The following is a 62,876-nucleotide window of genomic DNA, read 5'->3' as shown; positions in this document are numbered from 1 at the left end:
TATATATATATATGTTGTTGTTAAGTGCCTTCAAGTCGTTTCCGATCCATAGCGACCCTGTACTATAATTTGAATTTTTGGAAACTTTAGCTGTGCTTTCAACTTTGGAAAAAGTATCCCAGTTGTACTGTGTTGAGTTGGCATTGAACAGAACTTAACAGCCATATTGATCTAGAAACGTTAAACTTATTTTTTTTTTCCATTTGTACAGGGGTAATGCACTGTATTAAGTATGTACGGTCTTATCTACATGGGTTAGATTACAGAAACTAATAAAGTATTCTCTAAATAATGAGAAAAAATTTACTCATTAATACATCTCCAACACTTAGAAAAAGAGCACCAAAATTCAGAACACCAGAAAAAAAGATTAGAGCAGACATAAGTGAAACAGAAAAACAATAGAAAGAATAAACAAGACAAGAGGTTGGCTCTTTGAAAGGATTAAAAACTGGCGAACTATTGTCATATCTAACAAAAGAAAGAGAAGATACAAGTAACACACATAAGAAACTATATGGGTAATATTACAACAGAACAAATGAAATGAAAAGTATAATAACAGATCCTATGAAGAACTGTACTCCAACAATTTTGCAAATCTAGACAAAATGGAAAAAAAAATTAGGAAAACACAACCTACCTAAACTAACACAGAATGATCTAGAAAACTTGAACAGGCCTATGATAGCAGAAGAAATTGATCAAGTCATTTAAAACTCCAAACAAAAAGTCTGGTCCCAGATGGGTTTATTGTTGAATTCAACCAAACATTCAGAGTTGTTGTTAGGTGCTGTCAAGATGGTTCACCTCATAGTGACCCCATTCACAACAGAACACAATACTGTCCAGTCCTGGGTCATCTTCAACGTTGTTGTTATACTTGAGTCAGTTGCTGCTGTCACTGTGCCAGTCTGTCTTATTGGGGGTCTCTTTTACACCGACACTCCACTTTACCAAGCATGATGTCCTTCTCAAGAAACCGGTTCCCCTGATAATATGCTCAAAGTACGAGCTACAAAATCTCACAATCCATGTTTCTAAGGAGCACTCCAGCTGTACTTCTTCCAAAACAGAATTTTTTTTATTTTTCTCATCCTTTGCCCACTCACCACCACGATGCTTTCAATATTCTTCTCCAACACCATAACTTAAATAAATCTATTCTTCTATGGTCTTCCTTATTTGTTGTTCAACTTTTATGCATACAAGGCAACTGAAAAATAGCTGGGGAACTGCAGGTTCTAGGCCCATGGACCGAGTAAGGCTGTGTGCCTGTGGGCAGGAGGCTGGTTTACCCTCTGGACATTTAAATTAATAACTATTTTTTGTTTACATGTGTGCATGAAATACTTTTGCTTTGTTCATTTGTGAAATGTATGGTGTAAATAAGGAGCTACAGAGAAGAAGTAGGATAAATACTTGCAAGGAGGGAATTTGTTGAATGTAAAGCTGATGATCTTATCTATAAACCTTTACTCAAATCACAATAAAAAAAGGTTTTTTTAAAAGGAAGAAAAAAAATGGCTTGGGTCAGGCATATCTTAGTCCTGAAGCAGCTATCTTTGCTCTTCAACCCTTTAAAGAGGTCTTTTGCAGGAGATTTGCCTAATGTAATAGTTGTTTGATTTCTTGATGCTGCCTCCATGAATGTTGATTGTAAAGTTGTCTTTGACAACTTCAATCTTTTCTCCATTTATACGGATGTTATTTATTGGTCCAGTAGTGAGGACTTTTGTTTTCTTTACATTTGAGGTACAATCCATATGGAAGGTTATGGTGCTTGATCTTCATCAGTAAGTATTTTAAGTCCTCTCCACTTCCAGCAATCAAGGTTGTATCGTCTGCATATGAGTCTTCCTCTAATCCTGATGTTATTTATGTTCATCTTCATATAATCCAGTTTCTTGAGTTATTTGCTCAGCATACAGACTGAGTAAACAGGGTGAAAGAATACAACTCTGGCAGACACCTTTTCTGATTTTAAACCAGTCAGTATCCCCGGGTTCTGTTCTAATGACTGCTTTTGATCTATGCACAGGTTCCTCATAAGCAAAATCAAGTTTTCTGGAACACCCATTATTCACAATATTATCCATAGCTCATCATGATCCACAGAGTCAAAAGACTTTGCATAGTCAATAAAACACAAGTACACATATTTCTGGTATTCTTTGCTTTCAGCCAATTGTGATGTCAGCAATAATATCCCTCATTCCACATCCTTTCTGCATACTGCTTGAGTTTCACGCAGTTCCCTGCTGATGTACTGTTGCAGCCACTTTTTAATTATCTTCAGAAAAATTCTACTTGCATGTGATATTAATGATAATGTTGAATGGTTTCCACATTCTGTTGGGTCACCTCTCTTTGGAATGGGCACAGATATGGATCTCTTCCAATCAGTTGGCCAGGTAACTGTCTTCCACATTTCTTGGCATAGGTGAGGGAGCACCTGCAATGCTGCATCAGTTTGTTGAAGATTTCAGTTTGTATTCTGTCAATTCCTAGAGCCTTGTTTGTCACCAACACCTTCAGTACATCTTGCAATTCTTCCTGCAGTACCACCAGTTCTTGATCATGTGCTACCTATTTAAATGATTGAACATCAACCATGACACAAATTCTACTGAAACTATTCTAAGAACATAGAAAAGGATGGAAAACTCCTGAGTTCATTTTATGAAGCAAGCAAAACTCTCATACCAAAACCAGGCAAAGACATCACTAAAAAGGAAAATTATAGACCAATAGAGTCCATAAGATAAGCACTGGATTGCAAACCACAGGTCAATGGTGTAAGCCCATCAGTCACTCCATGGGAGAAAGATGAAAGTTTCAGCTCCTGCAAATATTTAAAGCCTCAGAAATCCTATATAGGGTTGTCATGAGTTGCAACCAACTCAAAGGCACTTAACAACAATAAAAATGCCCCATCAAATCCGAGTCATAGCAACCTTGTATGGAGCAGCTAGTGGGTCTGAACTACTGAGGTTTTGGTCCACAGTCCAGTGCCGATCCTACAGCGTTACATCCGGAGTCCAGTGTTGGCATGTTGTTGTTGTTATTAAGTGCCATCAAGTTGGTTCCGATTCATAGTGACCCTGCATAGGATTTCTGAAAATGGCTGGTGAGTTTGAACCACAGGGTCTTTTCCATCCAGTGCTTATCCTACAGCACCACACTGCACATGTATTAATTGCCTACTAAGAGCTCTGGTAGCGTAGTGGTTACGAATCGGGCTGTGAACCGCAAGGTCAGCAGTTCGAAACTACCAGCTGTTCCGCAGGAGAAAGATGAGGCTTTCAGCTCCCGTAAAGATTTACAGCCTCGGAAACCCTGTACAGGGTCACTATGAGTCGGAACCGACTCCACGGCACATAACAACAACAAGAAGTAGAGTCCTGGTGTGGTGCTGTGGGTTAACACGCTGGACTGCAAAGTCGGTTTGAAACACAAGTGGGCGGTTCAAGCACACCAGTCACTTCTCAGAAACCCTATATAGGGCCGCTATGAGTCGGAGCCGACTCGACAGCACTTAACAAGTGTTGGCACGCACACTTTCTATTTTCTTCTTGCTGTATTTTTCTCCAAAGTATTTGTCGTCATTTAACATGCTATGTAACTTAACACTAACATCCTATACCAAAACAAGTTGTCACTGAGTTAACTTCAACACATGGCGACCCTATGTGTCAGAGAACTGTGCTCTATAACATTCTATTAACTTTATACTTTATTTTGTTCATTTTAATTATTTTCTACACACCTACACACACATCACACCAAAATGTAAACTTCATGAGGACAAATACAGACTTCTGCCTGTGTTGCTCACTTCGTTTTCCCCAGAGCCTTAGACAGAGCCTTGAATATAACAGGAAACTCAAGAAGCATTTAAAGAGTGAATGAAAATTTGAACATTAGATAAATGCATTCATGAATAAATAAATGCATTTTTAGGATGAGGATTGGGCAGTCTGGGATTGAGGAGGCAGACAGATTTGGGAACCGGAACTGAAGGATTGGGCCCTCAGGTTTCCCTCTAGACAGATATAGGAGTGGTACATTTTCTTTTCTCCACCGCTGTCAGGTTGGAGTCCCGGAGTAGCGCTGTGGATTAACGCGCTGGATTGAAAGGTTGGTTTGAGGCGGTTCAAGCTCACCAGTCGCTCCTTGGATAGGGTCACTATGAGTCCGAAATGACTCCACAGCACTTAACAACAACAATCAGGTTGCTTAGGCGTCGCTGGATAGTGTTGGCTTCGCAAAAAAAAAAGGTTTTGAAACTATGGAGCGCAACAACACAATAACATTTGGTTTTGGTTTGGGTTTTAGCAGATTGCTTAGCAACCTGCCGCGCCGCGCCCCGCCCCCACTAGAGGGCAGGCGGGCAGGGGGAACGTGGTCGCGCGGGCGCGCATGAACGCCTGCGCAGAGTGGACCGGCGGGATGTACGTCACTTCCTGTTTCTTTAGGGGAACGTGGCTCTTCCCGCAGTGCTTGTTTCCATCTCCGCTTCCTTCTGTGCGTTTGTGCTGCAGATACTGGAGCTAGAGTAGTCCTCCGAGCGCAGCCTCGCCATGGACTCAGCCCTCAATGACCCGCATAACGGCAGCGCCGAGGCAGTCAACCCAACCAACGGCACGACACGGCCGCCCTCCACGCCCGAGGGCATCGCGCTGGCCTACGGCAGCCTGCTGCTCATGGCGCTGCTGCCCATCTTCTTCGGAGCCCTGCGCTCGGTGCGCTGCGCACACGGCAAGGTAGGGTCAGCAGCAAAACCGGGCGGTTTCCACCCCTTACCCGGGGCTGACATGGACCCTCCCCCTGCCCATCGTGTACGGGACAGACACCTCCCTTCCACGGGCACCGACCCTTCCCAGCATTGATCACTACCGGCCCACTCTCCCAGGTCTGCGTCCTGAACTGACTTTTGGTCTCCAGGATCTGGGCACCAATTCCTGAACTGACACCTTGTCCTCCCAGACCCCTCCTTCCCAGCTTCATGCCGGCGGCTGGGATCACTGTCGGCTGACCCTCACTCTGGGATTTGGGCACTGATTGCTCTGAGCCTCCTGAATCCAGCCAGGCTGCCCTATCCCGGCTCTGGGTCCCGGATCTGTAGCTGATGGGGCACTGGCCCCGTAGCGCTTCCTTGTCATCTTTTAGTTAGGAACCCCGCCTCTCCCCACCCTAGTGCCAGCTCAGCCCCAGATGAGACCGACACCCATCTGGCTGGAATCCTTAACCGGTGTGTGCTGTCCGAGAACACCCCAGATCAGGCCCTTGTCTTTGCCTCAGAAATTAACCCAGGAATAGTGCCTGGCACTATTTGTGGCACCTTTGTGGCAGGCACAGTTCTCTTATTCTGCTAGTTTCCTCTTGCCATTCTCTATCCATCTTGAACTTGTGTCTTGTTCTAGCCTGAGCCCAGCCCCTAGCACAGTCCCTCCACCAAATAGGGCGTAGCTGCTGTTGACCTCTCTTGTGAGACGAGGCCAGATCCCATCTCTGGCCTTCCATGTCATCTACCCCATTGGACACCAGAGAGGACCTCAGTATCTTCCCCTGCCTGCCTCCTCATTTTATGCCCTAGCAAGGCCTCTCTAGCCCATTGCACCAGCAACTTTCCACTTCCTGTCACCCTCTCCTCCCCCACTGACCAGCAGATCCAACCAGAAGCTGTTTCACCCAAAGAGGGCAGACCCACAAAGCAGCTGCCATTTTTGAAACTGCTCAGGTCCTCCCAGGTTCTGGAAACATTACTGTTTGAGCAACAGCTGAGGCAGGCCTTCTCCAAGAGCAGAAGATTCACTTCCCTGGTGGTCAGATGCAAAAAAGGATAGATAGTCAAGCAGGGCTGAGGCTCAGAGGTGACCCCATTCTTCTTTGTATTCTACCTCTTGTAAGCAAGGTCTGAGTGGTCTTAAGCTTAGGCAGACACTTACACAACAGGGAGAAGTTCTGAAATAGACTAGAACAGAGGGGACAGAGAGCATGGCATAGGTAGGGCAGCGTAACCTGAATGGCTCCCAGAACTGACTCCTTCTCCTTGGCACCTTCTGCACATGGATCCCTGATGTCTTCAGACAACACCTTCTGCTGTCTAGGCTGGGGGGATGTTTCTGCCAAGATGAATGTGCCAGAGTCCTTTTCACCTAGGAATTTAGGAGTCCAGATGAGAGAGGAATAACTAGGTCTGTGATTATAAGACAAGTCATGCTTGGGGTTGAGGGAGCAAGAATGAGCACATCGGGGGCAGAGCAAGAAGGCTTTGGGTTAGAGGTAGACTTGAGCCTGAAGTAGAGGTGGGGTTTAAGCCTGGAGGAAGCACTCTAGGTCAAGGAATCAAGTAAGGAGAGGCAAGAAGATAAAGGCAGTTCAGGAGCTAGAGGATGGTCTGGTGTGGCTGGAGCAAAGAGTATGGATAGAAAAGAATTATAGAGTCACATTTGACCTGAAATATTTCCCCAAACATCTCCTGACAAGACTGAAGGCTGCACATGAAGTTGCAAATTAAGTAGCCTCTACCAACAACTACAATGCTCATTTTAAAAACTTTCAAAGCACTTTGTCATCCTTTGATCCTCATACCACAGAAGAAACTGAGAGAAATAACTTCCCAAGACCATACTAACGACTGAGGACAGTATCAGGTGCACCTAGTCCAGGGCACTCTCCTTGCAATACCCAAACCAAACCACTGCCATCCAGTGCTCAACTGCAGAGTCATTTGAACCATACTGCAGAGTGGTTCAAACTCACCAACCACTCTGCGGAAACCCTACACAAGGTCACTATGAGGTGGCACCAGCTCGATGGCACTAAGCAACAACAATATATATACATGGGTATGCAGTGCATAAGGGGCTCTGGTAGCGTAGTGGTTACAAGTCGAACTGCTAATCTCACAATCAGCAGTTTAAAACTACCAGCAGCTCTGTGAGAGACAGATGAGGCTCTCTGCTCCCGTAAAGATTTACAGCCTCGGAAACCCCGTACAGGGTCACTATGAGTCGGAACGGACTCCATAGCACACCACCACCATGCAGGAATCTAGCTTGGTTCCCCCAACCCTCACCTCTCCACCACCCTCCCACCTCCCACAGCAATGAATCTCTGTTATTTTTCTGTCATTACCTGTAGATCTGGCAGGGAGGCTAGGCAATGCATGCCCATGGTACAGAATTCAGAACATACATGGAGGTGCACAGGGAAAGTCTCCCTCCTAGCCCAGCTGCCCACGTTCTCTCTAGTCTCTACCCAGGAAGAGTCTGTGCCTTTACAGAGACACCAGTTGCCACCACCACATCACCTCTCAGGATGATACCATGTGTGTCAAAGTAGAACTGCCCCACAGGGTTTTCGGTGGCTGGTTTTCCTAAACTAGATCTCTGGTCCTTACTCCCAAGGTATCTCTGGGTGGACTCAAAATGTCTGACCTTTCAGTTAGCAACTGAGCGTGTTAACTGTTTATATATACACACTCCCAGGGACTCCTACAAATAATGCATTTTTTTGTTATACTTTTCTTGCTCCCTTGGTTTTTCACTTACATGTTGGAAATCCAATCATGTCTCTGGTGGTGGTGGTGGTGGTTATGTGCTGTGGAGTCGGTTCCAACTCATTGCTACCCTGCACAGGGTTTCCAAGGCGGCTCTGGTAGTGGAGTGGTTACAAATCAGGCTGCAAGCCCTAAGGTCAGCAGTTCGAAACTACCAGGTGTTTCATGTGAGAAAGATGAGGCCTTCTGCTCCCGGAAAGATTTACAGGCTTGGAAACCCTGTGCAGGGTTGAGTCGGAACCAACTCCACGGCACATAACCAACAAAACTTTATGGGAGCAGAAAGCCTCATCTTTCTCCCGCGAAACAGCTGGTAGTTTCAAACTGTTGACCTTAAGGTTCGCAGCCCGATTCGTAACCACAACGCTACCAGAGCTCCTTACATGTCAAGTATTTAAGTGTTCCTTTTTAACAGCTATACACACACATTTGCATGTGTTTATATATCCCAACCTTTGTTTAGAGCAGTGGTCCTCAAGGTGTAGTCCTCCAGTGAGTAGCAGCGACACCTGGTGCTTGTTGGAAATGCCAGTTCTGAATTAGGAGCTCTGGGGACTGACCCATCAGTGTGCCTTAACAAGCTCCCCAGATGTATGCTCAAGTTTCAGAACTGATTTAGAGTCCTCCAGGAGTCCTAGTATGGCGCTGTAGGATAAGCACTGGACTGCTAACCACAAGACAGTTCAAACCCTCCAACCACTCCTCAGAAGCCCTATACAGGGTTGCAATGAGTCAGAACCAACTCGACAGCACTTAACAACAACTGGTCTTTTAGGCTGGGTCATTTTTTTAGCTACCACAATTCATGCAGAAACTAATATCCTTACACATTCGTCATTGCACGCTTGTCTATGGATCTGTAGGAAAAATTCCTTGAGCTTTTGATTTGCTGGGTCAACGGCTCTGTGTGTGCGTTTTGGATTTAGATTTTACTAAACTGCCTGTCCCCCACTCCCCTGTCCCGCCGTCGAGGTTATATCCATTTAGACTCTTCCCAGCAGTGATCCCCAGCTTGTGTAACGACTGCAGAGTGGTCCGTTTTCCAGAGGTATTAAAGCAGGCACTGGGTGTGATCAGGTGCTGGCTCCGGACAAAAATGCCTGAAGGGTAGGTAGGTGATAGGCAGGTAAAACGGTAAGGAGACTAGTGTGGGATGGTGGGGAAGACCCCTAAGTTGTGGAGCTTGAGATATTTAGGAAGCAGAACTGTGAAGAGTTGGGTGAGTGGATGTTATGGTAATGGGAGGAGACCCTGGGGTCTCCAGCTGAAAGATTGTGAATTCGGGATCATTCTAGGGCCTGGCCTGGAAGCAGGACTCCCAGAGCTCCAACTGAGCCAGTGGCCTGAAGCGGGGCTTGTCTTCCTTACTGCTATTGCTTTGTCCTAGTAACTTAGCATCTTGAACGTCATTGGAAGCTAAATTTATTTCTGCTATGTGTGTCAGCTCTGTCTCCCCCCATTATGTTTTGTTTCAGGAATTACTATATTTGTATTAGAGAATCTGGTTTAAAAAAAATCCCAATTGAACTGATTTCTACCAGTTTGTTGTTGTTGTCAAGTGCCATCGAGTCGGTTCCAACCCATAGTGATCCTCTATAGGGTTTCCGAGGAGCAACTGGTGGGTTTGAACCGCCAACCTTGTGATTCATACTGGCTGCTGGTGGTGGTATGCCGTGGAGTTGGTTCCCACTCACAGCAACCTTGCATAGGGTTTTCTGAGGCTGTAAATCTTTACGGGAACAGAAAGCCTCATCTTTCTCCCAAGGAACAGCTGGTAGTTTCGAACTGCTGCTCTTGAGGTTAGCAGCCCACCCTCCTTGTAACCACTATGCTATCAGCTCCTTGCAAACTGAGTTGTTGTTGTTGTTAAGTACCATGGAGTCAGTTCCAACTCATAGTGACCCTGCACAGAGTTTCCGAGGATGTAAATCTTTACAGGAGCAGAAAGCCTCATCTTTCTGCCACGGAACTGCTGGTAGTTTCAAAGTGCCAACCTTGAGGTTAGCAGCCCTATTCGTAACCACTACGCTACCAGAGCTCCTTTGCAAACTGAGAAGGCTAATTCACTTTGTGCATTCAGTAGAAAGTTTCAGATGGGTAGAGTAGTAGACAGTTTAGAGTAGTCACCAAGTCTGGACTCTAGAATCAGCCCTGGTTCTGCCACATTTGCATTATCACTTGCTTATTTTCAGTCAAATTTCAAAAGTCTCCCATTCTGCCCAAGCATTGTAACCCAGGCGAGCAGAGTCCTCTATGTGGTAGAACATCTGTGAAGCCTTGGATTGTCATCAAACAACACTGTCTCTTCCTGCCCTGGGCTGGATTGAAAGGAATATATGGAAATGAGCGCCCACACTGGACTGTAGGGAAACCACAGTGTCATTGGTGCCTCTGCCTTACCCACAGAACACATCCTCACCTCCATCAGCACATGTCTGTGTTCTACCCACCTCTGACACTCAACCACCTTCTTGCAGAAGTTGACATAACAATGGCCATCTGTTTGTTTTTACATCTTATCATTAGCATTTATAAACGTACTGGTAATAAAGAACAACACATATTAACATGTCAGAATTGACTTACAATGGAGCCATCGGAATAGTCCCCATAGTAAGTCAGGGACTTCCCATAGTGTCCTATGTGCTTTCTTGAGACTCCTTTGTAAATATGAGGCTAGAATTAGCTTAGACAGCTTGAGGGATTACTCTCTGCTAGGCACAGTGAGCCTCAAACCCATTTTACAGCTGAGGAAACTAAGGCTCTGAGAGAGAGAATGACTTTCCCAAGATCCCATGGTTGGGAAGAAGTAGAAGGAAGAGTCAGACTGGACTTTCTGACATCAATCCTTCTCAGCCTCACCAGCTGCTCCTCGGAAACCCTCTACAGGGTAGCTATACGTTGGAACCGACTCAATGGCAGTTACACAGTTATCATGGGACTCCTGGTGCAGCACTTTGGATCAGCACTGGACTGTGAACCACAAGGTCAGCAGTTCAAACCCACCAGCCGCTCCTCAGAAACCCTATACAGGGTCACTGTGAATTGGAACTGACTCAACGGCACTTAACAACAACACTGTCTCACATCAGTCTGCCTGTCTGTTTTGTCATATGTCACTCTATACTGCAATATCCTGTTTGCATGTATGAAAGTCCTAGCCCACGTGCCTTTGAACAGAATTCACTTTAGGACTCGAAGTACTACTCACAGGAAGCATATTGAATTTGGGAATGTGCACAGAGAGGGTGAAGAGCTTGCCTGAGTCCCATAGCACATTGCTGCCAGAAATAATAAAGCCAGACCTGGAGAGAAGAGGGAAGGAAGCCCTGCCTCTCAGTGTCAGCACACCCGCCCTCATCTCCCTACAGAGCTGTCTGTGCGTGACTCATACGGAGCTGCTGCTCAGGGTAGTGGCGCAGGGAGCTTCTAGCCCTGGGCCCAGTCCACCTCAGCCTCAGGGCCCCCCACTCACTCCGTGATTATCACAGCCCCTCATAGATAGCAGCGTATTACAGTTTGTCAGGCTTCTTTTGTACCCCATCACTATGAGTCAGAACCTACTCGATGGCACTTTACAACAAGCAGCAATGGGCTCCAGCATACCACTTGTGAGGCTGGTGAGTGTTCTGATCTGTTGTCGGAGGCAACTCAGTAACACCTAGCAACAAGACTAGAGACTGTCCTCTCGTTGGGCAAACGAGTAAACTAAACTCAGAACAGATGTCCTAGCTCAGTCACTGTGCAGGCCATCAGCAGCAATGAATAACCTTGACTATGTTGTTGTCATTGGGTGCTGTCCCTGTTGACTCATAGCAGCTTCACATGACACAGTAGAACTACCTTGTAGGGTTTGCTCAGAGTCCTGCTATGGCACTGTAGGATAAGCACTACACTGATGACTGCAAGGTTGGTGGTTCAAAGCCACCAGCTGCTTCTCAGAAACTATAAAGTACTGCTAGGAGTGGAAACCAACTCAGTAACACTTAACAACAACAATCTGGAGCAAAAACAAATTGCCAGATCTTTCTCTCACGGAACTGCTGGGTAGATTTGAACTGCCCACTTTCTGAGTAACAGCCAAGTGCTTAACTATTGTGTATCCCAAATCTCCTTAACCTTGACTATATTCTGTATTAATCATTTTGCACATATATAAATTATGTCTGTAGGAAGAAAACTCCCAGAAATGGAGTTGTCTGGTCAAAGAGTATGTGTATTTGTGGCTCAAACCTCGGACCTTGTGGTTCACAGTCCAGTGCTTATTGTATGGAGCTGCTGTGTTCCCCTTGGCATGGACAAATTGTAATGGATTTAAAAACCAACAACAAAAAAAAAACAGTTGCTGTGGAGTCAACTCCAAACACACATGGCAGCCCCATGTGTGTCAGAGTAGAACTGTGCTACTTAAGGATTTCAATAGCTGGGGTTTTGTTTTGTTTTTAAAGGCTCACCAGGCTTTCCTTCCTAGGTACCTCTGGGTGGACTTGAATTACCAACCTTTCAGTTAGCCATCAAGTGTGTTAACCATTTGCACCACCCAGGAACTCCTTATAATATGATGCATCCTGCCAAATTGCCCCAGAAGCTGGACCACTGAACTGCTGCATTATACAGGGCCCCACTGGTAGATAGACAAACACACAGTAAATTGCGGTTTTGTGGTGGAGCAAACAGTAAATAAATAGAGATTAATGTTCACTCTCAAGTTTCCAGGTTTCGGTCCCCTCCTCTCCCTCTGCAGTGCCTTTTGGCTTTTGGCTGGGACAAGTATTTGGGGAGGGAGAAATTCTCATCACACAGCCTAGGTGTCCCGGGACTGTGTTTACCCTTCTTCTAAGAGCAGAATGTCTGCACTCTAGCAGGGAAGCTCCTGGGAGCCATGTCTTCCCGGGCCCCAACATGGTCCCTTTCAGTCAGTCAGCCTCTATTCATTGTTCTTTGGTATGGTTCTGTTCTGAAGACCAGAAAGCCAGATTGTCCACTACAAAAAGGGTTCCACAAGGTAGATTGGGGAACACTGGGGCAAGTTTGCATGGACTAAATGGGACAGAGGTAAATAGTGATGTATGCTCAACCTTGGAACAACAGGGCTCTGTGATACAGGGATCTAGGCATAGTTTGAATGGGTAAAAGAGGGGGAATAGTGTTAAGATATTTGACTGTCTTATGAATATTGGTGTCCCTTGGCTGCTACTGTAAAATAGACAATTGAGTAGGATAGAAAGGAATGTCAGAAAACATGATTACAGAAAGCATGTAAGCCCGTCAGCCTATAAAGTGATTGGAATACCTAAAAGGGGTTCTAGAATTTGCCCAGTGAAACAGGCTTCCTGCAGAGCCTTTGTAGTCTATAGGACCTTAGGTAGAAACCTGAGCCCCATCCAGAACCTTCTGGGGTGGGACATTCCCACTAGAAAGGACAAGCAGACCAGCCTGGAACAGCTAGAGGAACCGAAGATACTTCTTAAAAGAAAGACCAGCAGGAAAAATCCGAAACAAAAATGGCAGTATGATTGGCTACTACAAGAACAAGCAAGTTGTTCCCCAGGGAGCCATCAAGGCAAGCAATCAGGTCCCTTCAGGACAAACCCCCCTCCAAGACTGAAACTCAAAGAGAACACAAGAGCAGGCACGTAAGCTTGCTGGCAACCACATTGGTCTCCTGGTGAGTGGAAGAGGAGGGTGAAAGGCAGCAATGAAGATATGGGCCGAGTTCAACCATGTTCTGAATACTCCCGTTGACCTTAAGATGAGAGAGAGGAGAAGAGGAAGGACTGGTTGGTCCAAAGTGTGGTGAGACCTGGGGACTCTTGAGCTCATGGACAAGGATATAGTCTTGGAGGGTTAGAGCTGAGAGTGAATTGTCCACTCATATGAAGTGAGGGGAGATGCACAAAAACACCCGAACTTGCAGATAGCACTCATTTGACCTAGCTTCCATAGCTTGTAATTGATAAAGGAAACAAATGTAAATTGCTACAATTTGATTGATTTGACCTATAAGTATGGATGTGGTAGCTCAGAATACCACCTGAGAGGGAAGGATCTTCACATCAAGGACCAGTTCTATCCCCTCTGTATAGAGTGGATTGATAGGGACAGGCAACTTAGACATTGGCTGCCTAAAATGGGGGGTGGGGGGCTATAAAGACTTGAAGTGACCAGCTTACAAGTTTTCAAGAGGAAGTTTACTTTCAGAGTGTTCAGGGGAAGGTCGAAACCCCACTGAATAGTATTCATCTTGTCTAGATGAGTCTGGTGAAAAGAGATGGGGATAAGATTCTAATAATTCAATGAGTAATTGTTATCATGACTAATTGTGACTGTCGCAACTGTAAAAGGTAGAAGTTTTGTAACAGAAAGATGGGAGTAATTAATCTGACAGTCCAGAAACAGGACCCTAGGACCATCAAGGGAGAAGAGCACAAGTGGAATGTGGGACCCTAACCAGAGAAGCAGCGACACCAGAGATGAGGGCATGGAGAGATAGAGCAGCTGAGGACTCTAGATTCATGGAAAGAGAAAGGCTGTGTGCTGGCAGCCAGGTGCTGGTGACCAGGAGGCCGGCTTGTAGAATGTGCCCTTTGGTTGTTTAAATAATTACATATTCCTGAGTGTTTTTGTGTACATCCCCCCCCCCAAAAAAAAAAAAAAACACAATAGAAAGGATATTGTAATCATTCCAATGAAACGGTGAGTGTAAAACCAATATTCTCCTATATAAACTATCACTCAATTTACAATAAAAACTTTAAAAATAATAATTAAAGACAGAAAAAGGGGTTCTATACCCCACAACCAGCCTGTACTCAAGCCCAGGATATGTGAACATCCCAGCTCCCCACACCTCCTCTGACTGATTGGTTCATGAACTTGATGTCCTACATTCCCTTCTTGGTCCACAAGACACCGGAGTCCTGTTGTGGCACTGTGGGCTAATGCACTGTACTGCAGAGTCCGTTTGAGCTACAAGGCCAATGGTTCAAGCTAACCAGCTACTCCTCAGAAGCCATATACATATACACTATGGGTTGGAACCAACTCAACGGCACTCAACAACAACAACAACCCGGGGACACTAACACCTAAATTCCTAAGGGATGAAATCCTATGAAGTGAAGGTCAGATAGATACCTCTACTCCCAACTTACTCATCATTTCGAGTACCAGCTGTCTGCCGCTGCCAGCACCCCCTCCTTCTCTGCCGGGTTCAATAATTCGTTGAAGTAGCCACACAAAACTCGATACAGTAAATAAGAGGTTTGTTAGGGACGCAGCAGGCTACAACCTGGAGTCAGGTTCACTTTGGAAATAACAGACTACAACTCAGGAGACAGGATCAACTTCACCAATCTGGACAGCAGCTCTCAGGCCCTTCTCGGTGTGTGAGGACCTCTCCATTGTTCAATGGCTCACACACCCTCGCCAAACAGCTTCCCTCTTGCAGATTTTGTTGGTTTTTAAGAGACTCCACAGATAAATGATGCCGTCCTTGTCTGAGGATTCTGCAGCGGTAGAATCTGAGGCCTGGGCGGAGCCCTTGGCTATTGTGAAAGAATTCACAGGTGGGAGCAGAAGTTTAGTCCGGTCTTGCAAGGGCTGCAGGTAGCTGTGACAGACGGTAGAATGGACGAAGTGGAGAATGGTTGGAGGCAGTTGGCTTGTCCCTGAGGAAATCTGGCAGGGTGTCATGGCAGTGACGGTTGTGCCAGGCCCTTAAGGGCAGCGTATAGAACATGTGGTCCTGAAAACTTGACCCCATGTTTCTGGACACACATTTTAACCAGAAACAGACTACCATTGGTGAATTTCCACTAAGTGTTTTTTGGCATGAATGTCATGAAACCAATTTAATTCCTACGTTGTGGTGTTACTCCATTTTCAGTTTTTTCCCATCTTTTCATACTGAAATTATTTTGATCGCATTTGGTTCTTTTTTGTGCAAATATTTATCATTTGTCAGCTCTTGGCCCACATTGTGTTCTTGCCAACTATAGCATCTGCCATTGTAAATTTAATTGTAGCTTTTATTTTTTATCATATTCCGCTTTACCAGTCGAATTTCCTAAGTTGACTCTTGTCAAGGTTGGCTTCTCCCATAAGCTGGGGATCTTCCTCCATATAGGTTCAGTAATATCAGTTTAGTGATGGTTTCTTTCTGTTCATAATATTCTTTGCCTATTAAATAAAACTAGTTCTGATGTTGCAATGTAGGACTGCTTACCTTAAGATTGATGGTTCAAACCTACCAGCCACTCCTCAGAAACCCGATACAGGGTTGCTATGAGTCAGAGGCACACAACAAATCCCCTAAGGGTCACTGTGAGTTGGAACCAACTCAACAGCACTTAGTAATAATTGGATAAATTAAAAATGAATCCTATTTGGCTCTGGTGTGGTGCTGCAGGTTAATGCTCTTGACCGCAAGGTTGGTGGTTCAAGCTCACCAGCCGCTCCTCACAAACCCTATACAGGGTCACTATGTGTCGGAACCAGCTCAGTGGCACTTAACAATCTCTTATCAATCCATGAAAACATGGGAAATAGTTTCAATGAAGTCTCAGTTTGCTCTGTTATCATATTTGTCTTTATGACCTATTGGGACTACCTCTGTGATGGGTCTTATCCGCAGGTGGACTACATGTGCTCTGGGTCTTCCCTGACCCAACAAATGGACATGGAGCATTGTAACAAATCCTCAGTGAGAGATTGGTGGGCAGTGTCAGAGCTTGCTCCCTCGGGCAGGGGAACAGCAAAAACCCTGAGGCAGGAAACTTATAACCCATGAACATTCCCCCCCCCCCCCCCCCCAGATGAATGAGCTATTACAGCATCACATGCCCGCCAGTATCCAGCCCATGGAGATGTAGACCTGAACCATTGCCCCTGTTCAGTTGGCATCCTTCTATAGAGCACCTCTCCTCTCCCCTCCTCTCCTCTCTCTAGAATGCCTCAGACATGCCCGAGACGATCACCAGCCGGGACGCTGCCCGCTTCCCCATCATCGCCAGCTGCACACTCTTGGGGCTCTACCTCTTTTTCAAAGTAAGTCCTTTGCTACTTTTTATTAATACCATTTAGTTTAAATAAATTAACTTTACATTGTCTTATTTTTCCCATCACAGGAGCCATGCATGTGCATTTATAGAAAATAAAGAGCAGGGAGAAACGTAATCATTGATCCATGACCCAGAGACAACAACCACTGGTCATACTAGGGATGCTTGCCTACCAGTCTTTATTTTTTGTCTCCATGTAGCGTTTTGTAATATTTTGGGGGTTTTTTTGTGTGTGCGTGTGATAGCCATTTGGATTTCATCACACTATTCAAGTTGGGATGGGGTGTATCTATAGCTTGTATCTCAGACCTACCTCTACCATACTAATCACTTTTTTTGTTTTTAATTTATCGAGGTTTATTTTCCCAATAAGAGTTATACAGGCTCAGTCTTGAAAACCTGGAAAGCACAGAAAAATAAAAAGGGAAAAACCGCAGTCCTCCAAAACCCCTCTACCAGGGACAGTCCAAGTTTCCCTCCGGAGGTGTGTCCTTCCACTGTTTGCCCACGCATGGCTTCTCCACGCCGTCCACCTGGCAGGATCACAGCATCGGCATTTTCTTACCTCACCGCATCTTTGCAGCATACAACTTGTCCTACTTTCTGATTATAAAAGTCATACAAGGGGTGTCAAAAAGTTCATGGAAAAACATTAAATGAGAATGGAATTTTTTAAGCCCCTCATATATGTAGAAATTTTTAAAAATAGCAAAGCAAAAGAAGAAAAGCTGTTGAGGAGTCCTGGTGTGGCACTGTGGGTTAATGCACTGGACTGCAAAGTCATTTTAACTGCAACATTAGTGGTTCAAGCTCACCAACCGCTCCTTGGAAACCCAATGCAGGGTCGCTATGGGTTGGAACCAACTTGATGGCACTTAACAAGAACTTGCTGTTGATATTTTGGGGTTTCTGCATTGTGCTTTTCATAAGTATTTTTAAGCTAATTAGAATCACTGTAGTAGCTACAACGTTAACTGTTTTTTAATAGTACATCACAAGTACCTTTTTCCTGATAGTTGAAAAGTCTTCAATAACAACTGTTTACATTTTTTTTAAATATATGCTCGGGGCTTTAAAAAATGTTTTTTTTGTTGTTGTTGTTTTTTAATATTAGAGCATAAAAACAAATGTACAAAGGGACTTTAAAAAGTTCTTGGAAAAATTCCATTATCTTTTAGTGCCATTTTCCATAAACTTTTGGAAGTCTCCTCATATATAGCAAACATGATTCTCAGCATGGAGACATGTCTGTATCACCCCAGTGACATCTACCTCAGTCTTTGGGTTTTGTGGTATGGCTGCACTACTGAGGGACATTTAGGTGTGGCGCTATAGGATCAGCACTGGACTGCTAACCACAAGGTCGACGATTCAAAACCACCAGCTGCTCTTTGAAAACCCTATACAGGGTCGCTGTGGGTTGGAACAGCCTCGACGGCTCTTAGCACCAGCAGCAGCAGCAGTGGTGCCGTGAACATCCCACACATGTCTTGGCATGTTTCAGTATCTTCCATGGGGTTATCAGGTCATACAGCATCTCACTTTGCAGTGTGGATTTAAAAAACTAGTTGCTAAAAAAAACTAGTTGCTGTTAACTCCAACACATAATGACTCCGTGTACGTCTGAGTAGAGTGGTACTGATTTTTCAGAAGTAGACCTTTTCTCAGGCACTTCTGGGTAGTTTGAACTTGCCTTTTCAAGCGTGTTAACTGTTAGACCACTTAGAGACTCCCTATAATGTGAGTCTCTCAATTCCAGTGAATCCGTTGCGACTATAGCAACTCTTCTCCGAGACTGTAAATCTGTGAGAGCAGACTGCCACACATCTTTCTTCCCTGGAGCGGCTAGTGGGGTGAAAACACTAACCTTGTGGTTAGCAGCACAAAGCTTAACCCACGGTGCTTCCAGGGCTCCGTCACATACTGTGAATGGTAACAGAGTGTGCTGGCTTCCCCAGACTCTGCATTTGGTAGTATCAAAATTGTTCGTTTTTACTAGCATTGCCTGTTCCATTGCTTCCTCTTCGTTAGGTCAGAAATTACTCTTTTTAATGGCTCCAGAATTAACAGATAGACATTTTTGCTTACAGCATCACATATGTATTAAACAGAAAGTGTCCTTCTGATTTTTATGCCTATAAATAAGAGTGTGTCCAAAAAAACTTGAATATTTGCTGACACCCCCCCCCCAACCTCAGGTGCAGAATTGAGTTGATCACATGCCTACATTCAAAACTTAGCACTGTTAGTGCCAACCTCCTCTCCCTTGCACCTTGAACATCCCCATTTCCCTCTTGCCATAGGCCCCTGCTCCCATGCTTGCTTTCTCTCTGTGGATCTGTATGTCATCGGTAAAGTATGTGGTGTTAGTGCAGCTGCGTGTGGGGGGGTGGGGGGGGAACTGGCATCCATAAGCCACACAGGGCTTTGCATTTCTCTTTCCTTCACCCTCCTCTAAACTTTTGAGGTATCTCAGTAGCTCTCTGTACAGCTCGTCCATTGCCCCTGACTCAGCGTTTGGCAACTATTTCTCAAATCTCCATCATTCGTGCCAAGTGTCAGGAGCACACACCCAATCTCTTGGCTGTAGACCTTCTACCATAAAAATGTGTTTAGGATTATTTTCTTAGGCTACAGTCCCCCCAAAATAATTTCTGACAACAGAGAGTTTGGATGTTTTTATTTAAGACAAGGAGCCTTGGTAGCAGAGTGGGTTAAAAGCTGGGCTGCTCGCTGCAAGGTCAGCAGTTTGAACCACCAGTCTCTCAGCAAGAGGTAGATGAGCCTCCCATAAAGGAAACCCAATACAGGGTCTCTATTAGTTGGAACCAACCAACTCGGTGGTACACCAGCAGCAGCAGCAGCAGATGCCTGTGGCATAGCCTGTCCTCTCTGGGCAGGTAAGCCCCAGCTTTTTAAAGCCAAAAAGTCCCAGGCCCTATCCTAGCATGCCGTGTGCTTAAAGGATGGGAAGTACCTCCTCCCCATGCCTCAAGGGTGTCGGTGTTGAGATTTGTGAGTTGACAACTGCTTGGGCAAAGTAAGCACCAGGCTCCTCCCAGACCCCAGACTGACAGCTGGTTGGTTGATTTGCTAGAAGAAGGCTCACAGGGGAAACTCTCACCCAATCCCCTTCCCTCCCCTTACTTGAGGCACTGGAATTTGTGACATTCTTCAAAATAAGAGCTTTTGCTTTATCTCACCTCTTTGTAAATTGTTCATTTTGAAGCAGCTTATAACTAAAACTGGAGTCTTGGTGTGGTGCTGTAGGATCGGCAATGGACTGCTAACCATAAGGTTAGCAGTTCAAACCCAGAAGCCACTCCTTGGAACCCCTATACGGGGTTGCTGTGAGTCAGAATCAACTCAACAGCACTTAACAACAACATAACAAAGCTGAATCCAGGAGCATAAGAGAAATAAAGGAAGAAATTGGGGCGAAGAAGAAAAAATAGGGTAAAAAGATGAAGCCTCGGGTGAGGACAGTGAGTGCCCAGACACCCCATGCTTTGACATCTTGCATTCTTGCCAAGCATGGCCAAGGGCATGGCTCTGACTCTCCAGTTGTTGTAGTTGTTAAATGCTGTGGAGTCGGTTCCGAGAAGCAGCTGATGAGTTTGAACCCCTGACCTTAAGGTTCAAACTGACCTTGAGGTTGAGTGCTTATCCTGTGGTGCCACACCAGGACTCCAACTCTTCAGTAGCCAGAGGACAAAGGAAAGTATGGCTGGGGGCATGGTTCTCATAATCACACAGTCACAATCAACCAGAAACTCAAAAGGTACAGCCCGAGAAATTTGTCCCCAGAGCCCACATAGAGCCTGTGGGAGGGGCACTTCCCAGGCCTGTGAAATATGTCCATAGGTCCTAGTCTGGTAGAACTCACATTGTAGACCACTGTTCATTGAGCTATTTGGTAAATGTTTAGTGACTGTCTGCTTCTTGCCAGGCCCAGTACTGGGTGCTGGGGGTGCTGTAGTGAGAAAAGCAGATGACGCCTTGTGCCCTCCTGGAGCATCTTAGGACATGGTGGGGACAGACACCAAATAATCACACAAGATAAATGGAAAGTTACAGCTCTAAGAAGAGCTATAAAGACAAAAGTCCGAAGCGCCCAGAAAACTCCACAGAAGAGCCACCCAGGGATGAATCCTGGTCCTACTTGATGTCCCCAGTTCAGACAGCAGCACTCTGTCCACCTGGCTGCTCAGCCGAAAACTTCCTCCAGCCCTCCTGTCCAGTCGTAGCTGAGTCTAGAACAGATCTGGAACCCGAGCACTGCTCCTTACGCCCCTCCCTCCTTCCAGCCCAGGGCACCGCCTCTCTCTGCAGTAGGCCACCAGATTGCCTGCCAGCAAAAACCGGCCCTGCAGGATCTGGCTCTCTTCCCTCCCCAACCTCATCTGCCCTCACTCTTATCCACTTCTGGACCTTCACACTTGGTCTTCCCTGTGCCTCAAATGCTTTACCCCCAAATATCCAGTGGCCCACGCTGCTACTTCATGTAGGGTTCTGCTCCGGTATCCTCTCATCTGGGGTGCTTTCCTTAACCACCTGTCTGAATTTGCCACGCTCCCTCATCACCATCTCCTTGCCTGCTTGGCTTGTCTCCTTAGCACCTGTTGTCACCTGGCACTTTGTTACATGTTTGTTTTTTCTGAGAGGCTGTCCCCTTCTTGGCACATGAACCCCACGTGAGCAGGCCTGTGTCTGTTTGGTACTCTGCTGTATCCCAATGTTAAGCACATGCCTGGGACTTAGGCAGACAGTAAATATGTGCTCGCTTACCAAGGGAGGGACATGTCTCTGAGCTGAGTGTTGGAGGGCGAGGAGGGTGGCGTTGTCAAAGAGAACAGTTGTTTTTGTTTTTGTTTTTTTAAAAAAAAAGGTACCTAAGAAACAGGGCCTGCCATCACGACATAGTCTGCCCTCACTATGGGAGCAGTCGCCCAGAAGAGTGTGATGGGAGAGTGGAGCAGGCGCATGCTCTGGCCCTTGGTGGCCACTCTGAAGTGGGGCTCATTGAAATTTCTGAGCAGCAAGAAGGAAACTTGGAAGGGTGACTTTTCTGAGTCTCCGACGGTTCTCTTGTGACAGTGTGCTTCAGTCCTGATCCTGGTCCCCAGACAGGTACAGGCATAGAGCTGTCCGACTTCAGATATGGAGCCATTAAGTGTAACTCTCCAGTCTCCTTCAAGAGGTGCATCTGGAGGCTGGGGAGTTCTCCCTCTTCCCGTAGCCACAGAAACTAGAATGGCCCCAGTACTGTCTGAGATTCTTCCTGACACCATCATCCAGCTCTAAAGGCTGGTGACCACCTCCAGAAGAAAAGTGGGACCTCTGGTTTCCTCATAAGCACCGTCAACCGTGATTTCCTGTCTCTCTTTGTATTTCCACTTCAGATATTCTCCCAGGAGTACATCAACCTCTTGCTGTCCATGTATTTCTTCGTGCTGGGGATCCTGGCCCTGTCCCACACCATCAGGTCAGAAGGCATCTTTCTGCAACATTTGAAACCACTTACTCAGGAGCCAGTGCAGGGTCTTGGATGTGAACATGACCTTTGGCTTCCCTCAGCGCCAGGGTCGAATCATGGCTGTAAAACCCAAGAGAACCTTTTCCCCTGTGTCGTACTGTGGCTGATATAGGACAAGAACCATCACCTCTCTGGGCCACAGTTTCCCGGCAGGGAATGATGAGAGTATCCGGCAGATGGTTCTCAGCACCACAGTAATCAGAAAAGTTCTTTGTGAGCAGGAAGGACCGTATTGTTTGTAGTACTGAGATGAGCGATGCCAGTGCTACCCACCAGTTACCATCACCTACTGGGTGTCGTGTCCGAGCTGCGATCTTTGCACATAGTCTCCCTAAAGAGCAGTCCTGTGAGAGGGAGGGAGGCAGGATTGTGAGACGTTAACAATTCAGGGTCTGGAATTTGATCACCTGACTCTGAATCCAGACTGCCACTTAATATCCCTGTAACCATGGGCAAGCTACTTAATCTCTCTGGCCTCAATTTCCTCACCTGAATATAGAGGAAAGTAATAGTATCTAACGGGTCCTGTGGCAAGTTCATAGCTCAGTTATCTGGCGTTTAGGATGCCTTCAGAAGCTTCACTAATGTTATTTGTGTGAACTTGCCAGAGACACCTATAAGATCAGCTTTGGTGTTTAGTCCCATGGTATATTCACGGAAACTGAAGCTCAGAGAAGGTAAGAATTTGGCTAGAATCATACAGCCTGTAAGCAGCAGAGCCAGGATTCGAACCTCAGGACTCTGAGACCCCAAAACCCATGTTCTTTTCACTGCCACATACTCGAGAAACCCAGTTGGCTCCCTGGGGATGAGCATCTGTCTAGACTGGTGTTCTTGGGAAGGTCTGTTCTCCATTGTGTACGATGGTCCCATGGAGGCATCAGGCATTCCTAGTCCTTCTCACCAAATGGCAGTGTATACTTACCCCTAGCTGATGACTACAAAGAGGTCCCAACACGCTTCCACCTAAGGTGGTCTAGCCTTGGGCTGAGAACCACTTCTAGGCCATGAGGAGGTCAGCAGCTCAGGGAAGGCCAGAAGAAGAAAGTGCCACTTGAGGTCAGCTTTTAATAGGTAAGGAAGCGCTGCTGTACACAGTGAAGGCACAGTGGTGAGCTTCCCAGAGCCAGTGAGGAGAAGGTCAAGATGGTCCTAGAAAGTATGGAAAGCCAGGATGAGTTTGGCCACCTTCCTGAAGGCACACTGGCAGGATGAGGTGGTAGTCAGGACCCCCAGACCTGGTGCTGCAGCTCTTGTCATTGCTCGAGCTCTTCTGAGCATCAGAGTCATCTCTAAACTGAAGATACCAAGAGTCCTTCCTCATGGGGTGGCCAGGGTTGAGCCAACTAGGAGGCCTGGAGCACCTAGGTACTTTGCAGCCAGCAAGATCATGGTAGACCTGGCACCCTTCTCTTGGCATGGGGTCGGGGTTGTAACTCCAGACACTGGGGCTCCTCCCAGTTCCATCCCATCCCATTCCTGCATTTGGGAGGGGCCAGAGAGCCCTCAGTTCTCACAGCCCAACCACAACCTCAGAGTGATGGAACCCAATTTGTTTCAAAAGTTAGTGCACTGAGGAATTGTCACTGTATCTCCCCAGACAGCCCGCACGAGAGCTGGCCCCACCCAGGGTCCAGGCAGAGCATTTGGAACCTCTTCATGCTCATACCAAAGACTGGTCTTTTCCTTTTATAATAGGCGCTAAGGGACTTTGTTCCAGATTTCTCATCGATTAGCCAGGAAACTGTTAATATATCTTTTAGCCAATTTGTAATTTTTACTGATAGAAATTATCAACCGATCATAAACCCAAGAGCAGCATCTAAATGGCACCCGGCAAAATTGGTTAGTGATTAAAAAATTTTATGAGACGCAGCATTTTCTTGATAAAATTTCGGGCAGGAAACTGACCCTGGGGAAACTGGACCTTGTGTTGTTCTGGCTTGTGCTCCCCCTGACTCCCTGTGCTCACCCTCACTGGGGTGTCTGGTAGGATGCAGAGCAGCCTCCCGCTCAGTGTAGGAGAGGACACTGTAACAGGCATGGCACGAGGGGACAACTTAAAAATCAAAGTGGACCTTGTGGAGCTAATAAGTTAGATGATCTATTTAAACACATGAACGTAAAGTCAGATCTTCCTCAGTATACAAGCAGTGAGGTCTGAAGGTTTGAAATGGGGACATTGTCGCTCAGAGGGCTCTGTCACCACCAGGAGTCACACCTGGAAGGGGCAAAATGCAGGCACCCCCGGTGTGCACTCGTTATGCCCTTGAACCCCCAGCTGCTGCACAGGAGAAAGATGTGGGAGTCTGCTTCTGTGGAGATGGAGCAGTTCAATTTTGTCCTGTTGGTTATTTGTTTGGGGGGTTTGTTTGGGCTGAGTGAGGTTTTGAGCGTGTCTGTCTGATGCCAAGGTCAATGTTCTGTCTAGGTTTGGCAAAAATGAGGATGGGAGAGCGTAAGCTGTTTGAAACAGACCTGTGGTCTCCAGAGGAGAGACCTGCTGAGCCCTAAAAAGAGCTGGGATTCCTGCCCTCCTCCAGTGGGGCACCAGGAGAAAGCCTGCCAAAGGCCACAGCCTGGCTTCCCCTTGCTGGCTTACCAGCTGTTCAATCCAGCCCAAGCCCAAACACCCAGTTCCTCCCTGCCAAGGGAACCTCTGAGCTCATGCCCCACCCAGCTGACATTTAAAGGGAAAAGGGCCCAGGCGGCCAAAATTTGCCAGTCCAGGAGGAGGCCACGTCACCATTTCCGCTGACTCTCTCTTGGGCTCCCAGGGGGAAATGGCACCAGGATGTGGTTTCTCAGTGGGAAGCTGTGACCTTTAAGTTTGCAGCAGGCCTTCAAGGGCCAGAGACTCTTCCCGGCTATAAAAGTCCATTCACGGTCATTCAGCAAGCATTTGCCAGAAGCCTCCTAGGCAACCAGGCATGGCCTTGAGGCCGCTGGACTCCGTCCTTGGATCCTTGTGTCACCCAGCAGCCCAGTGTTCTCTCAAGGTAACAAAGATATCAGTCTAGAAGCTTCCTACTTAAAAGCTGAAACTGCAGGTAAACAAACCTTATTTAGTTAGCTTGTGGTGTGTAAGCACTCATTTGATCCTCTTAACACTGTGAGAAAGATAATGTAATCATAGTGTTCCAGATGAGGGAATGGTTGCTCAGAGAAGTTAAGTAACTTTTCTAAGGTCACAGAGCCAGTAAGTGGTAGGGCTGGAATTTGAACCCAGGAAGTTCATGCTCTTAAACACTGCACTCTGCTGGCTAGAGAAAGCTAAGCACCAAGCTCCTCAGGAATAGGCCAGCTGGGGTGACTTTTTAGGCCTCCTCTGTGCCTTCATCCATACCTGCTCATGCTGCCTGACTTCAGACACCCCAAGTAATTGGGCACATTGAGCTGAAAGCAGCATCCAGCCTCATCCATCTTAACCTGCTTCCTGCCTCCTCAGAAACCTGCTCCCAGGAATCCTGCTCCCAGTCTATCCATGTGCCTCCCACATCACTGTTTATTTCAGAAGGCTCCCATTCTTTCATACCCAGCCCATTGAGGGTTGAGGGATCAGCTCGCTGACAGACGGGGAAACAGAGACCCAGAAATGCTTCTTGACCCCATGTTCTTAGGGAGAGAGCCCCTTTTCCCCACTTTTACGACTATGATGGTACCTCCCTGAGGTTGCTGCAGCTTATCTGTTCCTGTTTGGTATTACTAATATGATCTGATGTTGTAATGATACTTCCAAATTCAGTTCCATGAACTTACTATGGGTTAGTGCTGGGACAAGCATCACAGCCATCTCTCGTAGCTTCACAAACCTTATTTTAGTTAGCATACAATGTGCAAGCACTCATTTGATCCTCTTAACACTGTGAGAAAGATACTGTAATCTAAGGTCACACAGCCAGTAAGTGGTAGGGCTAGAATTTGAACCCAGGAAGTTCATGCTCTTAAAAACTGCACTTTGAGACAGATGGTCTGTTTAGCCCCACATAGAAAGAGGTGAAATGGTTCACCAAGGATCCGATCCACGCAGTTGGTGCATGGCAGAGTTCAGGGTACGGCCACCAAAATCCTAGCTGTTGCACCATCCGGCCTTCTCCTGTTCATTTTGCTCTGAAGAAGGTGCCCAGAGGAGAAAGTCTCTCTCTTCCTTGTCTGGTCAGGAAGTGAATGTATACTGGGTAATTAGAGAGAATGCTCCCAAAACTGGACCTGAGTGAACGTGAGGAGAGCCGATTCTCGGTCTTTAGCTAACAAGTAACAATGCTCAATTAAAGGGCGAGTGGTAACCATCAGCCACCTGCCTTAGTCAGCCTGGAAGGGGCCCAAGGATGTGAATTATTGACAGCCCAAAGTTAGAAGCAGGGACAAGGTGGCTTAGAGGATTCTCTTCACAGATGGGTCTGAACCCATCTGTCTGACCCCAGTCCAGTGGTCTGTCCAAGGTTAACAAAAGTGAGGGAGACAAAAGAGCTTAAGAGGGTGGACTAGCCACCGTCTCCCAGAAGGGCCTGTGGTCTCCAGTGGGTCATACAGGTAATCCAGGAGCTGGATTTTGGGATCCATTGCTCTCCTAAAACCCAGCATTATACATGAAAGTCCACTGCCTCTGCTTTGTGGTAATCAAGAAGCGGAACGGAGAGTGCTTCACTGGAGTCCAGAGACTGAGGTTCAAGTTTCAACTCCCACGTGATCCTGCTGGACAAGCCCCTTCCCTGCACATCTGTAAAATGGAAATAGTGGGAACTGCCTTTTGAGGCAGCTGCTAGGATACCAGTAGAGAGCCTTGGGGCCTACATGGCTTGCTGGAGATACAGTGGCCCACAGGGTTCTGATTGCCAACCTGCCTTTTTGTCTTTCCTTCCAGTCCCTTCATGAATAAGTTTTTCCCAGCCAACTTCCCAAATCGACAGTACCAGCTGCTCTTCACACAGGGCTCGGGGGAGAGCAAGGAAGGTTAGTGCTGCTTGGTATCTGCCCCATGACTCCTCACCTCTCCTGTACTGGGGTGCCCATTATAGCAGGTGACAGCAGGTGACCTTGGAAATCCCATGCCTGGGCCCCTGTCCTGGTCTTGCCACTGCTCGGGATCTCAGCACTCTCTGTAACTCAGCGGGGGGAGGGGGGGGGCGTGGCATTGCTCTAGTTGTTTCCTCCGTAAAATGGAAATGATCATCTAGTCCTTCCCTCATGGGGATGCTGCTAGACGAGAAGCTTGGGGAGCATGTAGCACGCGGCCTGGCTCAAAACAAGCATGGACCCTCGTCACTGGATGGTGATTAGCTTGAGTGCAGTTACTATCCCACTTAAGACTGGAAACCAGTGGTTCCACAGCTTTACAAACCAAATGAAAACCATGGAGAACTACGCCTTTGTGGATTTGTTATACATGTCAGTGGTTGACCAAATGGAAGCTGTTTCCCCTGTGAATGTCTGACCTGGCAAATGTATGGCTCTTCCTCCTGGTGCCGAGCACACAGAGCATTCCTTTTCACATCTTTCATACATCTGGGCCCAGGGCATGCTTGTTGAATTTTACAAAGTCATAGGTCGAAGCTTGCTGAGGTGACTCAACACCACAGTCTTCAGGCTGTCTCCTGGTGTGCTATGCTCCGGGGGACCCCTCAGGGTCCAAACTGCCCTGCATTTCCACATTCCAGCCAGAGGGGAAGGAGGGGCCTGCACAGCTGCTGGTAAATGTGGCTGTGAGCTAGTTGGCTCTCTACCAGTTACTTAGAAACCCTAGAAGGTGGAAGGAACAGGAACTGGGGGCTCTACACTCTGGAATCTGAAAGAAGTGAGACCACTCTGCCTCTGGACAACTTCCACCACCTCTCTGAACCTCCTTTGGATATTTGGAAAGTGTCAAGAGTGGGTCTAACCTCAGGATCTCTCCCTTGGGACTTTCTGCAAGAGTAGCCACAGGGACCTTTCCCCCTTCTCCGGGCCTCCTCTGGCCTCCATCTCGCACCTTCCTCTTCCATGGAACCAGCCTGCCAGCATCCTTTTTGATTCCTTTGATGGCCAAGCAGACAGATGCCAGGATGAACTGGGAGCTTGCCAAAGGCCTGAGCTGGGTAGCAACAGTGACAGGGCATGGATTGGGCCGCCGCTGTGTGCCAGACTGTGAGCTGAGCGCTCTGTAAGCACCATCTTGTAGATCCCCGCAGCAGCCCTATGAGGTGGAGCCGGTGTCCCCTTTTTACAGATGAGGGAACTGTCTCCCCCAAGGTCACACAGCTACAAGTGGCAGAGCCCAGATTCCAACCAGGTCTGTCTGTCCCCAGAGCCTGTGTTCCCAGCCCCACAGACAACTCCCGCTGACCTCTGCCAGGAAATGGGAGGCTGGACTTGGCTCCACTGAGCTCTCTCCATCCTAAAACTGCCTCTCTCTGGGTTGGCTGAGCCCCCCCAGCTTGCTGACTCGGACAGTGCCCTCCTCTGGCCAGGGACTAACAGGAGTGGGGGACAGAGGGGTACAGAAAGTCCTACCCCAGGGAGTGAACTGACCTGACCTCTCTGCCCAGAGATCGTCAATTACGAGTTTGACACCAAGGACCTCGTGTGCCTGGGCCTGAGCAGTATCGTCGGTGTCTGGTACCTGCTGAGGAAGGTGAGTAGCGTAGGCGCTGACTGGAGTCGGGGAGGGCAGGGCGAGCTGGCCTCATCCCCTTCCTTCCGCAGCACTGGATCGCTAACAACCTCTTTGGCCTGGCCTTTTCCCTCAACGGGGTGGAGCTCCTGCATCTGAACAACGTCAGCACAGGCTGCATCCTGTTGGGCGGACTCTTCGTCTATGATGTCTTCTGGGTGAGTCCAGCAGGGGGCGCCCCCTCACCCTCCCAAGACACAGCAGTCTCAGGGAGTGGGATGTTCTGGGCTAGAAGTCAGAGGCCTGGGACAGGTCATCTCTGAGCCCAATCATCCTCGTCTGTGAAATGGGGCCAGAGAGCCCACCATATGCCAGAACCTTCCAGGGACCCTCATGCTACCCCTACAGTGACTCTCCAAGGGACTTATTTACTCCCCTGCCTCCTCAGCAAGTGAGATCAGCCTGAAGGTTTGGGCAGTGGTGGTAGAATGCTTGTCAAGGGTCCAGCAAGGGCTGCCCACAGCCAGGGGCTCACTGCGCAGGAGTGACCCAGTTCAGTCTTACTTAGGCACACCTTTGTAGCCCCAGGTGGTCTCTCCTTCCCTTTAGTGGGTGATGCTGGAGAGGTGGAACATTGAACAAACATAGGCTTTCTGGCTTGGGCCATTCAGGCGTTTCCACATTCCTGCAAATAGCCTCTCTTTGTTTCCCAGAACCAGGAAAACACACACACACACAGTGTCCATATGACCAGGATCTGTGTGGAGTCCTCCCAGTCTCCCCCACCCCACTCTCTGTGGGTCTCTGGTTATCACCAGAGACAAATATTCTTGCCCACCTGGCCCCTTACCACCCTTCAGACTCCCGTCTTCTCCTTGTAGGTATTTGGTACCAATGTGATGGTGACAGTGGCCAAGTCCTTTGAGGCACCAATAAAATGTAAGTGACCCACCATGGGGGACCCCTCTGCTTCCCCCTCACACTCACATTGACTCGTCCCCTTGTGACCCATTTTAGTCAGTACCTTTCCATCCTGGTTGTCTTCCACAAGGCTGTGGCACAGTGCAGTCTGCTAACCAGCCCAGCTTGTAGCAGGGCACCCAAGGGCTTTCCTCTGAGACCGAACGCCTCCCTGACTGGATCCCCACAGCCCTCGAGTATCAGGCACTGTCCCAAATTGCACGTGTGGCCTTGGTTTTGTTCTTCGATTATATCCACCTGAAGGGTTAGAAAATCCAGCTACAAGAGGAAATTGTGTTATCTCATGCAATAGCAAGCATAGTGGTAAAGCCACTCAGAAGTGGGTTAGTGCTTCAGTGGAGTCACTTTAGAACTAAGGTCACGCCAGTCTCCCACACTGTTACTCTCAGCATGTTCACCTGTGGTCCCAGGATGGCTGCTGCAGTTCTTGGCATCCGCTTCCCTCACAGCCATGTCCAGAGTCAGAAAGCGGAGGAATGTTTTTTCCCCGGAGCCCCCTCACATTTCACTGGCCAGAACTGGGTGACAGGCCCAAGTCCAAGCCAGTCATCAGCAGGAGGGATGGGAAGCCGTGGTTAGCGTGGAGTCTAAGCTTTAGCCTAGTCAAGAATCACCTCCTGGGACCACCAGGCTCAAAGCAGGGGCAGCTTCAATCAGGCACAGTTGCGAGGCCAGAAAAGCCTTTTCCCCAGCTTCCTTCTCCACCACTGCAGACAGGTTTCTTTGTGAGCTGAGGAGAGGCTCGTGGCTACAAACTGCTTCCAGATTCTGTGTTCCCAGTTCAGCAACCCCAGAAGCAAGCAAGCTTCTCCCAGCTTCAGTTTGAATCCGTCTGAGGGCCTAGCTGGTAATGAGCCGATCACTCCAGCCTTGGAGATGCAGGGTGAAGACAGCAGGCTTGGGTCACTGCTCTCACCGGTGTCTGAGAGCAGAATATTTGAATTAGCCACCAAGCCAAGTATATGGGGGGTGGGTGGGGGGTGCCTAGTGTGGCATGCTTTAACATAAGCATCGGACTGCTAACTACAGGGTCAGTAGTTCAAACCCACCACCTGTTGCTCCTCTGAAACCTATACAGGGTTGCTGTGAGTCAGAACTGACTACGCAGCACTTAACAACAACAAAACCAAGTATACAAGTGACGGACAGTTCTCCAGAGCAAAGAAGCAGGATGCTGGGCAAACCAGAACCACAGCTGTTGCCTAAGGCCTAGAGGATCCCAGAGCACCCAGCTAATTGGTCATAAAGGAAGAATAAACATCTACCAGCATGCGAGGGTATTATGGGTGTTTGAATAGGAGGGTACAGCTTCAGCCAAGCTGGAGGCAAGAAAATGCCTGGAGGGTCCCGAGAGCAGAGAACAGAGAGGTTAGGCCCAAGTTTGGTGGAGCATTTGTATTGGACAGAGGTGGACAGAGACCAGATTTGGGGAAAAGCAGGGGTGTCTTGCCAAGGAGATTGGATGCTGTCCAGTAAGTAGTGCTGAACTGTTAAAGCTCCAAGTAGGGAAATGACCCTCATATTTGGCCTCCAATGGTGGAAATCTTGTCATTCAAGTTGAGGAGAAAACCTGTTGCCTTCTATTGCCAGGTGTAGAGCTCAAGGCAGCATAGTAGAGAGGTGAAGTGCACATACGCTAAAGTCAGACTGCCTTGGCTTAAATCCCAGCTGTACCACTTGCTGGCTTTGTGGCCTTGTGGAAGAGGCTTAACCTTTCTGAGCCCTGGTTTCCACATCTGTAAAATGAAGGCCACACACTCTGTCACTCGATACCAGAATGGAGTATCTGTATGTTATTGTGTGTTGTGTGCTCAAGGACAGAAGAAGCAAGAAGAGCAAAAGCTTACCCGTAACCCTCAGTGTACTTTCACTTATATCCCATTGGCCAGAACTAACTACAAGGAAAACCAGGGATTCCAGGAACAGGATTATGCTGATTTGGGGTAGTCTCAGACCAAGCTCCATCCATCACCTGGGAAGGAGGGTTGTATTAGGAAAGAAATCCTTACCAGACCCCTCTGGAACCCTTTCTTTTAGACCCCACTCACAGGTGAGAAAACCAAAACAGTATGTTAAGTTACAGAGCGAGCCAGGATTCAGGTCCAAACAGCCCAGCTCTGAAACCCATTCAGAACAGCCAGGCTCTTCTGCTCACAAGGGACCATGGATGAGATCCAGTGACAGCTGCCTTTTGTTGTAACAAGACCAGAGGAAGGCATTTCTCTCTGATTCTGATTTACCAGCAGGGTTTCTGAGGTGGATGGGGGTGCAAAAAAGAGGCACTATTCTTCCTCCCACAGCACTCTGTACTTCTCATATGGATGGAGACTTTATTGCAGTGGCCACACACAACTCAGACATCATACTCACAGTTAGGGGCGTTATTGGGAGTGTTAACAGGATCAGAAATGCTCAGGGCACAGTTGTTCCAATCCGAACAGCCTCTCCTCAGCCGTACCCACAGGCAGGTCTCTGCTTAGCCAGTGTTACAAAGCTCTTTTAGGACTGCTAATAAGTGTCCACAGGACACACCACTCCACCATAAGCCTCAGCCTGAGGGCTCTGGGCTCTAATCCATGGGTCCGCAAACCTAACTCTCCCCACTTAAGTTGCCTGGAGGGACCCCAATTGCAAGCAAGCCTCCTAGCCAGAGTCACTCAGCTTTATTTGCTCTGTGGTCTGGGAAGCCCACTACCCTCTCATGCTCTGGGTCTTGGGTCTGCTGCTCCTCTGCCACACCTCGGTGGGTTGAGGAGGTTCTCAATGGCCAGGGATCTCAGACACAAAGGAGGTCCTCCACTCCTGGCTCATTCTCTTCTGCCTCTAAGATGGCTCATTTTAAACCCACTTCAAGTTCCAACTTTTTACCATCATAATTAATTAACAATCACAATTGAATCATCTACATCTTCTTCCACCTTTTCTTACCCAGACCTATCAGGAAAAAGTTGTTTGGTGCGAGGATTTTGCTGGTGTGTGGCCTTTCCCCATATGCAGAAACAGAAAGAGCCTATAGCCTCAGCTTCCCCTGCCGCTGAGAATGCTCCCCGCTGCTCGCCCCCAGCAGCACTGTCATAGAGAAAGGAGCTGCTAGATGTTGGCACTCACTCCGTAGCACTCTTAGGGTTCACATCCTGCTTCACCAAAGAGTCTCACCCGTAGGAAACGTGGAGGGTATGGGAGTCGGCTCTCACGGCATCAAAACTTAGAGCCTTGCCCTTTAGCCTGGCATCAACCTCTGGTCTGCCCATCACACCAGAACTACAGATGTGGGAGTTTCAGGCCACACGGCTGCCGGGAGCCAGGAGGGGAAGTAAACTGGGTTCCTGCCACTCCTCACTTCTCTCCTCCCCGCACCCTGTCCCTTTCAGTGGTGTTTCCCCAGGATCTGCTGGAGAAGGGCCTTGAAGCAGACAACTTTGCCATGCTGGGTCTCGGAGATATTGTCATTCCAGGTAGTATCCCTGACGGGGTGGGGCAATGAGCTAAGGAGCTGAGACGGAATGATTTGAAACTGACAGCTTTCCATTGGGGAAGGGGGTTAGGCTGGGCAATTCCAAAGGCCACCACTGGGTCAGCCCAGGGTTTGGTGAAAGATTCAATCTCCACACACACTTCTGGAGTGCAGTCTTGTGCCCATCCTGAGCTATGCACTGAGCAGAGAGCACTGAGCAAGGCTGTTCATGGTGCTCTGGGGAGATCCTCAAGATGCATGTGTACAAACTGACGAGACAAAGCACACACTATGCTTTCCTGTAGAAACCTGACCCCTCACACACATATACACACTCTCCCCAGTTTTCACATTTCAGATGTGCTAGGACTACCAGCGCCCTCCCCGGCTTCTCCCTCCCCCCACCCAGTCTCCCATGTGTGGACCCACAAGCAGCAGTGCCAGCTCTTTTGTCTGCATTCGGAACAGAGGCCCCTCCCTGTGTGCACCCATTTGTTTATGCGCACGAGCTGGCATTGGGGCACTCGGGCCTGCCGTCCTGAGCCTGGGTGTACATTCATGGGGGCCACGGCCTTAACTCCCCAGGGATAACCAGTAGTCCAGTTACCAGTCAGGAGACAAGGGTACAGCGAGCTGTCCCTCTGAGGGCCACTGAAGTGCCTGAGGCTTTGATGCCATCTGTGGTCCCCTAGTCCCAGAGGTTAAGAACACGAACGTGGAGCATATGAAAAGCCAGTGTAGAAAGTAAGGGCCAGTTATTCATAGCCCAGGCTCATGCAGCCTCTTTGAGTGTGAACAGTGCTTGTGTTGGTTAAGTATGTAGGTGAAGGAGTCTTGGTGTGCCACTGTAGGATAAGCCTTTTACTGCTAACCACAAGGTCAATGGTTCAAACCCACCAACCGCTCCTCAACGGCAACATCATATTCTTTGCAGCCTGCAAGGACTATTTCCATTTTACAGATGAAGAAACCAAATTCTTGCCTAAGGTCAAATACAAAGTGGTTTAAAATTCAGAAAGGTGTATGTAAGAATTGCATATTTTCATTTTCATCATACTTTATTCCATTTGTATACTGAGCAAATAATCCAAGAAGCTCACATGGCATCAGGATTGGAAGGAGGTTCATTGACAAACATGCCCTACACAGATGGCACAGCCTTGATTACACCGCAATATAAAAACAAAACCAAAAAATCCTCATAACTGGACTAATGATAAGCAACATCGTGATAAATGGAGAAGAGATTAAAGTTGTGCATGGATTTCATTTTACTTGAATCCATAATCATCTCCAAGAAGCAGCAGTCACTAAATCAAATGACATACTGCACTGGGTAAACCTGCTGTCAAAAAGTGGGAGAAAGGAAAAAAAAAAAAAACCCACCAATTCTGACCTAGAACGATCCTATAGGACAGAAGAATTGCTCCGTAGGTTTTCCGAAACACTGAGTAGACAGTCTCATCTTTTTCCAAAAGAGCAGTGGGTGAGTGTAAACTACCTACCTTTCTGTTAACCAGTCCTCTGCTTACCCCACAGCACCACCAGGCTTCCCGTTTGTTTACAAAGACCTCTTTAAAGTGTTAAAAGAGCAAAGATAGCAGCTTGAGGACTAAGGTGTATGGTATTTTAAATTGCCCCATATGCATGTGAAAGTTGGACAGACCAGAGAAGAATTGATGCATTTGGCATTTGAGTTATGATGTTGGAGGAGAATATTAAAAGCGCATGGACTACCAGAAGAACAAAGAAATCTGTATTGGAAGAAGTACAGCCAGAGTGCTCCTTAGAAGCCAGGAGGGTGAGATTTCATCTCTCCTACTTCAGACATGTCACTGGAGGGACCAGTCCCTGGAGAAGGGCATCATGCTTGGTAAAGTGGAGGATCAGTGAAAAAGAGGAAGAGTCCCAATGAGATGATTGACATGGTGGCTGCACTAGTGGGCCCCAACAAAGCAGTTTGATTGAGGCTACACAGGACCTGGCAGGGTTTCCTTCTGTTTTGCATGGGGTCACTCTGAGTTTACAGCACCTAACAACAGCAGCAAGACCTGGGGAAGATGGGAGTCTGGTCTTTCTTAAACCCTTCCAGTGGCCCTGAGGCAGGCCGGCTCACTCCCCAGGAGGCAGCTCTATCAGGCAGAAGAAAGTGGTTCCTACTCTGCATGTACCTCACAAATGTGCCTGTGTCCTGGCAATGAGACATGCAGAGGACATGTCAGCAGGTCATTCAACCTCAGTTTTTCTTTAAAGAAGAATGAGTTGCAGGGCAGATGTGGTGGTGGGAGTGGTAACGCAGGTCAGAGCTCTGACCCCTGGGTTAGTTGTAGAATTCAGCCACCAGGAGGCACCAAATTCCAAGCTCCCTTTATCTTTCTCCAGCAGAGAAGCTGGTGGGTTCAGACCTCCAGCCTTTTGACTGCCAACCACTTTAACCACTGCACCACCAGGGCACCTCACTGAGGCTTCACTAGGACATGTTTCATTGAATGCTTTAAAAGGAGTCGTCCGGTGCCGGTCAGTACTGCTGAGCACAGATGGTTCAGGTCTTGAGCTCTTGCTTCGGTACAATGAGACACTGCCTCTTCTCTGTTGGAATTTCAAGAGAGAGACAGACACACAGACAGATGTGGCCTGTGTGTCTGTCACCTTCTGTAAGCTCAAAAGCACACAAAGACTGGATTGGCTAGCTGAGTGGCAGACTCTTAGGCTTCTGGGCTACCTGCATTTCGAAGTCTCTCCTGAGTGGCTGCGGCGCCTCCTCACTTCTAGCTCCCTCCAGCCCGTCTTCTATATGGCTGCCACATAGGTTTTCTCACCATCTGTTTAAGTAGTTCTTTTCCTGAGAGCTCTTCCGTTGTGTCCCCTTACTCTCAGCTCTTCTCCATGGCCCCTGGGACGCTGCATCACCTGTGGCTCTGGACCGTCTCAGGTTCTGCCACGGTTCCTGACCCCTCTTCTCTTGGGGCCTTTGCACATGCTGTTCTCTCCCTAGAAGTGTCACTTCCTCAGTGAAGCCTTTCTGGGTTTCATCCCCTTCACACAGCCCTCTGACATAGGCTGCACCCTTTCATTTAGAACCGTTTGTTTATTCTTGTTACTGTCGGATGTGGCTCTCCCCTCGGTCCCCTTGCTGAGCTCTGAGAGAGAAGTGGCTTGCTCCCTGCTGTATGGTCCATAGTGCCTGGTACTCAGCAGGCACTTACTGGGCTGACGCAGCATCAGTCAGTCAGTACCCTACCATGAGGTCCTGGATCAATGTGGTGCCAGCCCAGAGCACAATCCTGGGACCTTCTGGTTGGTGGTAGAGACACAAAGTATCTGTTGGACAGTTGGCAGAGTTGGCCACACTCTTGGCCCTATGATGGGGGCACTAGGTTGGGGACCAAGGCCCACTCAGCATGTGTCCTCCTGAGGCTCGCCCTGCCTTCCCCACCCCTCTAACTGCACCTCTCTCTCTCAGGGATCTTCATCGCCTTGCTGCTGCGCTTTGACATCAGGTAAGCCACCTGGGACCTTCACCCACAGCCCCAGCAAGTGAGGGGGCTCACCCTGGGCAAGGACTCTCCAGTGGCCTTTCTGCAGCCCCGGGAACCTGGCGCAGCTTCCCCTGCAGTTTGCATTTTGAAGAGAGAGCCCAGGGCCAAAAAGCAAGAATCCCAGACCAAGAGCTTTCACCCCACATGGCTCTAGTGGCTCCCTAGTGCTTCCTTGCTGTTCAACTCTGGCAAGTGGCCTGGCCTTTCTCACCCTTGAATTAATGGGAAACGCCCTGAAAATACATAGAGGGTGTTGAGCACAGGCTGACCTCAGAAATCTTCTCTGGGGAACCAGCTGTCATCATCAGCCCAGGTCAGGTCACCATGTCCCATCATCTGGGCTCTTGGGCTGCTCCACGCCCCTACCCAACTCAATGTCCTTCATTTATTTGCGGGAGGGGGGGGACCATGAGTCGGCCACCAGTAGGTGGCGCCATTCACCTGCATCATTTGGTGCTCAGCCGGCACTATGAAAGACTTGCTGTTTGTGCACTTCATTTTGAGGTGGTTTATAGAGTGTTTCTTAATCTTATGCATGGTAGCAAGTGCCAATATTATCAAAACCAAGTTTGTACATGCAACTAAACTTTCCCACTGCTAACTGCTCTAAAGGGATCACATTTGAGGTCCTGGATAGAGTGGGAGAAAATGGAGACTAAAACTCAAAATCATAAAAAAACAGCTTTACTGGTCAGAGATGGAGATCATTGTCCATGGTCACCCTATAGGTCTGCAACTAAAGTCACCCAATAGCTCAGTTTTCATCCAAGCAAGATAGGTTTATGGGGTGGGGGTGGGGGGGTAACAACACTAGTGTGGTATGCACACCGTAGAATTTCCAAAAGGGCAGCATTTACTTAGGAACAAACTTAAAGGCTGGGGAAAGGTAGGTGGAGACATGGAAAACACAGGGAGGAAGCAGGGTGAGTGATGTTACTTTGAGGGCTTGGCCATCATTGAGATGAAAGAAAGTGTGACTTGTTGAATATAAAACTGATGATCTGCTCTGTAAACTTTCACTCCAGTCATAATAACAATCAAAAAATGAAAAATAGAGTTCCTGGCAGGGCCACTTTCTAGAGACAACCTTAGAAGCAGGGTCTCCCACTCAACCCAGACTTAAAAGGCAAGCGAGCCCTTCAGAATCTGCAACATTTCCAACGGCAGTCAGTTGTGGCCCAGCCTTCACCACATGATAGCCCTTAATGTACTTCCAGCTCTAGGCTCAGAAGCAGCCTGGGCAGTGAGGCAGGGATCAGCCTCAAGCCACAACAATGATTGAATTCATACTACTTTCCAGGCACTATTCCAGGTACTGGGGACACGTGGAGGTCATTGGACCAGCATTATACAGAGAAGGTTGTCATGGCAATGCCAGAGTACTAGTGATTCCTCCACTCTGATGCTAATCTTGGGTGAACACTAGTTAGGATCCCCTCCAGGCAGCCACTGGCATTTTATCCCTCTGTCAGCATCTAGTGAATTCCTACCTCCACTTCCCTGAAAACTAGGAATGTATCGTGGCTGTTTTCAGCATTGCTGGTGTCAAAAAATGACTCACTTAATCCCCTCTGTGGTTATTTTCAAAATGTAGATTTCCAGGTCTTATCCCATTGTTAGATCGGAATCTCCACACTTCCTCTGGGTGTGTTTTAGGCTAGCTAAATTCTTAGACCCACTATCCCAGGCTAGACCATGTGACAGTCATAGCCACCAGGTTGTGGACTCATGGTTTTCTCACTTTGCAGATGAGTCAACAGGCTGAGAGGAGTGTGACTTACCCATGGCAAAGGGCAGTGCTAGCTTGCATGTTGAGCTCAGGATCCTTGGTCATGTCACGCAGCCTCGGCACCCTCAGAAGTGATGCTGTTCCTCCAGTCCCCACATCTAACCACCTCTCTCCCCCCACACCTTCCCTGCAGCTTGAAAAAGAACACCCACACCTACTTCTACACCAGCTTTGCAGCCTACATCTTTGGCCTGGGCCTCACCATCTTCATCATGCACCTCTTCAAGCATGCCCAGGTAGGTGAGCAGGACTGTACTCAGTGCACCCTCCCCAGGGCTCTCACTGTAAGTATTAGGGACCTGCCCAGCGTTTGTCACAAGTGCAAGCGGCTGCTCCTCGGGCTCAGAGCAAGCCCGACTGCGATTCTTTCTCTTGGTTCCTGCAAGGGGGCTACCACTGTCCCTGTCCCAAGCAGCATATCTACATTCACAGCAAGCAGGCGGAAGCCACTGTACCAGCCGTGCCTGTCGTCTTCATCAGGAAGGCAAAAACCCTGCCAGGACAATCTCAGCAGATCCCTGTCACAGGGGCCTCCCTAACTTCCAGAGAATTCTAGACTCTAGAATTGGACTTTTCTGCCTGGGTGGGGGGCAGACGAAGAAGGCAGGTTGGGAGTTGTGGTAGATGTTTTTACCCAGTTCCTGCCCCACCAGATGAGCAATGATGTTCATTCACAATGGCGAGGAGAGGAGTGGCTGGCTGGAAGCCTCCAGAGAGGAAGGCTAGGCGGGGAGGAGAGCAGATGAGCAGTGCTGAGGCCGTGGTGGTCCCTTGGTAGGATTCTCTCCTTCCATACTGGAGACCCAGCCAGCACATCTCGTATGTAGTTAACACCCATCTGTCGGTGGAGGCTTCCATGTTGCTGGGATGCTAAGCAGGTTTCAGTGGAGTTTCCAGATTGAGACCGAGTAGAAAGAACGGCCTAGCAATCCATTTCCAAAGTCAGCGAATGAATCTACAGGTTGATCCACAACTAATCACGGGCCGTGTTGAGTTCTACTGTGCATGAGGTTATGTGTGTCAGGGACCAACTTCAAGGCAGCTAACAGAACTTGTCCATGCCAGGCCTTGGGTTCAGTGCTCAACTAGGGTCCTTGTGAACCAATGTAGAAAGGAGCTCAGGTGCCACGTGCAAATACATAGTGGAGCCAGGATTCAAACCAGTGTCCACTTGAACACCTGCCTTAAGGCTGGACCACAGGCCTTAGAAGAGGCAGTGTGGCCCAGAGGCTAAAGCAGGGCAGTCCCAGGAGTCCCCCCAGGATGAATGCAGACTCTACCGTCAGAGCTGTGGATCTGTGCACAGTTTGCTGAACCTTTGCTTGGAGTCTTTGTTAATTTAAAAAAAAAGCAGAAAATAAGGATAAATAATAGCACCCATGAGGTTGTTTGTTGTTGTTGTTATGTGCCATGGAGTCGGTTCCGACTCATAGTGATCCTGTACAGGGTTTCCAAGGCTGTAAATCTTTATGGGAGCAGAAAGCCTCATCTTTCTCCCGCGGAACAGCTGGTTGTTTCGAACTCCTGACCTTGCGGTTCACAGCCTGATTCATAACCACTACGCTACCAGAGCTCCTTATGAGGTTGAAGATGTAATAAATTAATATAAGCAAAGTGTCTTGAACCTTAGAACCATGCCTGGCCTCATTAGTTGTTATTAAGCACCCTCGAGTCAGCTCTAACTCCTAGTGTATAGGGTTTCCGAGGAGCAACTGGTGAGCTTGAACTGCTGATCTTACAGTACAAACCGACCTTGCAGTCCAGCACATTAACCCACAGCACCACACCTAGCCCCATTAGCATTCACTGTCATTATTATTGTGGGGGCTTTCTTTTCCCTTCTCCTCCCCCTTCCTCCCCACCCCCTCATCCTCTAGCCATGGAGGAGCTGCTCCTGTGTGACTGTCTGTTGTGTTCATAGTCAGCACCAGGTACCCCCATTAAATTAACTCCGCCCTCACAGCGCCACTGTGATGGAGGGCTTGTTGGGTACCATGGAGTTGATTCTCAGCTCATAGCAACCTGTGTGACAGTTGAATGGCCCCAACGTGTTTTTCAGGCTGATGTGGCGCTGTGGGCTAGTGCGTCAGACTGCAAAGTCGTTCTGAACTGCAAGCTTGGCGGTTCAAGCTCACCAGCTGCTCCTTGGAAACCCTATACAGGGCCGCTATGGGTCGGAATCTCAATTGACTCAGTGGCACTTAACAACAACAATCTTTACCAGAGCAGATCACCAGATCTTTTCTCCAACAAGACCCTGAATGAGTTCAAACCACCAAGCACTTAACCCTTTGCACCACCAGGGTTCTCTCTGTACCGTGCTGTTTGTACAGAAGAGTAGAACACTTAAAAGAACTGGACCAGGGTCCCCCTGGCCCTCAGTGGGGTATCACCTCATTCACCTCTGTTCCACATGGCCTCGGGGACTAGTGAGCAGTATATAAATGTGCTGGGGCCTGGGTAGGACTGACTGGGAGGCCTGTGGAGTTCTGTTGTTAAGTGCTTTCCAGATGGTTCCCACTCACAGCAGCCCTGTTCAGGCTTTCCAAGGCTTTTTAAAAACCTCACCCATCTTTCTTATGCAGAGCCACTGGCCCTCTCAATGCATGGACCTTGTGATTCCCTGTCAACTGTGCTCCATGAGCCATTTTCCTGGTGGCCAACAGATGGCGGGCTTGCCTTCACCCTGGGCTGGACTCCTGACACCCAGGCCCAAGCCTGTGTCCTCCTTGGCAGCACTCTGACCCTCTCCCCCAGCCACCCCTGGGCATCTCCCTAAAAACTCTTATTGAAAAGGGGACTGTGCCATGGGCCCCCTCCCTCTCTATGACACAGTCCCAATGTAAGTATTGCCTTAGTTAAGTGCCACCTCTGCCAGTGTGACTTCCAGCGCCTGTTGCCTCTGTCAAAAACCTACCCTAATCGTGGAATTCAGTTTGCTGGTGCCACTGAGGCCAGGTGATCTTCCCCCAGAATGATTATTCTAAGTAAATCTGTAAACCTCTAGCCAAAATTTATCTCCTAAAGTCATCTTTGAACCAAATAATACATGAGCAAATTGACAACAGCAACTCGAAAGGATCATAGTTTGTGCTTGTGATGGTGAATTGTTTATTGTTGAGAAAGTTAGCTGAACTTGAAAGATGTTACCAAAACCATTGAATTGCTCACGTAGAAATTGTTGAGTTGCTTGCTGTATGTTTTGTTGCCTATATTTTCACCAAAAATGAAAATTTATAAATCCACCCCAAACCAGGGGAACAGCAGCCCCCAGAAAGGCCCTTGGAGATGATTGGATGTGGCCCCTCATTGTACAGGAGAGGTAAGGCCAGAGAAGGAAGCAATATAACCACGGTCACACAACAAGACCCGGACTACAGGAGTCGTGACCCCAGCTCACTGTGCCAAGCTGTACATCCCACACTCTCAGCACTGACATTCTTTGGAAAGGCCATCTGGTCCCTTAAGAGAAGAGAGAGTACAGACTTATAACTCTTTGATAATATGGAACTCATTGTTCCCAAAGGATCCCCTCCGTTTACCCCTGGAAAGCCTCAGTGGCTATCACCCTTAAATTAGGCAGCTTTGAGGTGGGTACCTAGCCACGATCCACCCCCAGGTGAAGCTATTTTGCCCAGACTGGCCTTAATAAAAAAGACACCCTGGGCTTAGAGAACAAAAGAGCTGAGGTCCAAATCTAGACAACCATGCAACTCTCTACCCTGATCCTCAGTCACTACATCTATCAAATGGATATTAATCTTCTGAGAAATTACATTTGAATGAGCTTTCATTTTCTATTCATTTCTGCTCTTTCTGTATTTTTTTGTAGCTTACTCATTTGAAAGTTTGGGTTAATTTCAAGTTTTTTCTGCTTTCTAATATACCTAAAGCTATACATTTTCCTTTGACTGCTCCCTGTAGGCTTGGGTTTGGACCTTTGTTGCTGTGATTTGTATTCCTCTTGGGCCACAGCTGAGCTTATGACGCAGGCGTGACACAGTGGGAGAAACACAACTGTCCAGATTCAAATCCCAGCTCTGCTATTTGAAATGCCCATAGGCAAGTCCTTTCCCCTCTTGAATCCCAGTGGCATCATCTGTAAGACCCAGGTTCTGTCTCTGTGGTGGTGTTCATATTCAGGGGTGATTCTCTATAAAGTCAACAGCTGCTCCTAGGAAACCCTGTGCTATGGGTCGGCAGATTCTTCATGTGCAAAGGTCCTGTGGCTGGAGGTGACTGGACCAGGAGGACACAGGGTCAGACCTGCTAGGACCTTGAAGCCATGGGGAGCACTGGGGTCACGAGATTGAGCAGTAGAGTGAGGGCCATCTTTCCAGTGCTGCAGAAAGAGAAAGACTTTAGAGTCTAGCACACCTGGGCTCCAAACCTCTGAGGCCCGGACTCGCCACGTCCCAAAGGGTCAGCTGGCTTCTACGAAAGGAGGCCAGGCCCAGCACCATCACTGCTCCACAAATGTCCTTTTCTGTCACCCAGCTGCACCAGACCATCTGGCTCAGGGGAGCCAGTGACCAAGCTGGGTGACCTGAATATGTGCAAGGACTGTGCAGATCAGCTGTGTCGTCACCACCATCATCGTCATGACAGCATCCTTGGGGCATTCGTTTAAAATGCAAATTCCTGGCATCCCAGACCCAGGCAAGCAGGGTCCCCGGTATAGTGCCCAGAAGGTAGCATGTTTGAACCCGTTGTCCTAGGTGACTCCAGTGATGTCAGCCAAAGTCCTGGAAACTCGATCTCCAGGTTGAAACTCCATAGGCTTGTTTCCTTGGGTTCCATGGGTTCCCTCCTAGTGGAAGCAGCCCTAGGTGGGATTCAGTAGTCATGGGTCAGGCCCAGAAACTTGGCTTTGTGAACTTGGGCCCATCACTCTCTGTCAAGCACAGGGTGGCAAGTGTGCCCTGGAGGAGGCTAGAGTGGTGGGGTGTGGCCTAACCAGCCGTGTCTTCTCGCAGCCTGCCCTCCTGTACCTGGTCCCTGCCTGCATCGGCTTCCCCGTCCTCGTGGCGCTGGCCAAGGGAGAGGTGACGGAAATGTTCAGGTAAGACGGTGAGGGGCAGACGTTTGGGTGCAGGTGCACCTGCAGGCAGCTAAGGGGGGAGGGAAGGGGGAGGATGTTTACACAATTCCACGGCAACACTGTTCTGCCACCAGCCCCACCCCTTGCTTGCTCTTTCTGCCAGCACGTGGGTGCCTGGTCTGTGAACACCAGTGGGAACCTTTCCCTGGGGAAAGAAGCCAAGGGGAGGCCAAGGCCTCAGGGCTCTCTGGGTGGCCCTCACACCCAGCTGCCAGCCGGGCCTGGAGAAAGGGTAGCTGCTGTAGGTTTCTGTCAGAGCTGCCCCACTATCAAGAACTCTCTTCCCAACCCAGCCCTGCCACCATGTGACTTCCAGTGTGTCCCTCCCCTTCCCAAGCTTTCCTGTGTGAGTAATAGATGGGCAGGTGGAGGCTCCCAGTGTGGTACAAAGTGCCCCAGGTTAGTAGTGTCAGCCCCCACCAGCTGTGGGGCCTCAGGCACGCCCTTCCCCATTCAAGGGAGGGCTGCCTAAGAGCCTGTCCCTGTGACTATGACCACAGCTCCCGTGTGAATCTCCACACCCAGGCCCCTGCCCCTGGCCATAGCCACACCTGCCACACCCTAGCACAGCCCCACCTGTGCCCCAAGGTTGCGTGACCTGACAGGTGTCTGCTCCCCAGCACTACCAACCCCGCCTGCCAGGGACCCAGAAATAGCTGCCAACTGTGAATGAAGCTGCCCACTCAGGGGCCTTCCACCAGCTCCACCTGCCTGGCCTCGGAGTTGTCCCTCAAACACCCGCCAGGGCCTCCAGTGCACCTGGATGCCCACAGGGGGAACCTGTGACTCACCCTCCCCCGTCCCTGCCTCGAAGCCCCAGGCTCCCAACCTGCCTACCCATGTCCTGGTCTGGCAGAGCCCTACTGCCTTCCAGGCAAGTCAGAAGGGGTGAACTCTGGGGCAGGCCTGGGGGGCCTGAGCTGGGTGCCTACTTTTGCTCACATCCAGTCTCAGTCCACCCCCACCCTTGAAAGTGACTACCCAGTTCTCTTGGGTCCTCATTGGATCAAGCATTGGGAATCACAACTAGCAACTTACACACACCCATACAGCTAGAGCAAAGGGCACTTCCTGCACCCTCCCTGGTGCCTACCTACCCCAGTCAAGGGGCTATTAGGGTGAGGTGGCATGCAGAGGGTCTCTTTCTCTCTCTCTTTGCCCATCTCTCTTGCCTGACTTTTTACTTCATCCTTTGGTTTACTTTTCCCTTTGAGTGACTTCCCATCAGAGTTCCTTAAAGAGGGTGAACCCCTCATGTCACAGCCCCCCGCAGAGGCAGCTTCTGTTCCCAAGACATCTGTGTACCCACAAGTAAGTGTGCTGGCATGCTTGGAGGATTCTGTATTATTTCTTCACAGGACATCGTATCTTGGAGGTAGTTCAGCAACCCATCCACAGAGCCAGCCTTCCATAGTCTTCTGGTGTACAGCTGCATCTCTTTTTCTTTTCTACTTAACACCAGCTTCTTCCCACACAATCCTTAAGTGCAGAGAGAGGCACTCCCTGTGTGCCCACCACCTCAGGAAGGAAGTAGCACTCTGACCTCCTCTTAGCCCCTCCCCCTCTGTCTCTTTTTTCTGTTTCTCTGTCTCTGTCTCTCACACAGCTACGAGTCCTCCGCGGAAATCTTGCCTCATACCCCAAGGCTCACCCACTTCCCCACAGTCTCGGGCTCCCCAGCCAGCCTGGCCGACTCCATGCAGCAGAAGCTAGCTGGCCCTCACCGCCGGCGCCCGCAGAATCCCAGCGGCATGTAATGCCCAGCGGGTGGCCACCTGCCCGCTTCCCCCCACCTGCCCCAGGGCCCAAGGTAGGGCAGATGCTCCAGCCCCAGTGTACAGGGCAGGGAGCAGTCCTGGGGGGTGGCAGGAGGCAACTCCATCTCAACCACCAGTCACTGCACCCAGCCAGTGTCCTGTGATGTGGGCCTCAGTGAAAGGGAGGGGATATGTGGACAGTCCTTGGTGGACAGTAGTACTTTTGCTGCTCGCTGTGTAGAACCTTGGACAAGTCACTTTCCTCTTTCTGAGCCTCTTTCTTCACCTGTTAAGTAGCCACATTCCTGCCTCACAGGAGTGATCTGATGAGGAAATACACGTATTGTCCTTGGCATGAACTCAGTTGCTCAGTAAGTGAAGTCCATAAGTCAGAGCTAAGCCAGGCTTGTCTGCCTTCAGGAGTGGCACCTGCCTGCCAGGTGTGGTAGGCCCATCAGCACAGCCTCAGCCAGGCCACCCCTTTCCGCCCTCCTGCAGAAGGTTCTAGAAGCTTCAGGTTGGTCCGCACAAGCCCAGGCCCAACCTCTTCTCCACTTGCCACTGCCCTTGATGCCTCTTGACACCACAGGGCACAGAGAGAGCAGAACTGCCTGTCTGAGACAGGCACATCGTGGGGTGAGACCACGGCCTGGAAGATACTGGGCTTCGGATATAGGGTTGGTGGTCCTTATGTGCCCCAGGGAGTTTGCTGGGGGTAGTGGAGAAAGCAACAAAGATTCTGTTCTCCCTTTCTCTAAATGGGTGGTTTCTGCTCTTTTTTTGACCAGTTATGAGGAGTCAAATTCTAAGGATCCAGCTACAGTGACAGAATCCAAAGAAGGAGCAGAGGTGTCAAAGAGGAAGGAGAAGAAGGAGAAATGATGCTGCGTGTGCCTGCCCCTCTGAGGACCTGACCAGACAGGCAGGGGACGGACAACACAGACTTGCAGGGCAGAGGGTACAGGAGGCCTGAGCCCACTTCAGGAGAAGGGTAGGGCCTCTGTGCTCTCCGCTTCCCTCTCCCCTCCCCTGAAGGCAAAGCAAGCCCTCAGCCCCTCACCCCTACCTTGGACCTCAGGTGGGGGAAAATGTGGGTCTGCTTTTTAGACTTTTGTATTGTGGACTGACTCGTCTCGAATTAAAAACTCCTTTGCTGTGCACGTAACGCGTTCCTGGGAAGGTTCTCTTTGGAAGCAGCCAACATCTTCTCTAGCTTTGTCGGGTCTCACCCTCCCACCCAGAAACTTTTCTGCAAGCCCTTTCCAGGGGCATGCCGGATAGCCCCTCCATTCTGGGCTGCTTGCTCAGCACCCTGTGAACACCCTCGGGCCAGCAGAGGGGGCCCATGAGTCTCTTTCCTCAGCTTTCAGGTTTTTCCCCACCACCTACCACCGCTAGAGGGCAGTGAGGGAGCTAGGCAAGAGATCCATGGGTTCCCACCCATTTGTCTAGATTGGTGTGGGAGGGGAAGAGGTATCAAAAGCCAACCTGAGTCAACAAGGGGACCAGTAGCAGTAAAGCCAGAAAGGGCAGAGCTGGTGGCCCCCCTGAAGCGTCTAGGTTTTATTCCCAGGCTGACTAACCCGGTCTTGATGCCCCGTGGCCTCAGCTAAAGGGTATTTGGTTCTGGGCTGCCCTGGAGATGAAAGCCCTGTCTGTCTCATTCCCTACTCCTGGGATTCTTCCCAACGCTAGAGGGATCCTGATTTTGAGGGCTGCCTGCCTCCCAACCAGGTCCCTGGAAAAGCTGGGGGTCGGGTGTGCGGGGAGAAGACCCACTGCCTGTTTCTCCACAGGCACAAAGTGGGATTGGCTCCATGGTTCTGCAAGACCATCCAGGTCCAAGAGCTGGCGGTCCCGGAACCAGGGTTTCCTTGAACAGCAGTCCTGGCCTGTAGAAAAGCCCCCAATGGGCCAGGTGAGGAGTGGACATAGCCTTCATTCCTTCACCTTCTGATGTGAGCCCACTGGTAAAACTGAGATAGTGGGGCTAGCCACTGGCCAGAGACTCAGACCCCCAGTGCTCAACCCTGAACTCTCCCCGGCCTACAGCTTCCAGACAGTTCAGAGGTGGCCAAGAGACAAATATGAGCAGAGAATCAAGCATGTCGTCGTAATTCTCTTGCTAGCTAATAGGTATTGATTGAGAAGTTCCTAGGACTAGGTACCTGAATACGGGGTTCCTGTCTTCAGCTGTAGGCGCTGTGGTTGGACCCATTGTGTGAGGGAGGGAATTCAGTTATTCAGGGACATCGACTTTGACCTCAACCAATCTAAATTCTGAGATCCTAAGTACTCTGCAAAAGTCCTGGTGACACTGTGGGTAAAGCATGAGGCTGTTAACTGAAATGTCAGAAGTTCAAATCCACCAGCTGCTCAGTGGGAGGAAAAACGAGGCTGTGTTCTATAAAGATTTGTAGCTTCAGAATCCCTATAGAACAATTGTATCTTACACAGGGTCACTAGGAGTCAGAATCAACCCAATGACCCCGCACTAGAGTCACTGTAGTTGATGGCGCTGGGCATTGATGAGCCAGCCACTCAACTTCTCTGAGCCCAGGAGTATATGGGGGGAAAGAGTAGGAAGTATCAAAGGCTTCTCATAGTCAGGGGGTCTCTTCAGGGCTTCTGGGATCTTTGCGGGGACCAGCTGCCTCCAGAAGGGAGGCCATGTGGTCCTGGAACAAGGCCCCTCTGAAGAAGGCTGATGGGGTGGGTAGCCCAGGCCCACAGCATGGTTGGCTCTGCGGCCCAGGACCCACAAAGGCCTCTTTGAGTCACCACTGGCCCCCGGCAGAGGCTGAGGTGGCGGTGGCGCCGGGCGCCTGCCACCTAATGACCGTCCTGGTCCTGCCAGATGTTCCACAGACCTCGGCAGTAGCTGGCCAGGCCCACCCGGCCAGCCAGCACCACCGCAGAGGCCACTCTAATTCCAATTAACCAGCTTCAGCTGAACAAACAGCAGGCAGTGGTGGCCCAGCCCGGGCGGTAGGCCCGGCCCGCAGAGCCTCTGAGTCTAGACTCCAGATGTGAACTGCCACCGCCAGAGTCCCATGGAAAAATGGCACTAGGCCGGGCATGGATCAGGTCTACACGCCAGAGAGTCGGGGGTGGCTGGGCAGGGTTCTTACCCAGGATGGAGGCAGATTCTTGGAAAACTGACCCAAACTCCCAAGTTCTACCACTGGTTTGTTAGGTATTCCTCTGTGCCTCAGTCTCCCCTAGCTGTAATTGGAGGGGGAAGGGTCTCCAAGGACAGGCAGCTGCCTTGCTGAGCCCAATACCCATTTTGTTTAGACATGTATTTTAGATAGGTTCTCTTATCATAAGTACTCCATGACGGAGGTACCACCCATTTTACAGATAGGGAAACTAAGGTGGAGACTAAGTGCTTGCCCAGGGGGCAACCCACCACCTTGGAGTCCTGATGTGGGGCTGTGGATTAATGCACCAGACTGCAAAGCCATTTGAACTGCAAGGTTGGCAGTTCAAGCTCACCAGTCACTCCTCGGAAACTCTATATAGGGTCGCTGTGGGTCGGAACCAACTAGAAGGCGCTTCATAACAACAACCTTGGCTTCCAAGACCATGGTGTTCACCACAATTTTCCTTTTCTTTGGGGCAGTGCTGGAAATTGGGTGGCAACCTTCGAGTCTGACCTAGCAGGGATCTGTCTTGTCCATGGACCTGTTTCTTCAGCTGGGAAATGGGTGAGAACTCTCCTGGGGCATAGGCAGTGCTCTCTCTGGGAAGCGGCTTCAGGAGCTCTATTGGCCTCAGTACCACCAGTGACTTGGGCACTGGTCAAATTGTCTCAATCATTCACAGCAGAAAACCCAAGAGGCCAAATGCCAGTTCTCCCCAAATTGAGATTCTGATCAGGGAATGGGATTTGAAACATATAATAAGTGGAATTATGACATAAGGCAGGAACGGAGCTCCAGGCTCCCACAAAGCTATTTGGGAGGTCAGAAGTCAGCCTCTTTGTGTAAATGGGGAAAATGAGTGCCCCCAGCCCCTGTTACCTTTATTAAGGGTGGGAGGTTGCCTGGGCTTGCACAAGGAGTGGATGTCAGAGGCAGGCAGAGCCTGCTAGCAGCCCCCTGCCACTACTTTAATCTACCCCCTCCTTCCAGATCTTCCAGAGCCAGGCTGAGGAGGCTGCATCCTGCCCAATGCTTCAGGAAGGGCCAAGCGCGCGGGAAGGAAAGCACCACGCCCCCACCCCCGCCGCGGCCACACCTGGGCTCTCCAGGCGGGCAGGGGCCCCCGAGCAGGCGCCTGGCTCCAGCGAGTCTGGGCCGTCTCCCCGCGCCGCCCCTTGGGGGCCGCCAGATGGGCCCACAGCCCGCCCAGCAGAGTAGGCAGGAAACGGCCGCCGCGGCTGCCAGGAATGCGGACGCGAGGGAGGGGCTGCTGGCCCCGCCCACATGAATAGGCCACGCCTCTGTCCAGCAGGCGCCCAGCAAGCAAAGGCCGTTTTGAAAGAGTTTTTCTAATCCTAGCTCTGGATTACTAGCCACGTTTCCTTGGATTTCTCGTCTCTGTGCCTCCGTTTCCCTACCAGTAAAACGGACTGAATACTTCTCAGTTCTTAGATCACTGTGTGACTTCAGAGTAGTCCCTTTTCCTTTTTGTCCCTCGATTTCTGAACCAGAAAATGATACAAACAGTAGCACCTCCCTAGCCGCAAGCTGTCCCCACAGGAATGTAATGGGCTCAGCCCGTTTTCCTCCCCACCGCTATAGCCCCAGCACCCAGCCCCAGGCCTGAAACACAGGGGTTCTCAGTATTTGTTGAATGAACGAATGTAAAGGTCAGAATCGTGGGCTCCTGGCACATAGTAAGTACTTCTTCCAGAAAAGGGGGATGTCAAACGGGGTTAAGGAAAAATACCCAGAGGAGTCAGACCAAGAACGGCCAGGTACAGAAGAAGGAGAGATGTGGAGACTTGAGCAGATCACAAGGCCTAAACTGAGACAAGGAACTCGGTTAGCCTTTATCCTGAAGGCATTGGGGAGCCAAGGAAGGAGTCTGAGCAGGGGTGTGACAGCTCCTTCTAAGCATTGTTGTTGTAAATGCCATCGAGTGGGTTCCAAGGAGCAACTGGTAGGTTTGAACTGTCTGCCCTGTGCTGATCCCACAGCGCCACACCAGGAGTACTTTCTAAGCCTTAGAACTGGAAATGATCAAGAAGCCAGGAATGCGGCTCCAAGCAGGTAATGAAAGGGGTCGGGGACATGGAGGTGAGTGGACAAGAGATTGAGGGCTCTAATTGGGCCCAGAGTCATCCAGGTGTCCCTCCGCAACCCAGGTCTACTGACTCCGTTTACCAGTCTGGTCTTGATTGGGGATCATTCCAGCATGCTCCACTCCCACCCTTACAAATGTCCTAAGGTGACCTACAGACCTCTGGGTCTCATCCCATCCCAGGAAGAAGTCCCAAGTCACAGCACTTTTGCACTGAAGGGAACTCAGGGGATGATGGGGCAGGGGCTGGAGAACTGGACTAGAAATTGTACTTCCCCACCCCCCAGAATAGTCCGAAACAAAGAGACTGCTTGCGATGCCCCACACAAGTACAGGCATAGACAGAGGCCTGTGGAGGGCATGAGGCATATTGCGCATGCCCTGGGTGCCACTTGAGGGGGTCACTGGTGAACAGTTTCTGTTGGCCACTGCCGTTTCCATCACCAGCTGTGAGAGATCATTCAGCAATTTAAAAGGAATTGCCCTAAGTGGTCTTTTCCTTAGATAAGCCTCTAGGCCCAGACCTTCAAGAGTGTGAACTTGCACCTGAGCCAACCTTAAGCTGTGGTCTCCATCACCCAACCTAGGAGATGTTCAATCTACACTGGGCAGTGTGGACAGGTACCTTCGTGAAATAATAATTGTTAAGTGCCCTCAAGTGGGTTCCGACTCATAGAACCCTGTATGGGGTGTCCGAGGAGCGACAGGCGGGTTTAAACTGCTGACCTTGTGATTCACAGTCCAGTGCTTAGCCTACTGTGCCACACCAGGACTCAATAATAAGGTTGCTGTTAAGTCAGTTCTGACTCGTAGTGCGTTTGAACCACCAACCTTGCAGTTCAAACTGACCTTGTGGTCTAGTGTTTATCCCGCAGCTCCACACGAGGACTCCATAATAATGTTGGTGTTAAGTGCTGTCAAGTCGATTCTGACCCATAACAACCCTGCACAAGGTTTCCAAAGAATAACTGGTGGATTTGAACTACCGACCTTTTGATTCACAGTCCAGTGCTGATCCTAAAGTGCCACACCAGGACTCCATTATTACTGAGTGTTGACTGTGGGCAAAGCATCATTCCAGGTGCTTACAGGCACCACATCCTTAATGTCCACATCACCCCATGTGGACAGCATCAGGAAATACCAGCACGAAGAGGAGACTGGCCCTGCGCAAGGGCACACAGAAATCAAGAGTTTTCCCAAGGCCTGGGCTCAGCTGGGACCACCACTGAGCCCCAGTCTGGCTGGGCACCTCATCACTGCCCCTACCCACTTAGTGCCTCTTGGGGAGGGGCCAACTTGTTAAAGAGTATTCGAATCTGGACCTGCCCTTGTCATTTTTAGTACCATTAAATATTCACTTATTAAAACCTTTTATTATCACTGAAGCTGTATAGAAACCTTGTAGATTTAAATATATGCAAAACTGTGTAATCAACAGCATAATCCTTAGCGATTTCTGGTGTATTGCTGTGGACTGTGGATCAGCACTGGACTGTGAACCACAAGGTAGGCAGTTCAAATCCACCAGATCCTCCTCAGAAACCCTGGAGAGGGTTGCTATGAGCGGCATCCAACACCACAGCCCTTAACAACAACAATCCTTAGAGATTACTGCTATTAACATCTTCACATAGATATGTTCAGATTTTTAATATGCTTATACAGCTACTCGATGGCATTTAGCAAGAAAGGCAACTATATGTAATAATAATAATACACACAGTCCTGGTGTGGCACTGTAGGGTAAGCACTGCTGCTTCCTGCAAGGTTGGCAGTTCACACCCACCAGTCGCTCCTGGGAAGCACTATACAGGGCTGCTGTGAGCCAAACTGACTCCACTTAACAGTAACAACATTATATGTCTGGATTGTACCTTACTTAACATGAAGAAAATAAAAATCTTCGCAACTGGAGCAATAAGCAACATCGTGATAAATGAAGAAAAGGTTGAAGTTGTCAAGGATTTCCTTTTAGTTGGATCTACATTCAAAGTCTATGGAAGCAACTGACAAGAAATCAGAAGACACTGAGGAAACCGCTTCAAAACCCTCTTTAAAATGTTAAAAAGCAAAGATGTCACTTTGAGGATTAAAGTGCACTTGACCCAAGTCATGATATTTTCAGCTCATGTGCAAGGGAAAAATGGGTAATGAAATGAATAAGGACAACCAAAGAATTGATGCATTTGAATTACGGTGTTGTCAAAGAATACTGAACGTGGACTGCCAGAAGAACAAACAAATATGTCTTGGAAGTACAGCCAGAATGTTCTTTGGAATTGAGGATGGTGAGACTTTGTCTCACATACTTTAGACACGTTATCAGGAGGGACTGGTCCCTTGAAAGGACATCATGCTTGTTGAAGTAGAGGATCAATGAAAAAGAAGAAGACCCTCGGCAAAATGGGCTCCAACGATGGTCAAGATGACAAAGCACAGGGCAGTGTTTCTTTCTATGAGTCAGAACCTACTCAAAGCCACCTAACAACTTTTTTTAAAATCCAAATACCATCAACCGTGCTACTATTTTAAAACACCTTTGTTTCCACAGTTAATCGTTCCATTTCTGTCAGTAGGCATCCCACCTAAGACCTCTTTGTCATTTTTAAGGCAGGCGAAGGTAGGTAGACCGAAGGCAGACCCCACTGTGGTAGATGAGGTCTGCTGGGGTCTCTGAAGGGCCTTTCTCTCCCCAAAGCTGTGGAGAGGTTCTCTGAGGTCCCTGGACATCCTGGGACTTGCTCTGGTGTCAGTAGGTGGAAACCCAGCCGAGGAACCAGTATTAGGCAGGTGCTTCCTGCAGGTCCCGGGAAGGGGAAATAGAGGCACATTCCATACACATGTCACCCATGGTGAGGATCCAGGCTGCCATCAGACGGTAAGGCATAGAGTTGTGGGTAAGCCTGAGCCCCTTTCTGCCTGACCTGGGCTCTTTTTTGCTTTGCAGGTTCTCTGTGTCTGATTACTGTGTGAGACAGCGTGTTTCTGTGAGAGTTTGCTGGTGTTTGGGTTCATAAAAGAATGTGGGTGTGAGGATATTAAGATTTGAGATGTCGTTAAGTGCAGTGGAGTTGGTTCCAACTAACAGCGACCATGTATGGGGTTTCCAAGGCTTTAAATCTTCAAGGAAGCAGAAAGCCTCATCTTTCTCCCAATGGGCTCAAACCTCAGACCTTGTGGTTCGCAGTCCAGTGCTTATAGTGTGGAGCCACCACGCTCCCCAGTTCTTATATGGGACAGAAGTGTTTCCATTTGGTTGTGTTTGTGAACACATGCTTGTGAATTTGTGTCTCTCTGGTGTGTTTAAGAGATGTTGGTGAGAACAATGTGAGCGAGAGCCTGCAATGGTTGTGTGTGAGAGAGAGAGAGAACACGTGTCCTGGGGTGTGAGGTGAGGGTGTATTTGTAAGTGCATTGGTTTGTAAAGCATGATGTTAAGGAGCAGGGATGGGCTGAGCTCCTTTCGGCCCAACTCCTGTCCTGTCTCTTCAGCAGTTTCTATCTGTGCAGTTATGAATGTGCACGTGTGTGTGTGTTTACAAAGGATTTTTGCAAAGGCTTTGTTGTTTTTAGGTGCCATCGAGTCGGTGCTGACTCATGCATAGCAGAACAAAACACTGCCCAATCCTGGGCCAACCTCACTATTGTTGCCACACTTGAACGCATCGATGCTGCCACTTTCCCAATCCATCTCACTGGGGGTCTTCCTCTTTTTCTCTGACCCACCACCTTACCAAACATGATATCCTTCTCCAGCTACTGGTCCCTCCTGACAATATGTCCGAAGTATGAGAGACAAAGTTTGGCCATCCTGGCTTCCAAGGAGCACTCTAGCTGCACTTCTTCCAACACAGATCTGTGGGTTCTATGGGCAGCCCATGGTACTTTGAATATTCTCTTCCAACACCATAACTCAAATGCATCAATTCTTCTATGGTCTTTCTTATTTACTGTCCAGCTTTCACATGCATATGAGGTTATTGAAAATACCATGGCTTGGATCAGGCACAACTTAGTCCTCAAGCTGACATCTTTGCTCTTCAACACTTTAAAAAGGTCTCATGCAGCAGATTTGCCTAATGCAATATGTCGTTTGATTTCTTGACTGCTGCTTCCATGACTGTTGATAGTTGATCCAAGAAGAATGAAGTCCTGACAACTTCAATCTTTTCTCCATTGATAAGAATTTGTTTATTGGTCCAGTGGTGAGGATATTTGTTTTCTTTACATTGAAATGTAATCCATACCGAAAGCTGTGGTCTTTGATCTTCATCAGTAAATATTTTAAGTCCTTTTCACTTTCATGTCAACTTTCCTGCCCGTGAGTGGATGTGTGTGCACGCGTGCATGTATACATGAGAGAGAGAGATCCGGTCCTTGTTAGGTGGTCAGTGCTCCTCTCTGCCTGGCCTTCCCCGAGTCTCAGTGTCCGCCAGCCTCCCTGTGTCCCCTCTCTGCTGGCCTCATGGAGTTCCAGAAAGAGGCTGTAGAATTAGAGAAGTAAGGTTTGAATTTCTGGCTCTGGCACTGCCTTGCTGTATGGCCTTGGCCAGTTTACTTGGAGCCTCAATTTCATCACCTGAAAAATGGGATAGTGACACCATCCCACCTCACTGGGTGCCTGGCATGCCTGGAGCACTCAGACTCACTGGTGGCAGTGATGGTTACTCTGCTTACTAGTATGTTTTCTCAGGATCTCTCAGACACCCTCAGGAAGTCTTCCTGCTGCAGCCAAATGAATGACACCTTTCGTTTTTAAACCTAAAACCGTGTTCTCCCGCTTTGCTTCGCACCCATTCACTCGCATCCTAGCATGACTTATGAAATACTTTGTGAGAATGGAAGAGCCATCCAGGGAACCTGGAAAGCACCACTGGGAAATGACCCCAAAGATGCTGATTTGTGCACCTGCTGGCTGTGAAAGACCTTCACTCGTCTGTTGAGACCGAATCTGCACCAGAATCAGTGGGAAAGTTGCAAATGAGAAAAAAAAAAAAAAAAATGTTTTCAATCTGTGTCTCTTCAAGCCCCACAGGATGGAGATGTCCTAAGAAATTAAACTGAGGGGAAATCCCATTATCTGTTGTTTTTTTAAAAAAAATGGGTCCCTCAGGATTCCACAGGGACCCCCTTCCCAGCCGCTGTGTGGTCCTGGTCTGAGAAGGATCACTGAGACACACACATACACACCCGGTGGCTCACACCCACCCACCACCCAGCCCAGGCGCAGGCTTCCCAGGATTCACATGGTAATGAAGACATCCATCTTCTCCCAGACACACACTGGGCCCTCCCAACCCTCCCAGGCCCTGCACAATGGCCCCCAGAGCTCTGGCCCCACCACCTGTTGGATTTTCCCAGGGAAGGAAGGGTGAGAGAAGAATCCCTCCTCCCAGCCCCATTTGCATCCCGGTCCTGAGTCCTGGGAGTCAGACAGTTAAGGGCATCCACCCTTCTGACAACTGTTCGTCCTCAGTCTGCACTCAGTTTCTTCATCTGCACAGTGGAGGTGATGGTACCTGGGTCACAATATGGCTGGGAGGATTCCCATGGGAACAGTAGCAGCTGGACTGCGGGCTGCCGGACAAATGGAGAAGGGGTTAGTAAAGAACTCTCAGAAATACCTCCAATTCTGGCTTACACTAGACCAGGTAGGTGGAGCACATTGTCTCATTGTCATGAGTATCCCTCCACAATTGTTTGAGGTAACCCTGTTCGGATCCCATTTACTGGACACTGAGACTTAAGAGATCAACAGTCTACCGGAAGTACCACAGCCCCAAAAGCAGCTAACCCAGAATTTCATTACAGTGTTGCCTCCAGTTGCCTTTTAGCTACTAAAATCAACAGCAACAACATCATATCCTTTAATATCAAGATGGTTAAACTGTAAATATTTATGGGAGCAGAAAGCCTCATCTCTCTCCCTAGGAACAACTGGTAGATTCAAGCTGCCGACCTTGTGGTTAGCAGTCCAGCTCATAATCCACTAGGTTACGAGGGCTCCTTTGGCACATGTTGTTAAGTGCCATGGAGTCAGTTCTGACGCATAGCGACCCTGTATAAGGTTTCCGAGGAGTAACTGGTGGGTTTGAACTGCCAACCTGTGGTTCGAAATCCAATGCTGATCCTACAGTGCCACACCTTTGATACATGTTGTTAAGTACCATCGAGTTAGTTCCAACCCATAGCAATCCTGTATAAGGTTTCCAAGGAGCAGCTGGTGAGTTTGAACTGCCGACCTTGTGATTCAAACTGACTTTGCAGTCCAGCGCATTAACACACAGCACCACACCAGGACTCCTTTGGCACATCTTGTTGTTAAGTGCTGTGGAGTTGGTTCCAACTCATAGCGACCCTGTACAGGGTTTCCAAGGCTGTAAATCTTTACGGGAGCAGAAAGCCTCACCTTTCTCCCGTGGAGCGGCTGGTAGTTTCCAACTGCTGACCTTAAGGTTCACAGTCTGATTCGTAACCATTACGCTACCAGAGCTCCTTCCTTTGGCACATAGTAGGTGCTTAATAACTGGATTCAACTAATGAAAGAACTCGGTAATTACTTTATGAACAAAGCACCTACTATGTTAAGCACATATCCTTATTCTTTGGATTACTGGGTTTGCTTAGTTAATCCTCATTTGCACTCTGTTAAATGCCTACTGTGTGTCAGACACTGCCCTGGCTGGTTTCATATTCCCACATTGCTTACTCTTAATGGATTGCTGCTAGAATTGTGATTGCCATTTGGTTTATACCCCCACGAACCAACATGCTCATGAACTAAATGATTTCCCAAGTAAATACTCAGTTTGACCTTGTGATAAATGAGGTTTGTTACAGGGATGGGGCAAAGGGGGCATTCACAACAAACCTCTGAGCTGTTGTTGGATGCCGTAGAGTCAGTCCTGAATCACAGTGACCTCAATGTACAACAGAAGGAAACACTGCCTGGCGCTGCCCCAGCCTCACAATCATTGCTGTGTGTGAGCCCATTGCTAGTGTTATCGATCTAGTGGAGAATCTTCCTCTTTTTCACTACCATCCATTTTACCAAGTCTGATGTTCTCCAGGTCTTGGTCCCTCCTGACAGCACATCCAAAGTACAAAGTCTCACCACCCTCCCTTCCAAGGAACATTCTGGCTGTACTTTTTCCAGTATAGATTTGTTTGTTCTTCTGGCAAGCCATGGATAATCAATACTCTTAGCCAATCCCATAATTCAAAGACATCAAGTCTTTGGTTGTCCTTTCCCATGTACATGAGGCGAATGAAAAAAAAAAACATGGCTTGGGTCAGGCGCACCTCAGTCCTCAACCTGACATCTCTGCTTTTTACGCTTTAAAGAGGTCTTTTGAGGGGTTCTGCTCAAGTCTCCACAGCCTCTGCTTCAACGGTGCTTGAACAAAACCCAGTGCTGGCCAGTCTTCCCCAACCAACTGCGCCCCATTAACCCTCTACCATCTCCTGCCAGCCATGCTCTCCAACGCCCCAAGGTCCCTGCAGCACCACCGCCTTCTTTCCTCCACAGCCGCCATGATGACCGTGTCCCCCTGCAGGTGTGCCAAAACTATAGCCATCAGCCGCCATACCTCTACCTGTCTGTGCCATATTACTTATACAGCAATGATACAGCTTTGAAGAATTTTGTAAAATATTTTCTACATCAATCTCACAAAGAGAGGGAACATGCTGAGAAGCTGAAGAAACTGCAGAACCAACAAGATGGTGGAATCTTCCTTCAGGATATCAAAAAAGCAGCCTGCAATGACTGGGAGAGCAGGCTAAATGCAATAAGAGTGTGTGTTACACTTGGGAAAAAGTGAGAAGCATTCTCTACTGGAAATGCACAAACTAACCACTGACAAGAATTTCCTCCATTTGTGTGGCTTCATCAAGACGAATTACCTGAATGAGCAAGTGAAATAAATCCATCAAAGAACATTGGTGACTTCATAATCAACTTGTGCGAGATGGGGGCCCCGAATTCTGGCCTAGTATAGAGTATCTCTTTGACAAGCACACCCTATGAGACGGCAATGGAGAAAGCCACAGGTTTGACTTCCTGGGTTGCCAAGGCTGCTGGGTTTTTCCCTTTACCTTTTCTACAAAATGTAGCAAAATATCCACTTACGTTCTTTCATTTATACCAGATGTTCAGATAAAGTTATTTGGTACCCCTACCCCCTCCCCTCAAAAAAGAGGTCTTCTGCAGCAGATTTTCCCAATGCAGTATGTTTAATTTCATGACAGCTGCATCCATGGGTGTTGATTATGGATCCAAGTAAAATAAAATCCATGACAAGTTCAAACTTTTCTTCATTATGTTGCTTACTGGTCCAGGTGTGAAGATTTGTCTTTATATTGAGGTGTAATCCATAATGAAGGTTGTATTCTTTGATTTTCATCAGTAAGTGCTTCAAGTCCTCTTCACTGTCAGTAAACAAGATTGTATCATCTGCATATTATGAGTCCTTAACGAGTCCTCCTCCAATCCTAATGTTGTGTTCTTATTCATACAGACCAACTTCTCAGATGATTTGCTCAGCATACAGCTTGAATAAATATAATGAAAGACTCCAACTTTGACGCACACCTTTCCTGATTTTAAACCATGCAGTATCCTTTTGTACATAGACCATAGACCAAGAGCAACAACAGTCTCTTGGTCTATGTACAGGTTTTACATGAGCACAATTAAGTGTTCAGGAATTCCCATTCTTCAAAATGTTATCCATAATTTGTTATGATCCACACACACAGTTGAATGCCTTTGCATCATCAATGAAACACAGGTTTCTGGTATTCTTTGCTTTAATCTAAGATCCATCTGACATCAGCAATGATATCCCTTGTTCGACATCCTCTTCTGAATCAGGTTTGAATTTCTGGCAGCTCCCTGTTGATGTACTGCTGCAACAGTTAAAATTATCACCAGCAAAATTTTACTTGTATGTGATATGAATGGTTTTGTTAGATGATATCTGCATTCTGTTGGATTACCTTGTGTAAACTCTATGAAGGAGCTTCAGAAAGTTCATGTGAAAATGGAACTAAATGAGAATGGAATTTTCCATGAACTTTATAAAGCCTCTTCGTATATGGATTTCTTCAAGTCAGTTGGCCAGGTAGCTATCTTCCAAATTTCTTGGCATAGACAAGTGAAGACTTCCAGTGTTGCATTCGTTTGCTTATCACACATTGTCACACCAGGAGCCCACAACAACAAAGATATGAGATACCATATAAAACAGACACACATGAAAATTCTAGCACCCTGAACTTCAGAAGAAAGGTTAGAGAGATGACTGGAATGTTTGCAGGAACAGCAAGAGAGGTAGATTGACTGGTGACCAGCTGCCCAAAAGTGGTTCCACCATCTTGTTAGCCCCTTTGGCATCAGAGGGAGGCCTGGCAGAGCAGATTCCCAAGGGTTACAAGAAAGATGCAATATTTACCCCGTGCCCCTCCCACTGAGGACCATAGGTATGGCCAGCTCCCACCCTCATACACTCCCAGCATAGACCCAGCTCTCAGAGAGGTGGGAGCCACGTGGTTGGGAGCCACACCAGTGTGAGTCAGGGCCAGCTGCGCCGTTGGTGTGCTGATTTGGTGCCTGGATTCAGGTGGGCTCAGTTCCAGACCTACAAAACCCGCAGAGCCACCAGACAAGCATTTATTTAATCGCTCTGCTCCCCAGCTGCCCTGTGGTCCTAACAGACATTGAAACCAGCTCCAACAAATGGCCCCCATGAACTACTTCCAGATAGAATGCCCTGAACACAGATAACACAGAGGCCAACAGGAACTCCATGTAGAGCCAGAAACTCTGCTATCACATCCTTTCCACAACCACCTTGTGAGCTCCTGGTATTTCAAGAGCCCCCCACCCCCATCCCCACCCCCCAGAGATTTCTCCACTCCAGGTCCAACAACTACACTGCTTGTGTTTACAAATAGGACAATCCTACAATGCCCCAGAAACAACAGACAATTTTAGCTCACATGAAGTAATGAGAGAATGGCTCAAACAAATGACCAAGACGCAGAGAGGGAAAACAATTCTGAGAGGAAAAAGGAAATAGAACTAACTGAAAATGAATTCAAAAGAATGATATTTTGGTACCTTCAACAGATTGACAGAAAGATTGAGGAAAGCAAGGAGAACTCTAGAAGAATTCAGGAAAATTCTATAAGAACAGACAGACTTAACAAATGCACATTTTGAAAACCAAAAACCTTCAAATAGAAATCTAGACAATTAATACCAAGATCTGAGAACTGAATAATATACAGAAAGAGCAAAGGAGAAGATTCTAAACAATGGAAATGCAAATCAGTGAGCTTGAAGATACGCTCTCTCTCAATACTAGTATGCTAGAAAAACAATCAGAAAAAAAAATGAAAAAAATCCAAAGAAAGCCTAAGAGTTACATAGGACACCATATGGGTGATTGGAACTCCAGAACAGAAAGAAACAGAGAAAACTGGTGAACAGTTGTTGGAAGAAAACTTCCCTAACGTAATGAAAGACGAGAAGGTATGCATACAAGAAGTTGAACTAACCCCAAATGGGATAGATTCCAAAAGAAAATCACCAAGACATAACATAATCAAACTTTCCAAAATCAAAGACAAGAAAATAATCCTGAGGGCAGCCTGGAAAAAACAAAAAGTTATCCACAAAGGAGAACCAATAAGACTAAGCTCTAATTTCACAGCAGAAACCATGTAGGCAAGAAGGCAATGGGATGACAGATGCAGAAAAAGTTGCTAACCAAGATTCATATATATACCCACCAAAGCTGTCCCTCCTAGTGTAGGATCAGCACTGGACTGCACACCATAAGGTTGGCAGTTCAAACCCACCAGCTGCTCCTCAGACATCCTATGCAGGATTGCTATGAGTCAGAACTGATTTGAGGGCACTTAACAATAACAACATGCTCCACCACATTCATAGGTGTGTTTGCTGCAAAGGTAAATTGTTGTTAAGTGCCATCAAATCAATTCTGACTGGAGTATGTTGTTGTTAAGTGCTGTCAAGTCAGTTCCAACCCATAGCAACCCTGTATAGGGTTTCCAAGAAGCAGCTGGTGAGCTTGAACTGCTAACCTTGCAGTTCAAATGGCTTTGCAGTCTGGCTCATTAACCCACAGCGCCACACCAGGACTCCGACTGGAGTATACAGGGGGCAAAATGAGGAAAACCAAATATTACCAAAAATCTAAAAGAAATGAGTTGTTGGGCCTGGGGGCTCAGGACTATGGTCTCAGGGGACACCATGGTCAATTGGCATAATATAGTGCATAAAGACAATGTTCTACATCCTACTTTGGTGAGTAGCAACTGGGAACTTAAAAACTCATGAGTGGGAAAGAGAGGGACTGAGGGCTGTTGCAGACCATGCAGACCATCAGGAGTTCGAGGCCCCGTGGGCCCAAGTGTTGCAGACCGTACAGGCCGCAGGCTCTGAGGAGCAAACTCTAGCCACCTAGCAAACTGTTTTTCATCTGATTATTCAGTTATGTTTATTATTAATGTAAGATAAGACATGAGCTCTGGATTGTTGTTGTTGTTGTTATTAAGTGCCGTCGAGTCGGGTCCCATGAACAAATATTAAACTGCTCCTAAAGCCTAGACTGTAAAATTCTAAAGGCAAAGTTTTCCTCAAAGAATTCACTCAAGGTAAATGGGTGTCTTCCTGGGTCTTTGTTCTAAGGACAAAAGGACACCCTCCCTAAAGTGTTTCCAGGTGCAGCCCATTCACCTAGGTGCCTCACTTCTTCCTGCAAACCTGGCCCAGGCAGCCAACACAGCAGGACTCCTTTCAATCCTCCTTTTCCTTCCCCCATTTGAGGCTAGGTGCTAAAAGATATGTTAATTAAGCTTGAGAAACCAAGTTGCAGTTCTGAGATTTGAACCTGCGAAGTACGATATAAAGTTGCCTGAATGTCTGGAAAAGTAAGATTGTTAGCTATACCTTGTTTTAGTCCCGCTCAGCTTTGTGTAAAGTTCCTCCCCTAAATAAAACAGAGGCGCAGACCGAATCCAGTGTGCATTACAGCTTGGAGGGCGTGTTGTGCAGCTGACTAGGCATGCGTGGATGACCAGCTAGCAAAGGGAACGTATTGCCCACATAGCTAAGATGTTTGCTATGCGGGATCTTACTGCCCTCATGGCTAATATGTTCACCACGCCAGATCTGCCGGACGCCAGTAATGCATCCACTCTGGTTTCGGGGTGTCTCT

At 48.3% G+C, this 62,876-nt stretch overlaps 1 protein-coding gene across 3 annotated transcripts; it reads left to right on the top strand.

Annotated features, from left to right (window-relative positions):
* Positions 1-4,431: 4,431 nt before the first annotated feature.
* HM13 (histocompatibility (minor) 13) lies at positions 4,432-46,354 on the top strand. 3 transcript variants are annotated; one of them, XM_006860713.1, is made up of 13 exons: positions 4,432-4,766; positions 16,517-16,615; positions 22,032-22,114; positions 27,030-27,118; positions 28,690-28,775; positions 28,847-28,972; positions 29,636-29,693; positions 33,107-33,190; positions 36,653-36,689; positions 38,651-38,753; positions 43,494-43,579; positions 45,225-45,371; positions 46,164-46,257. In XM_006860713.1, exons 1-13 carry the CDS (start codon positions 4,584-4,586, stop codon positions 46,255-46,257), a joined length of 1,275 nt encoding a protein of 424 aa, XP_006860775.1. In that variant the 5' UTR covers positions 4,432-4,583. The 3 variants fall into 3 exon arrangements, with proteins under 3 accessions (XP_006860775.1, XP_006860777.1, XP_006860776.1); XM_006860715.1 differs by lacking the exon at positions 45,225-45,371 and having other exon boundaries at positions 46,164-46,354; XM_006860714.1 differs by lacking the exon at positions 46,164-46,257 and having other exon boundaries at positions 45,225-45,428.
* Positions 46,355-62,876: the final 16,522 nt, after the last annotated feature.

The sequence above is a fragment of the Chrysochloris asiatica genome, unplaced genomic scaffold, assembly GCF_000296735.1.
Source record: "Chrysochloris asiatica unplaced genomic scaffold, ChrAsi1.0 scaffold00039, whole genome shotgun sequence".
NCBI classification, from domain to species: Eukaryota; Metazoa; Chordata; class Mammalia; order Afrosoricida; family Chrysochloridae; genus Chrysochloris; species Chrysochloris asiatica.
The sequence above is the reverse complement of the archived record's forward strand: the minus strand, read 5'-3'. Positions and strand labels throughout refer to the sequence as shown.

Bases quoted from the DNA above. Each gene is read 5' to 3' on its own strand.
- HM13 (XM_006860713.1), top strand. From the start codon at position 4,584: ATGGACTCAGCCCTCAATGACCCGCATAACGGCAGCGCCGAGGCAGTC. The intron at 4,767-16,516 runs GTAGGGTCAGCA...TCCTCTCTCTAG, and splicing joins TGCGCTGCGCACACGGCAAG to AATGCCTCAGACATGCCCGA. The intron at 22,115-27,029 runs GTCAGAAGGCAT...CTTTCCTTCCAG, and splicing joins GCCCTGTCCCACACCATCAG to TCCCTTCATGAATAAGTTTT.